Genomic DNA, 72,089 nt, shown 5'->3' on the forward strand with positions numbered 1-72,089 from the left:
ATAAAGTGATATAGATTGATATGATGAGAATAGACCCGGGGGCCATAGGTTTCACTAGTGGCTTCTCTCAAGAGCATAAGTATTCTACGGTGGGTGAACAAATTACTGTTGAGAAATTGACAGAATTAAGCATAGTTATGAGTATATCTAGGCGATGATCATGTATATAGGTATCACGTCCAAAACAAGTAGATCGAAACGATTCTGCATCTACTACTATTACTCCACTCATCGACCGCTATCCAGCATGCATCTAGAGTATTAAGTAAAAACAGAGTAACGTCGTAAGCAAGATGACATGATGTAGAGGGATAAATTCATGCAATATGATAAAAACCCCATCTTGTTATCCTCGATGGCAACAATACAATACGTGCCTTGCAACTCTTTCTGTCACTGAGTAAGGACACCGCAAGATTGAACCCAAAGCTAAGCACTTCTCCCATTGCAAGAACTACCAATCTAGTTGGCCAAACCAAAAAGATAATTCGAAGAGACTTGCAAAGATAACTCAATCATACATAAAAGAATTCAGAGAAGAATCAAATATTTTCCATAGATAATACTGAATCATAAACCCACAATTCATCGATCTCAACAAACACACCGCAAAAAGAAGATTACATCGAATAGATCTCCACGAGAGAGGGGGAGAACATTGTATTGAGATCCAAAAAGAGAGAAGAAGCCATCTAACTACTAGCTATGGACCCGAAGGTTTGAAGTAAACTACTCACACTTCATCGGAGGGGCTATGGTGATGATGTAGAAGCCCTCCATGGTAGATGCCCCCTCCAACGGAGCTCCGGAACAGGCCCCAAGATGGGATCTCGTGGATACAGAAGGTTGCGGCGGTGGAATTAGGTTTTTGGCTCCTGTTCTGATCGTTCGGGGATACGTAGGTATATATAGGAGGAAGAAGTACGTCGGTGGAGCTCCGAGGGGCCCACGAGGTAGGGGGCGCGCCGAGGGGGGCGCCCTCCACCCTTGTGACCTCCTCGGAAACTTCTTGGAGTAGGGTCCAAGTCTCCTAGATCACGTTCGGTTGGAAAATCACGATCCCGAAGGTTTCATTTTGTTTGTACTCCGTTTGATATTCTGTTTCTTCGAAATACTGAAAAAGGCAAAAAACATCAATTCTGGGCTGGGCCTCCAGTTAATAGGTTAGTCCCAAAAGTAATATAAAAGTGGAAAATAAAGCCCAATATAGTCCAAAACAGTAGATAAAGTAGCATGGAGCAATCAAAAATTATAGATACGTTGGAGACGTATCAGGCATCCCCAAGCTTAATTCCTGCTCGTCCTCGAGTAGGTAAATGATAAAAAAAGAATTTTTGCTGCGGAGTGATACTTTGGCATAATTTCAATGTAAATCTTCTTAATTGTGATATGAATATTCAGATCCGAAAGATTCAAGACAAAAGTTCATATTGACACAAAAATAATAATACTTCAAGCATACTAATCAAAGCAATCATGTCTTCTCAAAATAACATGGCAAAAGAAAGTTCATCCCTACAAAATCATATAGTTAGGCTATGCTTCATTTTCATCACACAAAGATGTTCCCAACTTCTATACCCCCGATAACAAGCCAAGCAATTGTTTCATACTTAAATAATCTCAAACTTTTTCAACTTTCACGAAATACATGAGCGTGAGCCATGGATATAGCACTATGGGTGGAATAGAATATGATGATGGGGATTGTGTGGAGAAGACAAAAAAGGGGAAAGTCTCACGCTGACGAGGCTAATCAACTGGCTATGGAGATGCCCATCAATTGATGTCAACATGACGAGTAGGGATTGCCATGCAACGGATGCACTAGAGCTATGAATGCTCAAAAAAAGAAAACTAGTGGGTGTGCGTCCAACTTGCTTACTCACGAAGACCTAGGGCATTTGAGGAAGCCCATCGTAGGAATATACAAGCCAAGTTCTATAATGAAAAATTCCCACTAGTATAAAAAAGGACAACTTATGAGACTCACTACATGAAGAACAAGGTGCTACTTTGAAGCACAATATATGAGACTCACTACATGAACAACAAGGTGCTACTTTGAAGCACAAGTGTGGAAAAAGAGATAGTAGCATTGCCCTTTTTATTTTTTTTATTTTTTTGGGCCTTTCTTTTTTTCTTTTTGGCCTTTCTCTTTTTTTGGGGGTAATGCTCTAATAATGATGATCATCACACTTCTATTGATTACAGCACAAGGATTACAACTTGAAACTTAGAACAAGATATGACTCTATATGAATGCCTCTGGCGGTGTACCGGGATGGTGCAATGAATCAAGAGTGACATGTATGAAAAATAATGCATGGTGGCTTTGCCACAAATACGATGTCAACTACATGATCATGCAATGGCAATATGACAAAAGTAATGTATGTCATGATGATGATGATGGAAGTTGCATGGCAATATATCTCGGAATGGCTATGGAAATGCCATAATAGGTAGGTATGGTGAAGTTTGCGCCAACTCTCAAGGTGAGAAAGGGCAATGCACGGTACCGAAGAGGCTAGCAAAGGTGGAAAGGTAAGAGTGCGTATAATCCATGGACTCAACATTAGTCAAAGGAACTCATATACTTATTGTAAAAATTTAGAAGTCATCAAAAATTCAAGTACAACGCGCATGCTCCTAGGGGGATAGATTGGTAGGAAAAGACCATCGCTCGTCCCCAACCGCCACTCATAAGGAAGCACAAGCCAGGTACACTTCATGTTTTAAATTTGTTACACAACTTTAACCATACGTGCATGCTACGGGACATGCAAACTTCAACACAAGTATTTATCATATTCATAATCACCCAACTAGCGTGACTTTGATATTATCACCTCCATATCTCAAAATAATTATCAAGCATCAAACTTATCTTAGTATTCAATTCACTCAAAAGAAAGTTTCACATATCTTGAACACCAAGTATATTAACATTAAGCAAATTACCATGCTATTAAAGACTCTCAAAATAATCTAAGTGAAGCATGAGAGATCAAATAGTTTCTTTAAAACAAATCCATGACCGTGCTCTAGAAGATCTAAGTGAAGTACTAGAGCAAAAATCATCACGCTCAAAATATATAAGTGAAGCACAATGAGCAAAACTAATAAATTCCAATTCATGTATGGCTCTCTCAAAAGGTGTGTACAGCAAGGATAATTGTGGTAAACTAACAAGCAAAGACACAAATAATACAAGACGCTCCAAGCAAAACACATATCATGTTGGTGAATAAAAATATAGCTCCAAGTAAATTACCGATGGAAGTGGACGAAAGAGGGGATGCCTTCCGGGGCATCCCCAAGCTTTGACTTTTTGGTGTCCTTGGATTATCTTGGGGGTTCCATGGGCATCCCCAAGCTTAGGCTCTTGCCACTCCTTGTTCCATAATCCATCAAAAGAATTCACCCAAAACTTGAAAACTTCACAACACAAAACTCAACAGAAATCTCGTGAGCTCCGTTAGAGAAAGAAAACAAAAGACTACTTCAAGGTACTGTAATGAACTCATTTTTTATTTATATTGGTGTTAAACCTACTGTATTCCAACTTCTCTATGGTTTATAAACTAATTTACTAGCCATAGATTCATCAAAATAAGCAAACAACACACGAAGAACAGAATCTGTCAAAAACAGAACAGTCTGTAGCAATATGTAACTAACGCAAACTTCTGGAACTATAAAAATTCTACCAAAATAGGAAGTCCTGGAAATTTTGTTTATTGATCAAAAGCAAAAAGAATAAACGCAAAAGCAAGTTCCTGTGATTTATCATAACTAAATTCGTGCGTGAAAAGTTTCTGTTTTCAGCAGAATCAAATCAACTATCATCGTAGGTTATCCTATAGGTCTTACTTGGCACAAACACTAATTAAAACATAAAACCACATCCAAACAGAAGGTATATGGATTATTTATTCCTAAACAGAAGCAAAAACAAAAAGCACAAAACAAAATTGGGTTGCCTCCCAACAAGCGCTATCGTTTAACGCCCCTAACTAGGCATAAAAGCAAGGATAGATCTAGGTATTGCCATCTTTGGTAGGCAATCCATAAGTGGCTCTCATGATAGATTCATATGGTAATTTTATTTTCTTTCTAGGGAAGTGTTCCATACCCTTCTTTAAGGGAAATTGGAATCTAATATTCCCTTCCTTCATATCAATAATTGCACCAATCGTTCTAAGGAAAGGTCTACCAAGAATAATAGGACATGAAGGATTGCAATCTATATCAAGAACTATAAAATCTACGAGCACATAATTCCTATTTGCAACAATAAGAACATCATTAATTCTTCCCATAGGCTTTTTAATCGTGGAATCTGCAAGATGCAAGTTTAGGGAGCAATCATCAAAATCACGGAAATCTAGCAAATCACGTAAAGTTTTGGGGATAGTAGAGACACTAGCACCCAAATCACACAAAGCATAAAACTCAAAATCTTTAATTTTAATTTTAATAATAGGTTCCCACTCATCATAGAGTTTTCTAGGGATAGAAACTTTCAACTCAAGTGTTTCTTTATAAGATTGCATCAAATCATCAACAATATGTTCGGTAAAGGGCTTATTTTGACTATAAGCATGAGGAGAATCTAGCACGGATTGCAACAAGGAAATACAACCAATCAAATAGCAATTTTCATAATTAAATTCCTTGAGATCCAAAATAGTGGGTTTAGAAACATCATGGTTTTTATTTATTTCAATCCCACTTTCATCAATTTCATCATCAAGATCTAGAAACTCCGAAATCTTAGAACACCTTCTAGGTAAAGGAATATAATCTTCAGATTCATCAAGATTCATATTGCAAAACAAAGATTTAATGGGGGACACATCAATAACTTTTAGATCTTCATCTTGATTTTCATAGGGATTGGAAGAACACGCTTTAATAAAGGCATCTTTGGAAGCACGCATCCTAGCGGTTCTTTCCTTGCACTCATCAATGGAAATTCTCATGGCTTTGAGAGACTCATTGATATCATGCTTAGGAGGAATAGATCTAAGCTTTATAGAATCAATTTCAAGAGAAATTCTATCAACGTTCCTAGCCAAATCATCAACTTTAAGCAATTTCTCTTCAAGCAAAGCATTAAAATTCTTTTGTGAATTCATAAACTCTTTAACACTACTCTCAAATTCAGAGGGCATCTTAAAATTTCCATAAGAGTAATTGTAGGAATTTCTATATTTATTAGAAGGATTACTAGGATAAGGCCTAGGATTAAAATTCCCTCTATAAGCGTTGTTTCCAAAACTATTCCTACCAACGAAATTCACATCCATAGATTCATTATTATTCTCAAGCAAGGTAGATAAAGGCATATCATTGGGATCAAGAGGAATATTTTTAGGCGCAAACACCTTCATAAGTTCATCCATCTTTTCACTCAAAACATTGATTTCTTCTATAGCATGCACCTTTTACTAGAAGATCTTTTGGTGTGCCATTGAGAATAATTAGCCATAATATTATCAAGCAATTTGGTAGCATCCCCTAACGTAATTCCCATAAAAGTGCCTCCCACGGCCGAATCTAAAAGATTTCTAGAAGCAAAATTCAATCCGGCATAAAAAATTTGTATGATCATCCATAAATTCGAACCATGAGTAGGGCAATTGCGAAGCATTAATTTCATTCTTTCCCAAGATTGGGCAACATCCTCATGATCAAGTTGTTTAAAATTCATGATATGGTTCCTAAGAGTGATAATCTTAGCGGGAGGAAAATACTTAGAGATAAAAGCATCTTTGCACTTGTTCCAAGAATCAATACTATTTTTAGGCAAATATGAAAACCAAACTTTAGCACGATCTCTAAGTGAAAACGGAAATAACTTCAATTTGACAATATTGTTATCTGTATCTTTCTTCTTTTGCATATCACACAAATCAATAAAATTGTTTAAATGAGTAGCGGCATCTTCACTAGGAAGGCCGGCGAATTGATATTTCATAACAAGATTCAACAAAGCGGTATTGATTTCACAAGACTCATCATTATTAAGAGGAGCAATCGGAGTACTAAGGAAATCATTATTATTGGTATTCGAGAAATCACACAATTTGGTATTATCTTGTGCCATGGCAACAAGTAATCCAACACACAAGCAAACAGAAAGGCAATGGAAAAAAGGCAAACGGGAAAGAGAGGAGGAGATTGGGAAAGAGAGGGCAAATAAAACGGCAAGGGTGAAGTGGGGGAGAGGAAAACGAGAGGCAAATGGCAAATAATGTAATGCGAGAGATAGGGATTGCGATGGGTACTTGGTATGGTTGACTTGCTTGCGTGAGCCTCCCCGGCAATGGCGCCAGAAATTCTTCTTGCTACCTCTTGAGCACTGCGTTGGATTTCCCCGAAGAGGAGAGGATGATGTAGTAAAGTAGCGTAAGTATTTCCCTCATTTTTTGAGAACCAAGGTATCAATCCAGTAGGAGACCACGCACAAGTCCCTCGTACCTACACAAAACGATAACAACTCGCAACCAACGCTTAGGGGTTGTCAATCCCTTCACGGTCACTTACGAGAGTGAGATCTGAGAGAGATAATATTTTTGGTATTTTTGATAGATAGATGCAAAGTAAAAAGTAAAAGGCAAAGTAAAACAAAGCAAGTAAATAAAGTGATATAGATTGATATGATGAGAATAGACCCGGGGGGCCATATGTTTCACTAGTGGCTTCTCTCAAGAGCATAAGTATTCTACGGTGGGTGAACAAATTACTGTTGAGCAATTGACAGAATAGAGCATAGTTATGAGTATATCTACGCGATGATCATGTATATAAACATCACGTCCAAAACAAGTAGATCGAAACGATTCTGCATCTACTACTATTACTCCACTCATCGACCGCTATCCAGCATGCATCTAGAGTATTAAGTAAAAATAGAGTAACGCCGTAAGCAAGATGACATGATGTAGAGGGATAAATTCATGCAATATGATAAAAACCCATCTTGTTATCCTCGATGGCAACAATACAATATGTGCCTTGCAACTCTTTCTGTCACTGAGTAAGGACACCGCAAGATTGAACCCAAAGCTAAGCACTTCTCCCATTGCAAGAACTACCAATCTAGTTGGCCAAACCAAAAACATAATTCGAAGAGACTTGCAAAGATAACTCAATCATACATAAAAGAATTCAGAGAAGAATCAGATATTTTCCGTAGATAATACTGGATCATAAACCCACAATTCATCGGTCTCAACAAACACACCGCAAAAAGAAGATTACATCGAATAGATCTCCACGAGAGAGGGGGAGAACATTGTATTGAGATCCAAAAAGGGAGAAGAAGCCATCTAGCTACTAGCTATGGACCCGAAGCTCTGAAGTAAACTACTCACACTTCATCGGAGGGGCTATGGTGATGATGTAGAAGCCCTCCGTGGTGGATGCCCCCTCCGGCGGAGCTCCGGAACAGGCCTCGAGATGGGATCTCGTGGATACAGAAGGTTGCGGTGATGGAATTAGGTTTTTGGCTCCTGTTTTGATCGTTCGGGGATACGTAGGTATATATAGGAGGAAGGAGTACGTCGATGGAGCTCCGAGGGGCCCACGATGTAGGGGGGCACGCCCAGGGGGGGCGTGCCCTCCACCCTCATGACCTCCTCGGAAACTTCTTGGAGTAGGGTCCAAGTCTCCTGGATCACGTTCGGTTGGAAAATCACGATCCCGAAGGTTTCATTCCATTTGGACTCCGTTTGATATTTTGTTTCTTTGAAATACAGAAAAAGGCAAAAAACAACAATTCTGGGGTTGGGCATCCGGTTAATAAGTTAGTCCTAAAAGTAATATAAAAGTGGAAAATAAAGCCCAATATAGTCCAAAACAGTAGATAAAGTAGCATGGAGCAATCAAAAATTATAGATACGTTGGAGACGTATCAGATACCATCCCATCATACCACATCACAATCATTTTAATAGCATGTTGGCACGCAAGGTAAACCATTATAAGCTCCTAGCTAATTTAGCATGGTATAAGCAACTATAATCTCTAAATGTCATTGCAAACATGTTTATTCATAATAAGCTGAATCAGGAACGATGAACTCATCATATTTACAAAAACAAGAGAGTTTGAGTTCATACCAGCTTCTCTCATCAGTCCATCATATATCGTCATTATTGCCTTTCACTTGCACAACCGAACGGTGTGTATAATAATAATGGTGCACATGCATTGGACTAAGCTGGAATCTGCAAGCATTCAATTCAAGAGAGAATACAAAGTAATATGGGCTCTAAATTAAATCAACAATCATGCATATGAGAGCCACTAAGCATTTTCAATATGGTCTTCTACTCTTGACCCCCAAAGGAAGAAAAGAAACTATTTACACGGGAAAGCTCCCAACAAGTAAAAGAAGAACGAGAAATCTTTTTGGGTTTTCATTTTAATTACTACTAGAAGCATGGAAATTAAACTAACTATATATTTTTGGTTTTTCATAAGGTTTATCAAACACACAAGAAGAAAGCTAAAAGGGAATTCAACTAGCATGGATAATACAATGAAAGATTATGAGCACCGACAACTAGAATAGTGTGTGAACATGAATGTAAAGTCGGTGAGAAATACGTACTTCCCCAAGCTTAGGCTTTTGGCCTAAGATGGTCTAATGCCAAGGATAGCCTGGCTGATATCCGAAGTTATAACTGGGGTCGTACTGAGATGCAGCAGCCAATGCCTCATGAGCTGCGACATGTTGGCGAGCTGCCTCCGCTCTACTCTCATGCTCGGCTGCCTCCTCCCTGGTGATAACATATCTTCGTTTACCTGGTAATCAAAAAGGGAAGGAGCAGGGAGAGTAACATGGACAGCGTGACGTCTGTCAAAGATTAGTCGACACTGGAGGAATTGCTCATTCCTCACAAGAAAATGATGCCTGACCATAGAGTCAAAATCTAAATAAGCGGTAGGCAACTCTAAATCACCCTCATGTGGAGGTATACCCAGATAATTAGCAACACGGGTGCATAAATTCCTCCAAATGAATCTCCAGAAATACCATTATTATGCAACCTATGTGCAACTATTGCCCCCCAAGTTGTAATCTTTATTACCTAATACAGCACTCTTGAGGACACAAAGATCCAGGACACACATGTGACATGCTTCATCTTTACCATTAATGCATCTACCAATGAAGAGAGCAAAATAATGCATAGCAGGAAAATGAATGCTCCCTATGCTAGCTTGTGCTATATCTCTAGATTCTCTCACAGTGATACTAGCAAGAAAGTCTTTATATTCAGATTTGCGGGGTTCATTAACATTAACCACTGTGGGAGTTTGCAAGCAGTTGTAAAATCCTCTAAGTCCATGGTATAAGATCGATCATAAATATCAAACAGGACATTCTGAGAATTACGCGAAGATGTATATTTAAACCTTCTTACGAATGAATCAGTCAATTGGTAGTACTGAGGACAGTTATCTTGTATGAAGTCCTCAAGCTCGGCATTACGGAAATATGTATCAAATTCATCCTTAATGCCTGCATTGACCATAAACTCTTCTGACGGCCATTCACAAGACCGCACTTCAACTTCCCTTGGTGGTTCATCATCTTGCTCACGCATAGCATGCCTAGGTCCTTTCTTCGTTGAGGAACCACCTTGGTACATTTTCCTCGACATATTTCTTCCTCTGAAAAATTTCTGAAATTTTTAATAACTTCAAAATAAAAGTAAATCGAACTGAACAAGATTGATAGCAACTACTCCCATAAGTACCTAGAGCCTATATCATGCATTAGAATTACTTGGGACCTACTAAATTTGACATGCAAGCTCAAGGACAGGGTCACCTATGCAGCAAAAATTTGCAATGAATAAATCACTAAAACAAAAACCAATTAGACCAATGGAGGAGTTACATACCAAGCAACAATTTCCCAAAGCAGTTTTGTGAATGGAGCTTTGAGCAAGGAGATCGAAATCGCAGCAAAATGAGCTAGAACTCGTGCTTGAGCTGGATGGGGATTTTTTTGGGATGAAGACGGAGTGTGTGGGTGCAGAAATAAGTGGATGGGGCCACCGTAGGCCCACGAGACAGGGGGGCGCACCGAGGGAGAGGGGCGCGCCCTGGACCCTCGTGGCCAGGTGCTTGCCTCCCCTGTTGTGTTCTTAGTGCCTCCCCTGTTGTGTTCTTAGTGCCTAAAATCTTCAAATTTGCAGGGCATTTGGAGCACTTTTATTTTCGGGATATTTTTATTGCATGGATAATTTAGAAAACAGACAGGTAGTACTTTTTGCTTTATTTATTCTAAATAACAGAAAGTAAAAAAAAGGGTACAAAAAGTTGTGCCTTCTAGTTTCATCCATCTCATGATCATCAAAATGAATCCACTAACAAGCTTGATCAAGTCTTGTTAACAAACTCATTCCGAATAACACGGAACCGGAGAAATTTCGAATAACACTAGGTTACCTCAACGGGGATATGAACATCCCCAACAATAAGAATATCATACTTTTTCTTGACAGTAGGAAGAGGAAATTCAAAACCTCCAATAATAATAGTTGGACTTTTTCCAATGGAATTGATGCAATGAACTTGGGGTTGTTTCCTCGGAAAGTGTACCGTATGCTCATTACCATTAACATGAAAAGTGACATTGCCTTTGTTGCAATCAATAACAGCCCTTGCAGTATTGAGAAAGGGTCTACCAAGGATAATCGACATACTATCGTCCTCGGGAATATCAAGAATAACAAAGTCCATTAAGATAATGACATTTGCAACCACAACAGGCACATCCTAAGAAATACCGACAGGTATAGCAGTCGATTTATCGGCCATTTGCAAAGATATTTCAGTAGGTGTCAACTTATTCAATTCAAGTCTATGATATAAAGAGAGGGGCATAACACTAACACCGGCTCCAAGATCACATAAATCAGTTTTAACATAATTTCTTTTAATGGAGCATGGTATAGTTGGTACTCCTGGATCTCCAAATTTCTTTGGTATTCCACCCTTAAAAGTATAATTAGCAAGCATGGTGGAAATTTTAGCTTCTGGTATTCTCCTTTTATTTGTAATGATATCCTTCATGTATTTAGTATAAGGATTTACATTAAGCATATCAGTTAAGCGCATACGTAAGAAGATAGGTCTAATCATTTCAGCAAAGCGCTCAAAATCCTCATCGTCCTTTGTCTTGGATGGTTTAGGAGGAAAAGGTATGGGTTTCTGTACCCATGGTTCTCTTTCTCTACCGTGCTTCCTAGCGACAAAATTTCTTTTATCATAACATTGATTCTTTGATTGTGGGTTATGAAGATCAACAGCAGGTTCAATCTCTACATCATTATTATTGCTAGGTTGAGCATCAACATGAACATCATTATTAACATTATCACTAGGTTCATGTTCATCACCTGATTGTGTTTCAGCATCAGAAATAGCAATATCATTGGGATTCTCAGGTGTGTCTACAACAGGTTCACTAGAAGCATGCAAAGTCCTAATTTTTCTTTTTCTTCCTTTTAGAAGGACTGGGTGCATCTACATTATTTCTCTAAGAATCTTGCTCAATTCTCTTAGGGTGGCCTTTAGGATACAAAGGTTCCTGAGTCATTTAACCAGTTTTAGTAGCCACTATAACAGCAAAATCATGTTTATTATTTAATTCATCGAGCAAATCACTTTGAGCCTTAAGTACTTGCTCTGCTTGATTGGTAACCATAGAAGCATATTTGCTAATGAGTTCAAGTTCACCTTTAACTCTAGCCATATAATCACTCAAGTGTCCTATCATGTAAGAATTACTCTTTAATTCTCTACCAACATAAGCATTAAAACTTTCTTGTCTAGCCATAAAGTCATCAGATTCATCCAAACATTGGCTATAAAATTTAGTAGATGGGATTTCAACTTTATCATATCTATAGAGAGAATTTACCTTTACTACCTGTGTTGGGTTATCAAGACAATGTGTTTCTTCAACAGGCGGTATATTAAGACCATGTATTTCTTTAATAGGAGGTAAATTCGTAACATCTTCAACTTTAATACCTTTTTCTTTCATTGATTTCTTTGCCTCTTGCATATCTTCAGGACTGAGAAATAGAACACCTCTCTTCTTTGGAGTAGGTTTAGGAATAGGCTTAGGAGTTGTCTCAATTGGCTCAGGAATTGGCTCAGGAAGAGTCCAATTATTTTCATTAGTCAACATATTATTCAATAATAGTTCATCTTGGTCGAATGTTCTTTCCCTAAAACACAACCAGCACAACTATCCAAGTGGTCCCTGGAAGCATCGGTTAGTCCATTATAAAATATATCAAGTATTTCATTTTTCTTAAGAGGATGATCGGGCAAAGCATTAAGTAATCGGAGAAGCCTCCCCCAAGCTTGTGGGAGACTCTCTTCTTCGATTTGCCCAAAATTATATATTTCCTGCAAGGCAGCTTGTTTCTTATGAGCGGGAAAATATTTAGCAGAGAAGTACTAAATCATATCCTGGGGACTATGCACACAACCAGGATCAAGAGAATTAAACCAAGTTTTAGAATCACCCTTTAATGAGAACGGAAATATCTTAAGGATATAATAATAGCGAGACTTCTCATCATTAGTAAACTGGGTAGCTATATCATTCAACTTGGTAAGATGTGCCACAACAGTTTCAGATTCATTGCCATAAAAAGGATTAGATTCAACCAAAGTAATTATCTCAGGATCAACAGAGAATTCATAATCCTTATTAGTAACACGGATAGGTGAAGTAGCAAAAGAGGGGTCATGTTTCATTCTAGCATTAAGGGATTGCTGCTTCCATTTAGCTAATAACTTCTTAAGATCATATCTATCATTGCAAGCAAAAATAGCTCTAGCAGCTTCTTCATCCATAACATAACCCTCAGGAACAACAAGCAATTCATAATTAGGGGGAGAACCTTCATCATCACTATCATCAATAATTTCATTCTCAATAATTTCATTCTCTCTAACCCTAGCAAGTTGTTCATCAAGATATTCACCTAATGGCACAGTAGTATCAAGCATAGAAGTAGTTTCATCATAAGTATCATGCATAGCAGAAGTGGCATCATCAATAACATGCGGCATATCAGAATTCATAGCAGTAGCAGGTTTAGGTGTCGCAAGCTTACTCATAACAGAAGGAGAATCTAGTGCTGAGCTAGATGGCAGTTCCTCACCTCCCCTCGTAGTTGAGGGAAAAATCTTAGTTCTTGTGTCTTTCAAGTTCTTCATAGTGATCAGCAGATATAAATCCCAAGTGACTCAAAGAATAGAGCTATGCTCCCCGGCAATGGTGCCAGAAATTAGTCTTGATAACCCACAAGTATAGGGGATCGCAACAGCTTTCGAGGGTAGAGTATTCAACCCAAATTTATTGATTCGACACAAGGGGAGCCAAAGAATATTCTCAAGTATTAGCAGTTGAGTTGTCAATTCAACCACACCTGGATAACTTAGTATCTGCAGCAAAGTATTTAGTAGAAAAGTAGTATGATAGTAATGGTAACAGTGGCAAAGGTAAAGATAATAGTATTGTAGTGATTGTAACAGTAGCAACAGAAAAGTACATAAGCGAAGCACAATATGTGAAAAGCTCGTAGTGTTGGGGAACGTAGCAGAAATTCAAAATTTTCCTACGTGTCACCAAGATCTATCTATGGAGAGACCAGCAACGAGTAGAAAGAGAGTGCATCTACATACCCTTGTAGATCGCTAAGCGGAAGCGTTCAAGTGAACGGGGTTGATGGAGTCGTACTCGTCGTGATTCAAATCACCGATGATCCTAGTGCCGAACGGACGGCACCTCCGCGTTCAACACACGTACAGCCCGGTGACGTCTCCCACGCCTTGATCCAGCAAGGAGAGAGGGAGAGGTTGAGGAAGACTCCATCCAACAGCAGCACAATGGCGTGGTGGTGGTGGAGGGGCGTGGCAATCCAGCAGGGCTTCGCCAAGCACCATGGGAGAGGAGGAGTAGGGAGAGAGGTAGGGCTGTGCCAGAACTTCGTGTATAGCTCCCATGCGCCTCCCCACTATATATAGGGGTGGAGGGGCTGGTTTCTTGCCCTCCAAGTCCATTGGGGCGTTGGCCAAGGTGGGAGGAAAGAAATCTCATTATTTCCTTCCCCACCGATTGTTATCCCCCCTTTTTAGGGATCTTGATCTTATCCCTTCGGGATATGATCTTATTCCTTCTAAGGGGGGATCTTGGTGCGCCTTGACCAGGGGTGTGGGGCCTTGCCACCACTACCCACGTCCATGTGGGTCCCCCCATGCAGGTGGGCCCCACTCCGGAACCTTCTAGAACCTTCCCGGTACAATACCGAAAAATCCCGAACATTTTCTGGTGGCCAAAATAGGACTTCCCATATATAAATCTTTACCTCCAGACCATTCCGGAACTCCTCGTGACGTCCGGGATCTCATTCGGGACTCCGAACAACATTCGGTAACCACATACAAACTTCCTTTATAACCCTAGCGTCATCGAACCTTAAGTGTGTAGACCCTACGGGTTCGGGAGACATGTAGACATGACCGAGACGTTCTCCGGTCAATAACCAACAGCGGGATCTGGATACCCATGATGGCTCCCACATGTTCCACGATGATCTCATCGGATGAACCACGATGTCAAGGACTTAATCAATCCCGTATTCAATTCCCTTTGTCTATCGGTATGTTACTTGCCCGAGATTCGATCGTCGGTATCCAATACCTTGTTCAATCTCGTTACCGGCAAGTCTCTTTACTCGTTCCGTAACACATCATCCCGTGATCAACTCCTTGGTCACATTGCGCATATGATGATGTCCTACCGAGTGGGCCCAGAGATACCTCTCCGTTTACACGGAGTGACAAATCCCAGTCTCGATCCGCATAAAACAATAGATACTTTCGGAGATACCTGTAGTGCAGCTTTATAGTCACCCAGTTACGTTGTGACGTTTGATACACCCAAAGCACTCCTACGGTATCCAGGAGTTACACGCTCTCATGGTCGAAGGAAGAGATACTTGACATTGGCAAAGCTCTAGCAAATGAACTACACGATCTTTTGTGCTAGTCTTAGGATTGGGTCTTGTCCATCACATCATTCTCCTAATGATTTGATCCCGTTATCAACGACATCCAATGTCCATAGCCAGGAAACCATGACTATCTGTTGATCACAACGAGCTAGTCAACTAGAGGCTCACTAGGGACATATTGTGGTCTATGTATTCACACGTGTATTACGATTTCCGGATAATACAGTTATAGCATGAATAAAAGACAATTATCATGAACAAGGAAATATAATAATAATACTTTTATTATTGCCTCTAGGGCATATTTCCAATAGTCTCCCACTTGCACTAGAGTCAATAATCTAGTTCACATCGCCATGTGATTAACACTCACAGGTCACATCGCCATGTGACTAATACCCAAGAGTTTACTAGAGTCAGTAGTCTAGTTCACATCACTATGTGATTAACACTCAATGAGTTTTATGTTTGATCATGTTGCTTGTGAGAGAGGTTTTAGTCAACGGGTCTGAACCTTTTAGATCCGTGTGTGCTTTACAAATCTCTATGTCATCTCCTAGATGCAGCTACCACGCTCTATTTGGAGCTATTCCAAACAACTGTTCTACTTGGAGCTATTCTAAATTATTGCTCCATTATATGTATCCGGTCTCTCTACTCAGAGCTATCCGGATAGGTGTCAAGCTTGCATCGTCGTAACCTTTACGACAAACTCTTTTACCACCTCCATAATCGAGAAAATTCCTTAGTCCACTAGTTACTAAGGATAACTTTGACCGCTGTCCTGTGAGCCATTCTTGGATCACTCTTGTACCCCTTGACTGACTCATGGCAAGGCACACTTCAGGTGCGGTACACAGCATAGCATACTGAAGAGCCTACGTCTTAAGCATAGGGGACGACCTTCGTCCTTTCTCTCTATTCTGCCGTGGTCGAGCTTTAAGTCTTAACTTCGTACCTTACAACTCAGGCAAGAACTCCTTCTTTGACTGGTCCATCTTGAACACCTTCAAGATCATGTCAAGGTATGTGCTCATTTGAAAGTATTATTAAGCATTTTGATCTATCCTTATAGATCTTGATGCTCAATGTTCAAGTAGCTTAATCCAGGCTTTCCATTGAAAAACACTTTCAAAATAACCCTATATGCTTTCCAGAAATTCTACGTCATTTCTGATCAACAATATGTCAACAACATATACTCATCAGAAATTCTATAGTGCTCCCACTCACTTCTTTGGAAATACAAGTTTCTCATAAACTTTGTACAAACCCAAAATTTTGATCATCATCAAAGCATACATTCCAACTCCAAGATGCTCACTCCAGTCCTTAGAAGGATTCCTGGAGCTTTGCATACTTATTAGCATCTTTTGGGATTGACAAAACCTTCCGGTTGTATCACATACAACCTTTCCTCAAGTATAACGTCGAGGAAACAATGTTTTGACATCCTATCTGCAAGATTTCATCAATCATGCAGTAACTGCTAATCCAATTCCAACAGACTCTTAGCATCGCTACGAGTGAGAAAACCTCACCGTAATCAACTCCTTGAACTTGTCGGAAAATATCTTAACGACAAGTCAAGCTTTCTTAATGGTAATTCTTACCATCATTGTCTGTCTTCCTTTTAAAATCCATCCGTACCCAATGGCCTTACGACCATCAAGTATTTCTTCCAAAGTCATGGATCCGTTCTCGGATTTTATGGCCTCGAGCCATTTATCGGAATCCAGGCCCACCATTGCTTCTCCATAGCTCGTAGGTTCATTGTTGTCCAGCAACATGACTTCCAAGACAGGATTACGTACCACTCTGATGTAGTACGTATCCTTGTCATCCCACGAGGTTTGGTAGTGACTTGATCCGAAGTTTCATGATCAACATCACAAGCTTCCACTTCAATTGGTGTAGGTGCCACAGGAACAACTTCCTGTGCCCTGCCACACACTAGTTGAAGAGACGGTTCAATAACCTCATCAAGTTTCCACCATCCTCCCACTCAATTCTTTCGAGAGAAACTTTTCCTCGAGAAAGGACCCGATTAAAGAAACAATCCATACTGCTTTCGGATCTGAATTAGGAGGTATACCCAACTGTTTTGGGTTTCCTATGAAGATGCATTTTATCCGCTTTGGGTTCGAGCTTATCAACCTGAAACTTTTTCATATAAGCGTCGCAGCCCCAAACTTTTAAAAAAAACGACAACTTAGGTATCTCTAAACCATAATTCATACGGTGTCATCTCAACGGAATTACGTGGTGCCCTATTTAAAGTGAATATGGTTGTCTCTAATGCCTAACCCATGGACAATAGTGGTAATTCGATAAGAGACATCATGGTACGCACCATATCCAATAGGGTGCAACTATGATGTTCGGACACACCATCACACTATGGTGTTCCAGGCGGTATTAATTGCGAAACAATTTCCACAATGTCTTAATTGTGTGCCAAAACTCGTAACTCAGATATTCATCTCTATGATCATATCATAGACATTTTATCCTCTTGTCACAATGATCTTCTGCTTCACTCTGAAATTACTTGAACCATTCAATAATTCAGACTTGTGTTTCATCAAGTAAATATTCTCAACATCTACTCGAATCATCTGTGAAGTAAGATCATAACGATATTCACTGCATACCTCAACAATCATTGGATTGGACACATCAAAATGTGTTACTTCCAACAAGTTGCTATCTTGTTCCATCTTACTGAAACCGAGGCTTTTCAGTCATCTTGCCCATGTGGTATGATTTGCATATCTCAAGTGATTCAAAATCAAGTGAGTTCAAACGGTCCATTTGCATGGAGTTTCTTCATGCATATATACCAATAGACATGGTTCGCATGTCTCAAACTTTTCAAAAATGAGTGAGTCCAAAGATCCATCAACATGGAGCTTCTTCATGCATTTTATACCGATATGACTTACGTGGCAGTGCCACACATAGGTGGTACTATCATTACTATCTTTTGGCATGAACATGTGTATCACTACGATCGAGATTTCAATGAACCATTCATTTTAGGTGCAAGACCATTGAAGGTATTATTCAAATAAATAGAGTAACCATTATTCTCTTTAAATGAATAACCGTATTGCGATAGACATAATCCAATCATGTCTATGCTCAACGCAAACACCAAACTCGGTGGTAGAGGGAGCGTGCGATGCTTGATCATATCAACCTTGGAAACACTTCCAACATATATCGTCAGCTCACCTTTAGCTAGTCTCCGTTTATTCCGTAGCTTTTATTTCGAGTTACTAACACTTAGCAACCGAACCGATATCCAATACCCTGGTGCTACTAGGAGTACTAGTAAAGTACACATTAACATAATGTATATCCAATATACTTCTATCGACCTTGCCAGCCTTCTCATCTACCAAATATCTAGGGTAATGCTGCTCCAGTGGTTGTTCCCCTTATTACAGAAGCACTTAGTCTCGGGTTTGGGTTCAACCTTGGGTTTCTTCACTAGAGCAACATCTGAATTGCCGTTTCATGAAGTATCCCTTTGTTCCCTTGCCCTTCTTGAAACTAGTGGTTTCACCAACCATCAACAATTGATGCTCCTTCTTGATTTCTACTTTCGCGGTGTCAAACATCATGAATATTTCAAGGATCATCATATCTATCCCTAATATGTTATAGTTAATCACGAAGCTCTAGCAGCTTGGTGGCAATGACTTTGGGGAAACATCACTATCTCATCTGGAGGATCAACTCCCACTCGATTCAAGTGATTGTTGTGCTCAGACAATCTGAGCACAAGCTCAATGATTGAGCTTTTCTCCCTTAGTTTGCAGGCTAAGAAAATCGTCGGAGGTCTTATACCTCTTGACGTGGGCACGAGCCTGAAATCCCAATTTCAGCCCTCGAAACATCTCATATGTTCCGTGACGTTTCAAAAACGTCTTTGGTGCCTCTACTTAAACCATTTAATTGAACTATCACGTTGTTATCAAAAATGTGTATGTCTGATGTTCGCAACATCGACAAACGACGTTGGGGTTCAGCACACTGAGCGGTGCATTAAGGAGATAAGCTTTCTACTGATCGCATAATCGCTACTATCAACTTTCAACTATATTTTCTCTAGGAACATATCTAAACAGTGGAACTAAAGCGCGAGCTTACGACATAATTTGCAAAAGGTCTTTTGACTATGTTCAGGATAATTAAGTTCATCTTATGAACTCCCACTTAGATAGACATCCCTCTGGTCATCTAAGTGATCACATGATCCGAGTCAACTAGGCCGTGTCCGATCATCATGTGAGACGGACTAGTCATCATCGGTGAACATCTTCATGTTGATCGTATCTACCATACGACTCATGCTCGACCTTTCGGTCTCCATGTTCCGAGGCCATGTCTGCACATGCTAGGCTCGTCAAGTTAACCCTAAGTGTTTTCGCTGTGTAAAACTGTCTTACACCCGTTGTATGTGAACGTAAGAATCCATCACACCCGATCATCACGTGGTGCTTAGAAGCGACGAACTGTAGCAACGGTGCACAGTTAGGGGAGAACACTTCTTGAAATTTTGTAAGGGGTCATCTTATTTACTACTGTCGTCCTAAGCAAACAAGATGCATAAACATGATAAACATCACATGCAATCAAATAGTGACATGATATGGCCAATATCATTTTTCTCCTTTTGATCTTCATCTTCGGGGCTCCATGATCATCATCGTCACCGGCACGACACCATGATCTCCATCATCATGATCTCCATCATCGTGTCTTTATGAAGTTGTCACGCCAACGACTACTTCTACTTCTATGACTAACGCGTTTAGCAATAAAGTAAAGTAGTTTACATGGCGTTCTTCAATGACACGCAGGTCATACAATAAATAAAGACAACTCCTATGGCTCCTGCCGGTTGTCATACTCATCGACATGCAAGTCGTGAATCCTATTACAAGAACATGATAAATCTCATACATCACATATCATTCATCACATTCTTCTTGGCCATATCACATCACATAGCATACCCTGCAAAAACAAGTTAGACGTCCTCTAATTGTTGTTGCATGTTTTACGTGGCTGCTATGGGTTTCTAGCAAGAACGTTTCTTACCTACACAAGACCACAACGTGATATGCCAATTGCTATTTACCCTTCATAAGGACCCTTTTCATCGAATCCGTTCCGACTAAAGTGGGAGAGACTGGCACCCGCTAGCCACCTTATGCACCAAGTGCATGTCAATAGGTGGAACCTGTCTCACGTAAGAGTACGTGTAAGGTCGGTCCGGGCCGCTTCATCCCACAATACCGTCGAAACAAGATTGGACTAGTAACGGTAAGCATATTGAACAACATCAACGCCCACAACTACTTTGTGTTCTACTCGTGCAAAGAATCTACGCAATAGACCTAGCTCATGATGCCACTGTTGGGGAACGTAGCAGAAATTCAAAATTTTCCTACGTGTCACCAAGATCTATCAATGGAGAGACCAGCAACGAGTAGAAAGAGAGTGCATCTACATACCCTTGTAGATCGCTAAGCGGAAGCGTTCAAGTGAACGGGGTTGATGGAGTCGTACTCGTCGTGATTCGAATCACCGATGATCCTAGTGCCGAACGGACGGCACCTCCGCGTTCAACACACGTACAGCCCGGTGACGTCTCCCACGCCTTGATCCAGCAAGGAGAGAGGGAGAGGTTGAGGAAGACTCCATCCAACAGCAGCACAACGGCGTGGTGGTGGTGGAGGAGCGTGGCAATCTAGCAGGGCTTCGCCAAGCACCATGGGAGAGGAGGAGTAGGGAGAGAGATAGGGTTGTGCCAGAACTTCGTGTATAGCTCCCATGCGCCTCCCCACTATATATAGGGGTGGAGGGGCTGGTTTCTTGCCCTCCAAGTCCATTGGGGCGTTGGCCAAGGTGGGAGGAAAGAAATCTCATTATTTCCTTCCCCACCGATTGTTATCCCCCCTTTTTAGGGATCTTGATCTTATCCCTTCGGGATATGATCTTGTTCCTTCTAAGGGGGGATCTTGGTGCGCCTTGACCAGGGGTGTGGGGCCTTTCCCCCACTACCCACGTCCATGTGGGTCCCCCCATGCAGGTGGGCCCCACTCCGGAACCTTCTAGAACCTTCCCGGTACAATACCGAAAAATCCCGAACATTTTCCGGTGGCCAAAATAGGACTTCCCATATATAAATCTTTACCTCCGGACCATTCCGGAACTCCTCGTGACGTCCGGGATCTCATTCGGGACTCCGAACAACATTCGGTAACCACATACAAACTTCCTTTATAACCCTAGCGTCATCGAACCTTAAGTGTGTAGACCCTACGGGTTCGGGAGACATGTAGACATGACCGAGACGTTCTCCGGTCAATAACCAACAGCGGGATCTGGATACCCATGATGGCTCCCACATGTTCCACGATGATCTCATCGGATGAACCACGATGTCAAGGACTTAATCAATCCCGTATTCAATTCCCTTTGTCTATCGGTATGTTACTTGCCTGAGATTCGATCGTCGGTATCCAATACCTTGTTCAATCTCGTTACCGGCAAGTCTCTTTACTCGTTCCGTAACACATCATCCCGTGATCAACTCCTTGGTCACATTGCGCATATGATGATGTCCTACCGAGTGGGCCCAGAGATACCTCTCCGTTTACACGGAGTGACAAATCCCAGTCTCGATCCGCATAAAACAATAGATACTTTCGGAGATACCTGTAGTGCAGCTTTATAGTCACCCAGTTACGTTGTGACGTTTGATACACCCAAAGCACTCCTACGGTATCCAGGAGTTACACGCTCTCATGGTCGAAGGAAGAGATACTTGACATTGGCAAAGCTCTAGCAAATGAACTACACGATCTTTTGTGCTAGTCTTAGGATTGGGTCTTGTCCATCACATCATTCTCCTAATGATGTGATCCCGTTATCAACGACATCCAATGTCCATAGCCAGGAAACCATGACTATCTGTTGATCACAACGAGCTAGTCAACTAGAGGCTCACTAGGGACATATTGTGGTCTATGTATTCACACGTGTATTATGATTTCCGGATAATACAGTTATAGCATGAATAAAAGACAATTATCATGAACAAGGAAATATAATAATAATAATACTTTTATTATTGCCTCTAGGGCATATTTCCAACACGTAGGCATTGGATCAGTGATGGATAATTATGTCGGATGCAATTCCTCATGTAATAGTTATAACATAGGGTGACACAGAACTAGCTCCAGTTCATCAATGTAATGTAGGCATGTATTTCATATATAGTCATACATGCTTATGGAAAAGAACTTGCATGACATATTTTGTCCTACCCTCCCGTGGCAGCGAGGTCCTGGTGGAAACTAAGGGATATTAAGGCCTCCTTTTAATAGAGTATCGGACAAAAGCATTAACACATAGTGAATACATGAACTCCTCAAACTACGGTCATCACCGAGAAGTATCCCGATTATTGTCACTTCGGGGTTGTCGGATCATAACACATAATAGGTGACTATAGACTAACAAGATAGGATCAAGAACTCACATATATTCATGAAAACATAATAGGTTCAGATCTGAAATCATGGCACTCGCGCCCTAGTGACAAGCATTAAGCATAGCAAAGTCATATCAACATCAATCTCAGAACATAGTGGATACTAGGGATCAAACCCTAACAAAACTAACTTGATTACATGGTAAATCTCATCCAACCCATCACCGTCCAACAGGCCTACGATGGAATTACTCACGCACGGCGGTGAGCATCATGAAATTGGTGATGGAGGATGGTTGATGATGACAACAGCGACGAACCCCCCTCTCCGGAGCCCCGAACGGACTCCAGATCAGCCCTCCCGAGAGAGATTAGAGCTTGGCGGCGGCTCTGTATCGTAAAGCGCAATGAAACATCCTCTCTGATTTTTTTTCTCCGTGAAATGGAATATATGGAGTTGGAGTTGAGGTTGGTGGAGCATCAGGGGGCCCACGAGACAGGGGGCGCGCCCAGGGGGAGGGGGGGCGCCCCCCACCCTCGTGGACAGGGTGTGCGCCCCCTGGCCTTGATTCTTTGCCAGTATTTTTTATATTTTTGAAAAGTTATCTCCGTGGATTTTCAAGCCATTCCGAGAACTTTTGTTTTCTGCACAATAAACAACACCATGGCAGTTCTGCTGAAAACAACGTCAGACCGGGTTAGTTTCATTCAAATCATGCAAGTTAGAGTTCAAAACAAGGGCAAAAGTGTTTGGAAAAGTAGATACGTTGGAGACGTATCACTGCAAGGATCTCATATGGGCCTTTATTAGGCCCGGAACGTGGCAGGCTGTTAATGGATCAGATCAAATATGGGCCAGCATTTAGCCCAAAACATGGCAGCCTGTTAATGGGCCGGCCCACTAGTGTCCTCAAAATCTTGTGGGCCTTTGGCTGGGCTGGCCCATTATGGTCGGCGAAATCTCATGGGCCTTTAGCTGGACCGGCCCATTATGGTCGATGAAATCTCGTGGGCCTTTAGCTGGGCCGGCCCATTATGGTCCACAAAATCTTGTGGGCCTTTAGCTGGGCCTGCCCATTATGGTCCGCAAAATCTTGTGGGCCTTTAGTTGAGCCGGCCCATTTAATCTTTATGGGCCACTTTTGGGCCGGTCCACGTGTCAACATATCATAGGCGCATCTCACCCATTGGATGAGTGACACATGTTGCCCGTGTTGGGTGCAAGTTTGGTTGTGCGCGCATGCAAGCACTGTTGACATTTGTTGGCGTGAGTCTCCTATTGGTTCGTAACTACTTTGCAAGTTACGAACTCCAAGATTCAGTACAATGCTAAAGCAAGTTAACTACTTCGCAAGTCAATAACTACAAGATTCAGTACAATACTAAATTCAGTTAACTACTTTCCAAGTCAGCAACTAAAAGATTCAGTACAATACAAAATTCAGCCAATAGTACAAAGATCAATAAACACTGATATTAAACTAATTCAGTTGCACACCAAAGTCCTTCAACAGGAAGGCAAGGACAAATTACCTACTTACCACATCCATAAAATCTCCTCCCAATGTCTATAACATCAAGTCCAACATATTTTTTGGCTCTAAACGGTGGTGAAGCTTGCATTTTATGGTCGGATCACCCGACGAACCACAGAAGGAAGCATCAATGGTGGTCTTCAGGTTTTCCTACTTTGACAAGAATCATGATTGTAGCTTAAATCATATCTGAAATGGAAAATTACCAGACCCAAACCCAAACTATAACCCTAACATAAACCCAAACAGTTGGGAATCTTACCCACAGATCGATGTCCATGCCGGTGTAGCTCTAGTCCTCTTTGCTGGTCTCCTCCTTGTCTTCGAGGAAGACATTGCGAGCCAGCGGTGAGGTTGACCGGTGCCGACGCAGAGGCGAGAGGGGTGGAGAGGTGCGTGGGCGACTTGGGTGAGAGATAGAGCTAAATTACTTAGCGTTGCCCACTGTTTCCGTGTAGGGAAACGCATCCTGACCACGCCGGTCGAGCTGCTGTTAACGGCCGATAGGCATCACATCGTCCACGCGCGTTCTTTTCCACGTCAAATTCTGTTCAAAAACGGTACAATGTATTTTGCCACAAGCGCGTTTCGACGTGGTGGAAAGTGCAATGTTTTGTAAAGTGATGGTTTTCTACTAATCACATCACTATTGTGGTGATTCTGTGCATTTTACTCTAACGCTCCCTTCTATCTTTCCATGTACCACAATAGTAGGGGACGAAATAAAATCACTTATTGTGTACAAGGGTTAGAAAATCACATCTCATTCACCTCTCATGGAAAACATTTATATACTTTCGTGAAAAAAAACATTTATTTACACTTTACTGCACATGCACACGGCCCCAATATCTATCCCAAGAAGTCACTCTCCATTTTGTTGGCCCACAAATAATTATGCATGCACTCAAGATAAAAAAAGGTCAAAGGAGAAAACGTCTTAATAGTACATCATGTGTGGAATCTCCAACGCGGAGCTTCAAACCACACACAACCGTTCGGATCGTGCGATCTGAAAATGTTTTTGAAGGAAATATGCCCTAGAGGCAATAATAAAGTTGTTATTTATATTTGCTTATATCATTATAAATGTTTATTATTCATGCTAGAATTGTATTAACCGGAAACTTAGTACATGTGTGAATACATAGACAAAATAAAGTGTCCCTAGTATGCCTCTACTTGACTAGCTCCTTAATCAAAGATGGTTATGTTTCCTGACCATAGACATGTGTTGTCATTTCATGAACGGGATCACATCATTAGAGAATCATGTGATGGACAAGACCCATCTGTTAGCTTAGCATAATGATCGATAAGTTTAACTCCTATTGCTTTCTTCATGACTTATACATGTTCCTCTGACTATGAGATTATGCAACTCCTGAATACCGGAGGAACACCTTGTGTGCTACAAAATGTCACAACGTATCTGGGTGATTATAAAGATGCTCTATAGGTGTCTCCGAAGGTGTTTGTTGGGTTGGCATAGATCGAGATTAGATTTGTCACTCAGTGTATCGGAGAGGTATCTCTAGGCCCTCTCGGTAATGCTCATCACTATAAGCCTTGCAAGCAATGTGACTAATGAGTTAGATGCGGTATGAAGCATTACGGAACAAGTAAAGAGACTTGCCGGTAACGAGATTGAACTAGGTATGAAGATACCGACAATCGAATCTCGGGAAAGTAACATACCGATGACAAAGGGAACAACATATGTTGTTGTGCGGTTTGACCGATAAAGATCTTCATGGAATATGTAGGAGCCAATATGAGTATCTAGGTTCTGCTGATGGTTATTGATCGAAGATGTGTCTCCATCATGTCTACATAGTTCTCGAACCCGTAGGGTCCGCACGCTTAACGTTTGATGATGATTTGTATTGTGAGTTATGTGTTTTTGATGACCGAAGTTTGTTTAGAGTCCCGGATGAGATCACGGACATAATGAGGAGTCTCGAAATGGCCGAGAGGTAAAGATTGATATATTGGAAGGTGGTATTCAGACACCGGAAGGGTTCCGGAGTGTATCGGGTACATACCGGAGTACCGGAGGGGTTACCGGAACCCACCGGTGCAAGATATGGGCCATATGGGCCGTGGGCGGGAGGTTAACCAGCCCACAAGGGGCTGTTGCACCCCCCACAAGGGAGGAGGCCGAATTGGACTAGGAAAAGGGGATGCCACCCCCCCTTTTCTTCTCCTACTCCCTCTCCCTTCCCCTTTTCCCCCTCCGGTCGAAGGAAAAAAGAAGGAGGGCCGAATCCTACTAGGTGTGGAGTCCTGGTAGGACTCCCCCCTCCCTTGGCGCACCCCTTGTGGCCGGCCTCTTCCCCTCCTCCTTTATATATGGGGTTGGGGGCCACCCCAAAGGCACAACATTGTCTTAGCCGTGTGCGGTGCCCCCCTCCACCATTTACTCCGCCGATAGTGTCATCATAGTGCTTAGGCGAAGCCCTGCTGAGATCACATTACCAACACCGGCATCACACCGTCGTGCTGACGGAACTCATAGAGTCCATCGACACTCTACTAGATCAAGAGATCGAGGGATGTCATCGAGCTGAATGTGTTCAGAACTCAGAGGTGTTGTACGTTCGGTACCTGGATCAGTTGGATCCTGAAGACGTTTGACTTCATCAACCGCGTTACCATAACGCTTCTGCTTTCGGTCTACAAGGGTATGTGGACACACTCTCCCCCTCTCGTTGCTATGCATCCCTAGATAGATCTTGTGTGAGCATAAGAAATTTTTGAAATAGCATGCTACGTTCCCCAACAATGGTAACAGAGCTAGGTTTATGCGTAGATGATATGCACGAGTAGAACACAAAGAGTTGTGGGCGACCAACGTCTTACTTTAATTCGGCGGTACTGTTGGATGAAGCGGCCCAGATAGACATTAAATGACCGCGTTCATGAGACTGGTTCTACCGATGCGCTTTGCACACAGGTGGCTGGTGGGTGTCTATATCTCCAACTTTAGTTGAATCGAGTTTGAATACGGCCGGTCCTTGTTGAAGGTTAAAACAGCACACTTGACGAAAAATCGTTGTGGTTTTGATGTGTAGGTAAGAACGGTTCTTGCTAGAAGCCCGTAGCAGCCACATAAAACTTGCAAGAACAAAGTAGGGGATGTCTAACTTGTTTTTGCAGGGCTTGTTGTGATGTGATATGGTCAAGACATGATGTGATATATATTGTTGTATGTGATGATCATGTTTTGTAACAAAGTTATCGGGAACTGGCAGGAACCATATGGTTATCGCTTTACTGTATGAAATACAATCGCCGTGTAATTGCTTAACTTTATCACTAAGCGTTAGCGATACCCGTAGAAGCAATAGTTAGCAAGACGAAAATGATGCTATGATGGAGATCAAGGTGTCAAGCCGGTGACAATGGAGATCATACGGTCCTTTGGAGATGGATATCAAAGGTACAAGATGATGATGGCCATATCATGTCACATATTTTGATTGCATGTGATGTTTATCCTCTATGCATCTTTTTTGCTTAGTATGGCGGTAGCATTATAAGATGATCCCTCACTAAATTTCAAGGTATAAGTGTTCTCCCTGAGTATGCACCGCTTGAAAGTGCAATTATCCCTGGGTGGTTTTGGTAATTCCTAACAACATATAGCTCATTGAGCTAATGCTATTTAAAGATAAATATTTCAGGAAAGCTCAATGTTTGGCATGGCATGGATGAGAAATGTGGACCCCTCAAAATGCTAAGGACAAAAGGATTGGCTCAAGATCAAAGCACAAGACTCTACATTTTCCATTTTAGTGATCCAAGATCACATTGAGTCTATAGGAAAGCCAATACTATCAAGAGGGGGTGAGGTGTTGCTTAATGAGTTTCTTGCTTGAAGTGCTTAGTGATATGCTCCAAAAAACCCTCAACTAGATTCTCACATCCAACTATGTCCCAAACCAAAAGTCAAACTCGGCCCCACCGAAACTTTCTATCCGGCGCCACTGAGTTCACTTGACATAGCCACTGCCACAAACCCTAGTCTTTTTTGTCTCACCGATAGGGATCTCGGTCTCACCAAAATGGGATTGTAATCTCTATGTTTCCATTTGTAACATTTCTGTCAAACCGAGATGAGCGATCGGTCCCACCGAGATTGCAATGCAAACTCTCTGTTTCCCTTTCGTAACGTTTCGGTCCAACCGAGATGAGCGAATCGGTCCGACCGAGTTTGCCTGACTAACTCTCTGGTTAGCTTATTACCAAAATCGGTCCCACTGAGTTTACGTTATGCCCTAACCCTAACGATATCGGTCCCACCGAGTTGACATGTCGGTCCCACTGAAATTCCTAACAGTCACATTATGAACGAAATCGGTCTGACCGAGTTTCATGATTCGGTTCCATCGAGTTTGGTAAGTTGTGTGTAACGGTTAGATTTTGTGTGGAGGCTATATATATGTCACGCCCAATATGCGACCCTATCCTAAAGGAACTCGAAGGTCCCACTAAGGATAGAAGAACATATTGGAGATGCTTTTTGCAAGGTGGATATCATTACATCAACATTACATAATAGATGGGGAAACATACAAGAGGCATACAATGCCACATGAATACATCAATACATCATATAAATGATCAACATCCAACTACGGATGAAACACAAATAGAAACTCAACGAAGTCCACCCTGCTAGCCCAGGCTACCAACCTGGAACCTATCCCCTGATCGAAGAAGCAGAAGAAGAACTCCAAAACAAGCAAGCATCAAAACAATAAGCTACAGCACCTCAACATAAGAACAAAAGGCATGGGCATGAAGTACAGGTAAAGCATGACAAAACATGAACACTGAGCTATCTCCGGAAATCACTAGAACATGCTCAAAAGGACATGGCTAGATTGCAAATTATAACAGTTTCAAAGACTTAGCAGAAATCACTGGACATGGCAGAAAGAACATCAGGTTGCAATGTTTAAAGCTATCAAACAACATGCTACAGGAACTTAACATGGCACACAAAGGCATGGCATGCTAATACTAAAGACAAATAACAAAACTCCCTTACTGAACTAATTCCAAAGATCAACAGAAAACATGGTAGCATCCATGCAAACATGGCAAATGATATGAGAGATTCAGACATGGCAGGAACAACAATAAATAGGCATGTTGGTGAGCCTGTACAACTCACCGCAGAGCAATACATGACATGAAAAGGCAACCAAGAGTAAGACGACATAATTATGAAGCTAAGAATGGCAAGAGCAAGTTCATAGAGTGCATGCATCACTAGCAAAACACATGGCAAAACTGAACTTAACCTTAACAGGCTGACCGCAACATTATTTAGCAAGTTTGGAGCATGATAACAATAAGCTACAGCAGGCTATAAATGCAACCAGGGGTATCGATGGATATATCATGACATGTATAACAAAACATCCTTAGTTAATATTTCTAGATTATGCATAGAATGACTTGTAGCAGCAGGTTTATATAGCATCATGATATAGCAGATTCAGCCTAGCAAAACAGTAACAGCAAGTACCCTACTACACAAGCTTGATGCACTGACTACAAGACTCACAAAATTACATGGATTGCACGGCTGTAAAGATGGCATGATGTAGTACAAAACACATGTAGAAATCAAGATCATAGGATGCACACACAAAATGCAACGAAAGAGATAAAACAGCAAGTTCTGTTAACGGACAGCAGTTAACATCATATAGCACTCTTGCAACGATGATTCGGGCATCGAGATGGACTCAAATAAGCATGTCACACTGGAAGGAAATTAAGAGCATCTCATGATGAACATTCTGATATATTATGCACGCAAAACTGAGATATATACAAGAAGTTACAGCAGGTCAAAGATGCACACATATCATTAGTTTTCAGGGACATACGAAATATCACCTCGCGGGAAAAAGTCAACGCGGGATCGGGCGGAGCTGGATGGCGTGGGCGCGTTTGGATGGTGGGATGTGGGCGTCCAGGGTTGGGGCGGCACAGATCTGGTGGCCGGACCTCCGGCGAGCTCGTGATGGCCGGAGTGAGCGGGGGATGGCCGGAGGAGGCCGTGGGTTGCCAGATCCGGTCGGGATCCGGTGGATCCGACCGGCCGGCGTCGGGTCTGGCCAACGGTGGCGGCGGGCGGTCCGAGGAGGCGGGAGCCCTTGGCGGCGGCGGCGAGGTCGCGACCTCTAACGAGGAGGCGCGGCGGTGGGCGAAGGGCGACGCCGACGGGAGGTGGCGTAGGCGCTCGATGTCAGGACCCCGACTCGATGCCACATAGGTCTAGCATGTAACACCTCTTATCACTTTGCGGCCTCACGCACGGTATTCCCACGGGGGTCACCTTACCTTTGCCCGGGACCGTTTGCGTCTTTTGGCACACGTATAGGATAGTGTCGCTAGCACCCATATGATAAGGAGCCCGGGCTGACATGGCTAGTCGTAAACCCAAAGTGGCACAGACTTACAGGGACAGGCATCCATGACCCAGCATCGAACGTGTCGGTCATCAGCAAGTGTGTCCGGGCTGTAGCACTGGGCTAGCAGGACTCCGGTAAACCGGGCTGTAGCGGTCTAACAGGCCTCCGATACTCAATGCGTGACATTTCCCCGAAGGGACAGACACAGGAACGAAGAAGGACACATGCCGGCCAGCCTAAGTGTTTCGGAGCAGTAGCAAGCTACCATGGCTCGGTGGAAACACTAGGAGACATTTCCCCGTAAGAGAGGCTACTAAAGATAAACAACTAGATGGTCAGATCCCACACATACCAAGCATTTCAATAACATACACACAATATGCTCGATATGTGCAAATACAACATGGCATCACAACATGACTCTACGACTCAAGTAATTTATTCAATAGGCTCCGAGGAGCGAGATATTACAAACATGGGTCTCATGACCCAACAATCAGAGCATACAAGTCAAAGCACAAGCGGAAGCTATCATGTCTGGGTACAGACATCTATAACTGAAAAAGGCTGAGAAGCCTGACTATCTACCAGATCCTGCCGAGGCACAAGATCGTAGCTGAGGTAACAAGCTAAACGTCGAAGTCCATGCGGAACTACTAGCGAGACCGAAGTCTCTCTGCAAAAACATAAAATAGGCAAACGTGAGTACAAATGTACCCAGCAAGACTTACATCAGAACTATCTACATATGCATCATTATCAACAAAGGGATGGTGGGGTTTAACTGCAGCAAGCCAGCTTTGACTCAGTGGCTATCCTGAACTACGACTGCAATGTAACTCTTTTGAGGTGGCGCACATGAGTCCACATATTCACCATATCAATACACCACTATGGATCCGCTCCCGTCTCCCTACGAGGACACCATCCATAGCACTCACGCTTATCTTGCATATTTTAGGGTATCCACTTTCACTTGTCTATGAACTGATATAAGCAACCCAGAAGTCCTTTACCGCGGACACGGCTATTCGAATAGATGATGTTAACCCTGCAGGGGTGTACTTCTTCACACACGCTCTCACCACTTACCGCCGTTTACACGACATGTACTCGGCAACCTTCAAGCGGAAGCCCAACGTGGGTGTCGGCCACGGCCTACCTAAACACTCAAGTCTCTAGTCCAGGTTTATCGCCTATTCGGGTTCCATCCATGAGGAGATCCGGCCGGAGTTTCGCTCACAGCCCCAAACGATGTGAACAGGGTTCCCGAGACACCAAACGGGCGCCCGGTACACCGTGCCACGTGCCTACCGCATCACATCCCACCCCTACGGTCAGCGCTGCGCACGGCCTCCAGCATACTACAAACACCAGAAACTACTTGCAACTCCTGGACAGAGGACAAGGGTGATCAAGAAGCCGAGAGGGTCCATTGGTTTCGGGCCCAATGCATGGTAGTAGCTGAATCATGGATCACAAACACAGAACTCAGTTCCTGAGGACGGCTGCAATGAGACAACCCACCATGTACTCCTACATGGCCTCTCACCGCTACCTTTACCAAATCGTGTTCACACATTTAGCTCACACACAGTAGGACATGTTCACACACCTCTGATTCATCCCCGATGAATCAGACCTGACTCAACTCTAAGCAGTAGCAGGCATGAAAAACAAGCATGAATGAGTAGGCACAACAGGTCTCAAACAACTCCTACTCATGCTAGTGGGTTTCATCTATTTACTGTGGCAATGACAGGTCATGCAGAGGATAAAGGGGTTCAGCTACCGCAGCAAGTAACAGATAAATCGGTATTGTCCTAATGCAGTAAAAGAGAGCAGGAGCGAGAGAGTGGGATTTTATCGGAATGAACAAGGGGGTTTTGCTTGCCTGGCACTTCTGAAGATAACATTGAGTCTTCATTAGTGTCAACGATCACATCATCGGTATCGCGTCTATCGAGAGGGGACAAATACCGGCAACACAGAAAGGAACACAATCAATGCAATGCACAATATGATGCATGCTCATGACATGGCAATATGAACGTGTTTTGAGCTAATGCAACTAGCAACAGATTAAATGAAGTTGGTTTGAATATAATATTCAAATTCAAACTCCATATGTGATTAATTAAATGCCCTTTATATGATTTGTGCTAAACAGCAGCTATAAGTTGTTCTAACATGCATGAAAATGGTACAGATGGATTCCTTGAATTTTTCTGATGATTTTTCATATATAAATTATTTAATTTGGAGTTACGGTTAATTTTCTATGATTTATTGAAGTTTTAGCTATTTTCTGGAATTTCCTGATTAATATTAAATCCAGAAATGATTATGGCGTCAGCACCACGTCATAGTGACGTCAGCAGGGTCAACCGGGCGTCCCAGGTCAAACCTGACGTGTGGGGACCACACGTCAGTGACACAGTTAACTAACCTAAGTTTAATTAGAGCCTGGGCCCGCATGTCAGTGTCCTATCTACTTAACTAAGTTAGTTAACACTAACTTAACCTGGTACTAATTAAACAGGGGGGCTGGGCCCACACGTCAGTCCGGCGAGGTCAAAGGGTCAAACCCCCTGGTCGGCGGGGTCAACTCGCCGGCGTTTAGCCGCCGGCGAGGCTAAACGCGGCGTGCAGGTGCGGGTTTCACGTACAGGGCACCGTTCGGGGTGCCGTTGGGCTCTATGGATAGCTGGGAGTGGGCCGCGGCGAGTGGTGCAGGTAGTTGGGTTCGGGGTCGCCGGAAAAGGCGCCGGCGACGTGTTTGGCGGCGGCCGGAGCTCGGGTGTCAACGGAATCGATGACACGGCGCGCGGGAGGACCAGCGGTATGCACCTACATGATCTATGAGAGCTCACGAACCCAACGGAGGCACGCACGTGACCATTTGGTCACCGGAGCCTCGTCGGCGACGACCTCGTGCGGCGGCGGCATACGGGACTCGCGGTCATCGACGTTGCAGCAAGAAATCGACCATGGGGAGAGGGGGAGATGACGGTGGGGCTCACAGGGATTCGAACGGCGCCGTCGTTGAGCTCGGGGAGGGACTGGGCGATGCAGACCGACGGGCGAAGTCCGGCGGCAGATGCGGCGGTGACGAGCTCGGAGGCATCGTCACAAGGTGTCCGGCGGTGCTTGGCTTGGTGGGGAGGTCGAGGATGTCGTGACGGAGCTCCTGGGCTGCTCAAGGGGACGAGGGAGGGGCCATGGCCGCGGTGGTTCTCGTCGGCGGCGGCGGGCGCGTTCGGTGAGGAGAACAGAGGAGGGGGAGAGTGTTCGGGGAAGAGAGAGGGAGCAGCGAGGGAGGAAGAGGAGCGAGGGGACACGAGGCGTCGTCGTGGCGTCGCTAGGGAGACCGGGGGAAGCAGGAGGTGGCTGGGGCATCGCCAGCGCTCGCCACCGAGCAGCTTCGGTGCGAGGGGAGGAAGACGACAGGAGAAGGGTGGGCTGGGCTGCACTGGGCCGGTCCTGTTGGGCCACCAGGTGGGCTTCACAGGTAAGTCCAGGTGGTTCTGCTCCTTTTTTTTAATTCTGTTCTGTTTTTCTTTTATTTAATTCTTTTGCCACTGTTTTGAATTAAAAATAATAATTCAAACAATGCCAAAGCTCCTCTGAATATTTTTATTTTGCTAGATGGACTTTTCCAAAAGCTCATAAAATAATTCAGGGATATTTGAAATTATATTCTAATTATATGAATATAATTCAAATTCAAATAGCTAATGAATTAAATTCAAAGTCCCAAAAATAAACCCTTAAAAATGTTCAATATTTTGGTTGGGACCAGAACCCTTGCCAAAAATTATCAAACATTTAAGAAGAGCATCTTGGAACAATGAATGAGATTTTTTTAGGGTTTCTGCCCTTCTTTTATTTAGGGTTTTGAGGCTTCCAACAATCCTCAATTCATGTTTCAGAAATTTAAATATGATGCCTGGATGAAGATGCAACTATTTACAACAATATTCTAGGGCTGTGACAACTCACCCCCACTAAACAAAAATCTCGTCCCGAGATTCAAGCGTAGGGTAAGGTGAAGGGAAAACGCAACTAGTATAATCTTCACGATCCAGGGTGCACTTCATAGGAGCGTTGATTCGATCACCATCATTGCCTCGAAGTCTTTCTCTAAGAAATCCTGTCAACATGACATGGAGGGAAGAAGGAGACTCTAGAAGGGTCGATCTTCTCGAAGATCGAACAATTCACGGAATGAGACATAGGACCATCTCTCGGGTTGAGACACGAGATACACATCAAGAGGGGTGGAGAGAAACGGATGATGAAGGTTCACTAGGTGGACAACGATTCCACACCTAAGAAGGTGGTGAACGGTTGTCAACGTAGCGAGGAGTTGAGTTGCCATGATACCACAACGAGACACCTTCGGAACCGTGACTCGTAGATATCTCCCCTTTAAGTGGCAAAAAGAATTACCTTTGATATAGATATCATTGAGACTCTCTATATCAGCCTAAGGCAAATCACAGCAATCGATTGGTGGGGGTCGGTAGAATGGCATACTCAGACTTGGATGATGTTGATTACCTTGTTGAAGACAACGTAATGGATGATTTTGCTTATCACCAGAAATGGAAGAGACCCATGGTAGAATGGCACATTGGCGGTGCAAGCTGGGAACAAAATGCAAATGCTGGGAATGATTCTGGTAACTGGGGAAGAACCCAACAATAGAGAGTGAATTCACTGTTTGAAAAGATCATAGCATTGCCGAGGAAACTGAGAGGAATCCCAGTTAGTGCCGATGATAACTCATAGCGCTTGTGCGTGCTCTCAAGAACTTGAGCATTTCCATATTCATCAAGGTTTTACCAACATCCGTGTCAAGGGTCTGGTAACACAACCTACTACCATGATGAATGGTGATGGAGGATGCAGATGCAAAGGAAGATAACACTTCTCAGATTTCATCTTAGCGGGGCCAAGGGAATAAAATCTGGATGATCGACCGAGAGACATTTAGCACTCCGCTTCTAATGTTCTCCTTGATGTGCTAGTATAACCCATTCATAGATATGGTTTGATATCTAAAACATCAAGTAAAAGGTCGGACTTCGGGAACACAAAAATCCATAGGGGCAACTAGGGAGTAAACCCTACGAAATCCCTATGGGGAGGTGGCCAACTTCTCCAATCAAGATACTACAATAATAGGTCTCCTGGCGGGGTGTGTTGGCCACGACATCCACCTTACCGGTTTCCGAGGGACCGATATTATAGTTCTTGGAAATGTTCCAAACCATCATATCTGCCTGAGATTCAGATCTGGTTGGTGTCAGGATATTCCAGACTCATCGAGTCTAGGAAGGAAAACGAAAGTTTGCAACACAAATCGACGAGATGACGTTGCGAGATTCTCGGGAAATGAACTACGATAGTAAGCTCCAAAACATGAGCTGGTTCTGCTACAAACATGTGAACACGTTGTCCCAGACAAGCATGACCACGTGGTAGTCTTATAATAAAACACTACCGTGTTCAGGTGGGGAACCATCAACGAGGATATCAAAATCCTTGCATAAGGTATACTCTTAAGAAGGAACTTCTTCTCCTTGAACAAATCAATCAGTGGCTTGGTGTGCTCGGAACACATATGGAATGAAGGTTGCAAGTCTCCAAACCATAGGATACTTCGCACATATGCATGACTGACTTGGGAAGATTCCAGAGGAAGCAAAACTAGCTTTCTCAAATTCACGGCGGCAACTTTCACCAAATGCACGTGTATAAGAGGAAGTCACTCCTTTCATCAAACAAATACTTCATGCGCTAGCATGAAGAAAATGCTTCAAAAGTTTCCAACACTAGCTTAATGTTCAGCAAAATTATGGAGAAGACAAGGATGTTGTCAATGGGCTCAACAACAATTCATCTAGGTTTCCTTTTAAAAGGAATTCCATAGTTAAGTGAACACGGTGATAGCATTGGTCAGACCAAAGATGTAATGGTGTATGCTCGAGGGATCAACCACGAATAAGACAACATTACGAGCATCGTTGGTACTGATTTGATTTGACGATAGCCCACACTCAAATCAAAGGATTGATAAGACAATAGGTCCAACAACTGATCACAGGGACCAATCGATGAAGATATCATGTTTCTTCAACACACACTACACAAGAATATCCCTTTGGAACGAACTAAGTCAGGCAAGATTTTATCTTCCAACTCTCCAAGTTGTTGTCTAGCTTAACCAACTAGCTCAGGGATATCTAACACCGGTCTTGGAGAGAGGGTGGTTCACAAGAACCCAACTTGATCACAAGCTCAACACAGCGGTCAGGTGACAACCTGGTAATACTTCCGAGAAGATATTCGGAAAATCACGAACCACCGGTATGTTACTAAGCTCGAGAACAATCTTGCTTTTCAGGGCAAGACGATATGATCAGTAGGGCAAGGATTTGAAATAATCCTAACTCATCGATCGAGGAGTGAACCAAGAGAATGGACTAGGTAGCACGATCAATCTTAGAATGATGATTCACTAACCAACATGCTAAGAATGAAACTATTGTCCTTTAACTACCAAGCAACAAGGTTGCTAGGGGTATTGATTTCACACATCACGATTCACTTGTCGACATTCCGGTTATAACCACACGGAACCGAGGAATGAGTAATGATGGCGAGAAGTATCACTGTACCAGTAGTTCATAGGATGGTGTGCAATTCCTATAACAATCCCGATATAAAGATGGTAATACTCCAAGGTAGAACAGAACAAAAGCTGGATTAGTAATTTGATCTGCGGAGCACAACTTCTTCGACCCAATCCTGGATATGGAAGAGGTACTGGAGTTTGTTTCTCCTAGTCATTATGCGATAGAATGGCTTGACGGACCACAAGAGTAATAGGCATCGATAACACGAATGCACACATAATCTTGACTATCAATTGATAAACGAGGGTCAGAAGACAACTAAAGAGGGACAACTCAAAGGAACATACGATTTTCTGAGTTGTGGATGCATGGTTTAGCATGTTGAACGAAGTTCAACATATTTCTTCCGGATAACCCATGCAGAAAGGTAGAACTGGCAGAGCCACAATATATAATGGAGAACTCATCAAGAATAATCCTGTTGTGATATTTCAGTTCAACGAGGAACTTCTGCCATAAGTAGTTCATGGTATTTGGAAGAAGAAGATACCACGGACTTCAAGGACTATCGCAAAGGTTACTAATATCCTAAAGGCACTAGCAATTACTATCAACATGAAGTAGGTAGAGTGAATCTCGGGTTCAAGAACCCAGGAACAGAATACCTATTACTAAGTAGCATCACGGGATTCTTTCAAAAATAATGGCCAGAATCATCACACTGGGGATACAAAAGCATTGCTAAATTACTAGATGATCCCCTAAGACACCTAGGGTCATAATAATATCTCCAACATAATGTCAAGGCAATAGAATACCTCAACTCAACAATTAGTGTGATTGAGCTGGCATAAAGGAACATCGAAAGCAGAGGGAAAGGATTTTGCAAATGCATCAGACTGTTTAGAAACCTGGAATGACTCGGACAGCATAACGGATGTAAATGCTCAGAAAAGATTTGAGACATTCACAAAAATGGTGGCATAACCACTCAGAGGCACAATATCAAGGTCTCGAGATCAACAGTTAACATACAGAAGTACTAGGAACTGAAACGAGGCTTAAGTCCAACAATCTATAAGTCTACGGATTAGTAACACGTGATCCTGATAGAAAGAAGAGATAGCTTAGTTCTTAATCCCCGTAGGAAATATAAGATGACTCAGATCAGAAGGGCATAAAGTATAAGGAGTAAAAAGAGCCTTACGTTCCATCCCACAATCAATTCCCTTATATAACTAAAGAATTTCTAGACTCAACTTCGACCAGTTTGGCTTGGTAATCCTACAGGCAGTCAAGCTCTGATACCAACGCTGTCAGGACCCCGACTCGATGCCACATAGGTCTAGCATGTAACACCTCTTATCACTTTGCGGCCTCACGCACGGTATTCCCACGGGGGTCGCCTTACCTTTGCCCGGGACTGTTTGCGTCTTTTGGCACACGTATAGGATAGTGTCGCTAGCACCCATATGATAAGGAGCCCGGGCTGACATGGCTAGTCGTAAACCCAAAGTGGCACAGACTTACAGGGACAGGCATCCATGACCCAGCATCGAACGTGTCGGTCATCAGCAAGTGGGTCCGGGCTGTAGCACTGGGCTAGCAGGACTCCGGTAAACCGGGCTGTAGCGGGCTAACAGGCCTCCGATACTCAATGTGTGACATTTCCCCGAAGGGACAGACACAGGAACGAAGAAGGACACATGCCGGCCAGCCTAAGTGTTCCGGAGCAGTAGCAAGCTACCATGGCTCGGTGGAAACACTAGGAGACATTTCCCCGTAAGAGAGGCTACTAAAGATAAACAACTAGATGGTCAGATCCCACACATACCAAGCATTTCAATAACATACACACAATATGCTCGATATGTGCAAATACAACATGGCATCACAACATGACTCTACGACTCAAGTAATTTATTCAATAGGCTCCGAGGAGCGAGATATTACAAACATGGGTCTCATGACCCAACAATCAGAGCATACAAGTCAAAGCACAAGCGGAAGCTATCATGTCTGGGTACAGACATCTATAACTGAAAAAGGCAGAGAAGCCTGACTATCTACCAAATCCTGCCGAGGCACAAGATCGTAGCTGAGGTAACAAGCTAAACGTCGAAGTCCATGCGGAACTACTAGCGAGACCGAAGTCTCTCTGCAAAAACATAAAATAGGCAAACGTGAGTACAAATGTACCCAGCAAGACTTACATCAGAACTATCTACATATGCATCATTATCAACAAAGGGATGGTGGGGTTTAACTGCAGCAAGCCAGCTTTGACTCGGTGGCTATCCTGAACTACGACTGCAATGTAACTCTTTTGAGGTGGCGCACATGAGTCCACATATTCACCATATCAATACACCACTATGGATCCGCTCCCGTCTCCCTACGAGGACGCCATCCATAGCACTCACGCTTATCTTGCGTATTTTAGGGTATCCACTTTCACTTGTCTATGAACTGATATAAGCAACCCAGAAGTCCTTTACCGCGGACACGGCTATTCGAATAGATGATGTTAACCCTGCAGGGGTGTACTTCTTCACACACGCTCTCACCACTTACCGCCGTTTACACGACATGTACTCGGCAACCTTCAAGCGGAAGCCCAACGTGGGTGTCGGCCACGGCCTACCTAAACACTCAAGTCTCTAGTCCAGGTTTATCGCCTATTCGGGTTCCATCCATGAGGAGATCCGGCCGGAGTTTCGCTCACAGCCCCAAACGATGTGAACAGGGTTCCCGAGACACCAAACGGGCGCCCGGTACACCGTGCCACGTGCCTACCGCATCACAGCCCACCCCTACGGTCAGCGCTGCGCACGGCCTCCAGCATACTACAAACACCAGAAACTACTTGCAACTCCTGGACAGAGGACAAGGGTGATCAAGAAGCCGAGAGGGTCCATTGGTTTCGGGCCCAATGCGTGGTAGTAGCTGAATCATGGATCACAAACACAGAACTCAGTTCCTGAGGACGGCTGCAATGAGACAACCCACCATGTACTCCTACATGGCCTCTCACCGCTACCTTTACCAAATCGTGTTCACACATTTAGCTCACACACAGTAGGACATGTTCACACACCTCTGATTCATCCCCGATGAATCAGACCTGACTCAACTCTAAGCAGTAGCAGGCATGACAAACAAGCATGAATGAGTAGGCACAACAGGGCTCAAACAACTCCTACTCATGCTAGTGGGTTTCATCTATTTACTGTGGCAATGACAGGTCATGCAGAGGATAAAGGGGTTCAGCTACCCCAGCAAGTAACAGATAAATCGGTATTGTCCTAATGCAGTAAAAGAGAGCAGGAGCGAGAGAGTGGGATTTTATCGGAATGAACAAGGGGGTTTTGCTTGCCTGGCACTTCTGAAGATAACATTGAGTCTTCATCAGTGTCAACGATCACATCATCGGTATCGCGTCTATCGAGAGGGGACAAATACCGGCAACACAGAAAGGAACACAATCAATGCAATGCACAATATGATGCATGCTGATGACATGGCAATATGAATGTGTTTTGAGCTAATGCAACTAGCAACAGATTAAATGAAGTTGGTTTGAATATAATATTCAAATTCAAACTCCATATGTGATTAATTAAATGCCCTTTATATGATTTGTGCTAAACAGCAGCTATAAGTTGTTCTAACATGCATAAAAATGGTACACATGGATTCCTTGAATTTTTCTGATAATTTTTTATATATAAATTATTTAATTTGGAGTGACGGTTAATTTTCTATGATTTATTGAAGTTTTAGCTATTTTCTGGAATTTCCTGATTAATATTAAATCCAGAAATGATTATGGCGTCAGCACCACGTCACAGTGACGTCAGCAGGGTCAACCGGGCGTCCCAGGTCAAACCTGACGTGTGGGGACCACACGTCAGTGACACAGTTAACTAACCTAAGTTTAATTAGAGCCTGGGCCCGCATGTCAGTGTCCTATCTACTTAACTAAGTTAGTTAACACTAACTTAACCTGGTACTAATTAAACAGGGGGGCTGGGCCCACACGTCAGTCCGGCGAGGTCAAAGGGTCAAACCCCCTGGTCGGCGGGGTCAACTCGCCGGCGTTTAGCCGCCGGCGAGGCTAAACGCGGCGGTGCAGGTGTGGGTTTCACGTACAGGGCACCGTTCGGGGCGCCGTTGGGCTCTATGGATAGCTGGGAGTGGGCCGCGGCGAGTGGTGCAGGTAGTTGGGTTCGGGGTCGCCAGAAAAGGCGCCGGCGACGTGTTTGGCGGCGGCCGGAGCTCGGGTGTCGACGGAATCGACGACACGGCGCGCGGGAGGACCAGCGGTATGCACCTACATGATCTACGAGAGCTCACGAACCCAACGGAGGCACGCACGTGACCATTTGGTCACCGGAGCCTCGTCGGCGACGACCTCGTGCGGCGGCGGCATACGGGACTCGCGGTCATCGACGTTGCAGCAAGAAATCGACCATGGGGAGAGGGGGAGATGACGGCGGGGCTCACAGGGATTCGAACGGCGCCGTCGTTGAGCTCGGGGAGGGACTGGGTGATGCAGACCGACGGGCGAAGTCCGGCGGCAGATGCGGCGGTGACGAGCTCGGAGGCATCGTCACAGGGTGTCCGGCGGTGCTTGGCTTGGTGGGGAGGTTGAGGATGTCGTGACGGAGCTCCTGGGCTGCTCAAGGGGACGAGGGAGGGGCCATGGCCGCGGTGGTTCTCGTCGGCGGCGGCGGGCGCGTTCGGTGAGGAGAACAGAGGAGGGGGAGAGTGTTCGGGGAAGAGAGAGGGAGCAGCGAGGGAGGAAGAGGAGCGAGGGGACACGAGGCGTCGTCGTGGCATCGCTAGGGAGACCGGGGGAAGCAGGAGGTGGCCGGGGCATCGCCAGCGCTCGCCACCGAGCAGCTTCGGTGCGAGGGGAGGAAGACGACAGGAGAAGGGTGGGCTGGGCTGCGCTGGGCCGGTCCTATTGGGCCACCAGGTGGGCTTCACAGGTAAGTCCAGGTGGTTCTGCTCCTTTTTTTTTAATTCTGTTCTGTTTTTCTTTTATTTAATTCTTTTGCCACTGTTTTGAATTAAAAATAATAATTCAAACAATGCCAAAGCTCCTCTGAATATTTTTATTTTGCTAGCCAAAAGCTCATAAAATAATTCAGGGATATTTGAAATTATATTCTAATTATATGAATATAATTCAAATTCAAATAGCTAATGAATTAAATTCAAAGTCCCAAAAATAAACCCTTAAAAATGGTCAATATTTTGGTTGGGACCAGAACCCTTGCCAAAAATTATCAAACATTTAAGAAGAGCATCTTGGAACAATGAATGAGATTTTTTTAGGGTTTCTGCCCTTCTTTTATTTAGGGTTTTGAGGCTTCCAACAATCCTCAATTCATGTTTCAGAAATTTAAATATGATGCCTGGATGAAGATGCAACTATTTACAACAATATTCTAGGGCTGTGACACTCGAAGCGGGCGGCGGGGATGCTTGCCGACGGCAGGCACGGGGCGGCGCTCGGGGCGGCGACCGCGGGCGGCGCCGTTGGAGCGCTACGGCGGTGGGCCAGGCGCGGTCAGGGATGGCGGACCGGCGGTGGGGCTGCGGCGCGCGGGGCACGGCTCGGGCCTAGTGCGGGCGCGGGCGGGCTGGCCGTGGGCCTCGTGGGCCGCGGCAGTGGAAAGGAGAGAGAGGAGGCGCATGTGACACGTGGTGGCGATGGATTTGTTCGAGGGCGGCGGCGGACATGTCCGGCGGCGGGGAGGATTTGTCCAGCGTGCGAGGAGGAAGGAGGCTAGGGTTTGGACGCAGATTTCGGAGGGGGAGATGTATTTATAGGTAGAGGGTGCTAGGAGACTCCAAATGGAGTGCGGTTTTCGCCCACACGATCGTGATTGAACGACCGAGAGCATGGAAGGGGTTTGGATGGGCTCATTGGCTGTGGTGAAGTGGGGCTGGGCTGCAAAGAGAGAGGGGTTTCGGGCTACGCGGTTAACAGTTGGGGCGTCAAACAGACTCCAAATGGAACGAAATTTGATGGGCAGTCTACCGGTGATATACCAAGGCCACTCGGCAAATCTTGGTCCATTCCAAGAACGTTTTTCTCCCGCTCATGAAACAAGGTCTGAGAGGTGCGACGGGCGTGTGCGAGTGTGTTTGTGCTCATAACGGACAACGGAGAGAACAGGGGGAACCCGAACGGATGCAAGTTTTGAAAAACATGCAGATGAATTTAGATGATGACATGCCAAAATGCAACATGCAAGAAAATGACATGGCAACAACCGCGAACAACTGGATGACACCTGGCGCATCGAATCCGGGGTGTTACAACTCTCCTCCACTAACAAGAGATCTCGTCCCGAGATCTTAAGGCCGAGACGGAAGGGAAAAAAAGGAAGAGGCGAAGTAAGAATGCAAGAGAGAAGATGAACAAGGTCGAGAGCACTCGGTTAGAAAACATGAACGACGAATATGACGAAAATCAAATGCCCATGGAAACCAGATAGACTCTGAAACCACTCCGGTTAGAACAAGATAGAAAAGGAATGAATCAAAAGAATTTGGGCAGCGCTCCGGCTGAAAATGGAAAGAATAGAACATGAACTTCACAAGATGGGATGGCACTTGACGAGATGAACAATGCAATGCCTCCGGAAGAATTGAAAGAATGGAATGAAAAGAACTTAGAAGGAAGGGTTGAACGGAGTTGCTAGGAAAATCAACAATGAAAGAATAAGCTTATTGTGGACTTATGGAAAATATCTCAAAACTTAAGGTGAAATTATGCCATAACCAAATGTCTAAATAGCTGAGAAGAACGAAGAAATGCAAAACTCCACTTCAGAAGAAAACGGAGAATTATTTGCACTTCGAGACGCGAGAAGAAAAGATACTTGAACTCCACCAACAAAATCTTGATGAACTCTTGGAGAATGAATTAAATCATGAAGAACCACCATGAAGAACTCCGGTGACAAAAGGATGACGAGATAGAATGAAGGATGAAAGAATAAGATTAGAGCCTTGCAGTGATTTAGATGGAGGTTCCGACGAAATGGCCGAGGGAATTTGAACTCTGGAAAAGAAAATATGAAAACACTTGGAACTGCTCAAGAACAAACTCTGAAGGAAGGGATTACTTGACAACGATGAAGTAAGAATAAGAATTACATTATGCTTATCCTCATCCAATTTGATTGATGACAAGAAGATCTGGCATGCAACTTATTCTTCTTGAAAAGGATTAAGGGGGGTATATGGCGCTAAACTTGAGAAAGTCTTCATGAACCACCAGTAGGATTGGAAAAACGAATGAATTAATATGATAATCAAAGAAAAAGAATCTGAAAGAACCACCATTAGAATTCGGAAGTGACTGACGAAAGAGAATGAATCACCGGAAGAATTAGAAGAACCAGTATGCTCGAGGGAAATTTAGATGCAAAAGAACAAAGAGATCATGAGATTATTAAAGAACACTTGAATGAAGCACCGGGATAAATAGAGAACGATAACTGGAATGATGGCCTCCGGTGAAAGAAATGGAAAAAAAACTCCTGACATACTCCAGATGGGTAAGCAAAGGAATATCTGACAAATGGAATAATTCAAGAGGATAACATGAAGCTAGAACCACGAAACTTCAAGAGAACGGACAAGATATAGAGGAAAAACTCTTCTTTGGTCTTCAAATGACAACGAGAAACACCACCAAAATTACTAAGATACTCCAGGAGAATGAAAAGCGAAGAGGTTGAGCCAACAATGAAATGATTAAGAAACGATCTTGGAAAGGCATCTGACTGATGAAATTCATACTTACGTCAAACTTCGAAAAGGATTTGAGGATAACTCTGGAATAATTAGAAGAGTCAGGTAAGATCCTGGGAAAAGACCTGTGGGTTAGAGCCCACTGAAGAGAAAAATACCGTTGAAAAAGGATTGTTGAAGAGATAGATGATACACTAGAACAAATGAAATATTTGAATGAGGTGACACCCTCGAATTAATTGGAACACAAACGAATATCCTGAGATGTCTTCCGAACTCCGGAATGATTGAATGGCGAGAGGTAAACGAGCAAGGAGAACACTTGATCCAAGGAAAAGAATATGATCAACCGAAAACTTGAATTGAGTCCACCAGAAAAGAGATGAAGAATGTCGAACAAAACGAGAATTCATTGGTTGAGACAATTGAGGAAAGACTGAAGAGGCTCCGCACAAATGACATTGATGGTCGAAAGAGACTCAGACTCCGGGAAGAAAAAGGGTGGGAGGGAGGGAAAAACAAAGGCAACTTGGAAGGGAAAAAACCGATGAATAACTTCAAGAGGAAACACCGGTTGAAAGAATGCAAATGCTTCGCACGAGTAGGATGGATACTCGATTACGGACTCCGGCTCCGAGAAGAAAAAGGGAGGGCGGGTGGGAAAAAACTAAGGATTGATCTTGCGAGAACAAGGAGGTCGAATCGACTTGACGAGGAAATGCACCGGATGAAAAGAGCTGAGAACCAACTAACGAAAAACTAACCGCATGAACCTAAGGAAAAATTTGAAGGGGAAGAGAAGAAATTCAAAACACCTATGTCAAGATTCCTGACCAGAGCGACGAAGGGGTTGAGGAGTAAAAAGAATTCCTACTCTCCGATATAACTAGACTCTGAAAACAGTTTTCTTCTAGACTCGACAATGGCCAAGCTACACGATCAATCAAGGGGGCTCCTATGGTCGGTCGAGGCTCTGATACCAACTTATCATACCTAATATGCGACCCTATCCTAAAGGAACTCGAAGGTCCCACTAAGGATAGAACCGCATATTGGAGATGCTTTTTGCAAGGTGGATATCATTACATCAACATTACATAATAGATGGGGAAACATACAAGAGGCATACAATGCCACATGAATACATCAATACATCATACAAATGATCAACATCCAACTACGGATGAAACACAAACAGAAACTCAACGACATCCACCCTGCTAGCCCAGGCTGCCGACCTAGAACCTATCCCCTGATCAAAGAAGCAGAAGAAGAACTCCAAAACAAGCAAGCATGAAAACAATAAGTTACAGCACCTCAACATAAGAACAAAAGGCATGGGCATGAAGTCCAGGTAAAGCATGACAAAACATGAACATTGAGCTATCTCCAGAAGTCACTAGAACATGCTCAAAAGGACATGGCAAGATTGCAAATTATAACAGTTTCATAGACTTGGCAAAAATCACTGGACATGGCAGAAAGAACATCAGGTTACAATGTTTAGAGCTATCAAACAACATGCTACAGGAACTTAACATGGCAAACAAAGGCATGGCATGCTAATATTAAAGACAAAGAACAAAACACCCTTACTGAACTAATTCTAAAGATCAACAGAAAACATGGTATCATCCATGCAAACATGGCAAATGATATGACAGATTCAGACATGGCAGGAACAACAAAAAGTAGGCATGTTGGTGAGCTTGTACAACTCACCACAGAGCAATACATGGCATGAAAAGGCAACCAACGGTAAGATGACATAATATGAAGCTAAGCATGGCAAGAGCAAGTTCATAGAGTGCATGCATCACTAGCAAAACACATGGCAAAACTGAACTTTATGTTAACAGGCTGACAGCAACATTATTTAGCAACTTTGGAGCATGATAACAACAAGCTACAACAGGCTATATATGCAACCAGTGGCACGGATGGATAGAACAGGACATGTATAACAAAAAGTCCTTAGTGAACATCTCCAGATTATGAATAGAATGACTTGTAGCAGCAGGTTTACATAGCATCATGATATAGCAGATTCAGCCTAGCAAAACAGTAACAGCAAGTACCCTACTACACAATCTTGATGCACTCACTACAAGACTCACAAAAATACATGGATTGCACCATTGTAACAATGGCATGATTTAGTACAAAATAATTGTAGACATCAAGCTCATAGGATGCACACACAAAATGCAACGAAAAAGACAAAACAGCAAGTTCTGTTAATGGACAACAGTTAACATCATATAGCACTCTTGAAACGATGATTCGGGCATCGAGATAGAGTCAAACAAACATGACACAATGGAATAAAATGAGGAGCATCTCATGATGAACATTTTGTACATTATGCATGCAAAACGGAGCTATGTACAAGAAGTTACAGTAGGTCAAAGATGCACACATATCATGAGTTTTCAGGGACAGACGAAATATCACCTCGCTGGTAAAAGTTAACGCGGGATCGGGCGGAGCGGGACGGCGTGGGCGCGTTTGGATGGTGGGATGTGGGCGTCCAGGGTCGGGGCGGTGCAGATCTGGTGGCCGAAGCTCCGGCGAGCTCGCGGCGGCCGGAGCGAGCGGGGGATGGCCGGAGGAGGCCGTGGGTCGCCAGATCCGGTCGGGATCTAGTGGATCCGACCGGCCGGTGTTGATTGCGGTCAATGGCGGCAGCGGGCGGTCCGAGGAGGCGGGAGCCCTGGGCGGCGGCGGCGAGGTCGCGACCTCCGTCAAGAAGGTGCGGCGGTGGGCAAAGGGCGACGCCGACGGGAGGCGGCGCGGGCGCTCGAAGTGGGCGACGGGGACGCTTGCCGACGGCGGGCGCGGGGTCGCATCCGCGGAGCGCTGCGGCGGCGGGGCAGACGCGGTCAGGGGCAGCGGCGCGCGGGGCACGGCTCGGGCCGAGCGCGGGCGCGGACGGGCCGACCGTGGGCCTCGCGGGCCGCGGCGGCGGGAAGGAGAGAGAGGAGGCGCGGGAGACACGTGGCAGCGGCGGATTGGTTGGAGGGCAGCGGCGTACATGTCCGGCGGCGGGGAGGATTTGTCCGGCGTGCGAGGAGGAATGAGGCTAGGGTTTGGACGCAGATTTCGGAGGGGGAGATGTATTTATAGGTAGAGGGAGCTAGGAGACTCCAAATGGAGTGCGGTTTTCGCCCACATGATCGTGATCGAATGTCCGAGAGCATGGAGGGGGTTTGGATGGGCTCATGGACTGTGGTGAAGAGGGGCCGGGCTGCAAAAAGAGAGGGGTTTTGGTCTATGCGGTTAACCGTTGGGGCATCAAACAGACTCCAAATGGAACGAAATTTGATGGGCGGTCTACCGGTGATATACCAAGGCCACTCGGCAAATCTCGGTCCATTCCAAGAACGTTTTTCTCCCTCTCATGAAACAAGGTTTGAGAGGTGGCGACGGGCGCGTGCGAGTGTGTCTGTGCTTAGAACGGACAATGGAGAGAAGCTGGGGAACCCGAACGGATGCAAGTTTTGAAAAACATGCAGATGAACTGCAGATGATGACATGGAAAAATGCAACACGCAAGCAAAGGACATGGCAACAACGGCGAACAACTGGATGACACCTGGCGCATCGAATCTGGGGCGTTACAATATACCCCTCCACCCACTCTTCATTTGTAGAGAGAGCCATCAAAACATGCCTACACTTCCAACATACATTTTTTGAGAGAGAACCACCTACACTTGTGTTGAGATCAATATATACCATTCCTACCACATAAATCTTGATCTCTAGCCTTCCCCAAGTTGCTTTCAACTCAAATCTTCTTTCCTCCAAATCCAAATCATGTGAGAGAGAGTTGAGTGTTGGGGAGACTATCATTTGAAGCACAAGAGCAAGGAGTTCATCATCAACACACCATTTGTTACTTCTTGGAGAGTGGTGTCTCCTAGATTGGCTAGGTGTCACTTGGGAGCCTCCGTCAAGATTGTGGAGTTGAACCAAGGACTTTGTAAGGGCAAGGAGATCGCCTACTTCGTGAAGATCTACCCTAGTGAGGCAAGTCCTTCGTGGGCGACGGCCATGGTGGGATAGACAAGGTTGCTTCTTCGTGGACCCTTCATGGATGGAGCCCTCCGTGGACTCGCACAGCCGTTACCCTTTGTGGGTTGAAGTCTCCATCAACGTGGATGTACGATAGCACCACCTATCGAAACCACGACAGAAAAATCCGTGTCTCCTATTGCATTTGCTTTCTCAAAGTCCTCCCCTTTACCTTCATATGCAATTGTTTTACATTCCGCTGCTATACTCCTAGAATTGCATGTGTAGGTTGATTGCTTGACTTGTGCTAAGTTGCTAAAATCTGCCAAGAACTAAAATTGGGAAAAGGTACGAATTTTATTTGGTCAAGTAGTCTAATCACCCCCCCCCCTCTAGACATACTTTCGATCCTACAAGTGGTATCAGAGCTTTGGTCTCCATTTGCTTTGATTTCCATAGCTTTTGGTGGTCATAGCCTTGGTTTCACAACCTAGGAGAGTATGGCGTCTAGTGAGGGAAATTACCACCGTAGAGGTCCTTACTTTGATGGTACTAATTTTGCTAATTGGAAGCATAAGATGAAAATGCATATTCTTGGACATAACCCCGCCGTTTGGGCTATTGTGTGTATTGTCTTGCAAGGTGAATTCTTTCATGGGAGAGAACCGAACCGTGAAGCTATCGTGAAAGAGTTGAAGATGTTGTAATACAACGCTCAAGCTTGTGATATTCTCTTCAATGGATTGTGCCCCGAAGAATTCAACAAAATCAGCCGTCTTGAGAATGCAAAGGAAATTTGGGATACTTTGATTGACATGCACGAAGGTACTGACTCTGTCAAGGAATCCAAATTGGATCTGCTTCAAAGTCAACTTGACAAGTTCAAAATCAAGGATGGTGAAGGCGTCGCTGAAATGTACTCTAGGCTTACTCTCGTCACAAATGAGATTGTCGGCTTAGGAAGTGAAGAGATGACCGACAAATTCATCATCAAGAAGATTCTAAGAGCCTTGGATGGAAAATATGATACCGTGTGCACATTGATCCAAATGATGCCCAATTACAAAGATCTCAAGCCAACGGAAGTCATTGGAAGAATTGTTGCTCATGAGATGTCACTCAAGGATAAGGAAGAGGTCCATAACAAGTCAAGTGGTGCTTACAAAGCCTCATGTGAAGGTCCCACATCATCAAGTGAGAAACAAACCTTCAATGAAGAATTGAGCCTAATGGTGAAGAACTTCAACAAGTTCTATAAGACTAGAAGCAAGGAAAGAAGTTCCAAGTCAAGGTCCTACAATGACAAAAGATCTTCTAGTCGTGAGCGTAATTGCTACAATTATGGAAGACCCGGACACTATTCCAATGAGTGTACGGCTCCCTACAAAAGAAGAGAAGACTCTCCAAAAAGAAGAAGTAGAAGAGAAGACTCACCATCAAGAGAAAGAAGGAGTAGAGATGATCGTTATGAACGAAGAACATCCCGGAGAAGCAAGGATTTGGAAAGGACGGACAAGTCATTAAAGAGCTACACAAAACGAAGACATCAAGCTCATGTTGGTGAATGGGTATCCGGCTCAGACTCCGACAATCACTTCAAGATAAGCTATCACTCTGACTCTGAATATACTCAAGATGAAGGTGTTGCCGGTCTAGCACTTGTGTCAACCAACTCCTATGACATATTTGATTCACCAAATGAAGGAATTGGAAGATGCTTCATGGCTAAAGGCCCAAAGGTATCACACCCCAAGTATGTTGATTTCAATAGTGATGAAGATGACTTGTTAGGTGATGATGATTTACTTGTTGACAACTCTAGTGATGAATACTATGATGGAACGTCAATTAATCATGCTAATCAAGATAAAACGAATGACAATGATAAGGAGAAGATTGAGTGCCTAACTAAAGAACTAAACACTCTTAAGTTAGCTGTGACGCCCGGATAATTAGACTAAAGTAATTCCCTGCTAATGATGCCATGTCACCTCGGATTACTGTTGATAATCTCGCGTTAGTTCAAAATGATTTAAATTCAAATTGAATTAAAGGAAAATAACAAAAGTTTTCAAACAATAAAACTAAAAGTTCGGGTTGTGCCAAATAATGCGTATGTAATTATGGTGAAGAAACCACACTGTTATAGTATATCTAGATGCACCAAAATAATAAAAATAGCAGCAAAACAATTATTTAAATACCTTTTGTAATTAGTAAAATATCAAACTAATTTATTTGGGGACTAGACATTTTCTAACTGTGGACTAAGTTGAGATACCAATTTAGATGCTAGGTGTAAATTTTACTAAAACAAAAATAAAATGTAAAGAAAATAAAGAAAATAAGAAAAAAAAGAGAGAGAAGGTTGCAATGTGCACTGTAGCCCATGGCTATAGTACCCAACCCAGCCCACCTATCCCTCTTCTTCCTACTGCTCACCGGGAGCTCTGTGGCCGCACTCACAGCATCCATGGCGTGGATCCTCCACGCGTTGGCCATCCACCGGTGCCCTGAGGGGATAAGAGCCTCGCCGACCCCTTAGCATACCCTAGTATCCACTCACTCCCTCTCCCTCACTCGCTATCTCCCTCTGTATTCTGCCCGACGCCGCTGTTGCCGTGCGCCGCTCGATCCCGCAGCGACCGCTGTCCCCGCGCCCCGCCAAGGTGTCCAGCAGCTCCGGCGTGGTCCTCTTCATCGTCATCGTCCATGGGTCAAGGCTGAGGAGCCGCCGCAACGTCGCCATCGACCACCTCATCCTCTACCACCGGCCACCGCGACGCCATCGACAGATTCGTCGTCTTCACTGCATCCCACGCCTCCCCGAGCCTCTTCCCGTCAATGATGTGAGCTGGCGCGCCTTTCCCCACTGCCTCCCCCTCGATCTGCATCCTCTAGCCACCGTGCTCGTCGTTGCCATCTCGCGCTAGAAGTCGCCATGGCCGGCGCTCCACTCACATTGCCTCTGCCTTGCTCCCTCACTCACACACCCATCCCAGGTCGCGGCCCGGCCTCCCGCTGCCGCACTTGGCCGCGCCTGTAGCCGCCGCTACCCACACTCCCCTGGCCACGCGCCGTGCTGCCTTGCCCCTGTCCCGCGCGTGGCCCTGCCTCCCCGCTGGCTGCTCCTGTGGTTGGCCATGGCCGGCCATGGCCGAGCAGCCATGCGCACATGTGTGCGTGCATTCTGTGTGTGTGCGTGCGTGTGCATGCAGTGTGTGTGTGTGTGTGTGTGTGTGTGTTGAGTGTGGCCATGCCCACCTCCGGCCGCGTCCGCCTCTGGCCTCGCCCGCCTCAGGCTGCCGCTGCTACGTTGCTCGCTGCCTGCTACTAGTGCAGCACTGCTACAATAACATTCAGTTACTGTAGCAACTGCTAGCTTTTATAAAACAGCATTGGTTAGCCCCCTTAACAACCTCAAAACAACAACAAAACAAGCTTGAACATAGATAAAAATTATATTGGCATGTAGTACACTTGGCAGGGTTCAATTCTTTCCATCGGACCAAATTCAAAAGTCGCCTAGATTAATTTCTATAAAAATGACAAAAGTCTATGTTCTATTAACTGGAAGAACTGAAAAACAGATTCTGGAATTGACATCCAGTAGCACTTTTCGAACGAAGATTTGGACAGGCAAATGGGCACTAATGCAGATGACCTTGAAACTGTCATGTAGATCATGGAAAGATGATAAAAATTGGTAAAGGGCACTAAGCCATAGGATGGAGAGAACTACAGTTATAGCCTTCAGAAAACAGCCAAGTGATGTTTAAAACTAAGGATTTCTCAGACTTAGCCAATTTTCAGGGAATTCCAAATAACTATTTAAATCTTTAAAAATTAATATAAAATAATCCATAACTCGGATGAAAATACTTTGTACATGAAAGTTGCTCAGAACGACGAGACGAATCCGGATACGCAGCCCGTTCGTCCGCCACACATCCCTAGCACAGCAAACACGCAACTTTCCCCCTCCGGTTCATCTGTCCGAAAATGCGAAACTTCGGGAATACTTTCCCGGATGTTTCCCCCCTTCGTTGGTATCACTTACTACCGCGTCAGGGCATACCTAGCACCGCGTATTGCCTCATTATGTTTTGTGATGCTTTGTTTGCTCCGTATTTACTGTTGCTTCCCCCCTCTTCTTCTCCGGTAGACCCTGAGACCAGCGCTGATGCCACCGAGTACGACTACGTCACCGACGACCCTTCTCCCTGTACAACAAAGCTTCCAGGCAAGCCCCCCCCTTGATCACCAGATATCGCCTATTCTTTTCTATACTGCTTGCATTACAGTAGTGTAGCATGTTACTGTTCGGTTACTCCTATTTTGTTGCATAGCCTTTCATTGTTGCTACAGTCATTGATACCTTACCCGCAATCCTAAATGCCTAGTATAGGATGCTAGTTTATCATCATTGGCCCTACGTTCTTGTCAGTCTGCCTTGCTATACTATTGGGTCGTGATCACATGGGAGGTTTTCACGGGTATATACTTTACATATATACATACTATACAGATGGTGACTAAAGTCGGGTCAGCACGTTGAGTACCCGCAAGTGGTTCCGATGTGGGGGCTGGAAGGACAGGTGGCTCCATCCCGATAGAGGTGGGCATGGGTTCCCGACGGCCCCTGACTGTTACTTTGTGGCGGAGCGACAGGGCAGGTTGAGACCACCTAGGAGACAGGTGGGCCTAGCCCTGGTCGGCGTTCGCGGATACTTAACATGCTTAACAAGATCTTGGTATTTGATCTGAGTCTAGCTACTGGCCTATACGCACTAACCAACTACGCGGGAACAGTTGTGGGCACTCGGCGTCGTGGTATCAGCCGAAGCCTTCGTGATGTCAGCAACTGAGCGGCGCGCGCCGGATTGGAACGTAAGCCTTCTCTTGTATTAAGGGGGCTAGTTCTGCTTCCGGCCGCGTACGCAACGTGCAGGTGTGCTAAGGGCGATGGGCCCAGACCCCTGTGCGCTTAGGTTTAGACCGGCGTGCTGACCTCTCTGTTGTGCCTAGGTGGGGCCGCGAAGTGTTGATCTTCCGAGGCCTGGCATGACCCAGGAAAGTGTGTCCGGCCAAATGGGATCGAGTGTGTTGGGTTATGTGGTGCACCCCTGCAGAGAAGTTAATCTATTCTAATAGCTGTGGTCTTCGGTAACAGGACGACTTGGAGTTGTACCTTGACCTCATGACAACTAGAACCGGATACTTAATAAAACACACCCTTCCAAGTGCCAGATACAACCCGGTGATCGCTCTCTAACAGGGCGACAAGGAGGGGATCGCCGGGTAGAATGATGCTACGCGATGCTACTTGGAGGTCTTCAATCTACTCTCTTCTACATGCTGCAAGATGGAGGTGGCCAGAAGCATAGTCTTCGACAGGATTAGCTATGCCCCTCTTATTCTGGCATTCTGCAGTTCAGTCCACCGATATGGCCCTATACACATATACCCATGCATATGTAGTGTAGCTCCTTGCTTGCGAGTACTTTGGATGAGTACTCACGGTTGCTTTTCTCCCTCTTTTCCCCTTTCCCTTCTACCTGGTTGTCACAACCAGATGCTGGAGCCCTGGAGCCAGACGCCACCGTCGACGACGACTACTACACTGGAGGTGCCTAATACTACGTGCAGGCTGCTGACGACGACCATGAGTAGTTTAGGAGGATCCTAGGCAGGAGGCATGTGCCTCTTTCGATCTGTATCCCATTTTGTGCTAGCCTTCTTAAGGCAAACTTGTTTAACTTATGTTTGTACTCAGATATTGTTGCTTCCGCTGACTCGTCTATGATCGAGCACTTGTATTCGAGCCCTCGAGGCCCCTGGCTTGTATTATGATGCTTGTATGACTTATTTTATTTGTAGAGTTGTGTTTTGATATCTTCCTGTGAGTCCCTGATCTTGATCGTACACGTTTGCATGTATGATTAGTGTATGATTGAATCGGGGGCGTCACATTAGCTCATGAAACTATCTGGGAAGATCATCGAGAACTTTTAAAGACTCATGAGAAGTTACGCTTTGAAAAGCTCAACCTTGAGCAAGAGCATGAGTTTTTAAAGGCAATCAATGAAGATCTTCGCAAGAAAAGTTCTTCTTAGATTGCCAAGCATTTACTCTTATCCACTTACATGCCACAAGTCAAGTCTAGTAACAAGAACAAGAAAGATTCTTCCTCTAGTAGTAACAATAATCATTCTAAATCCAATGTTGTTGCTTCTAGTAGTTCTCTTGATTCCACTAATGATTCTCTTAGCCAAGTTACACTTGAGCAATAAAATAGCTTATTGAAGGGAATTGTAGACAAAGGTGTTTACAAGAGCCTTGCCGGAAGTAAGCAATTCAAGGAGATTGTACGCAAGCAAGGAAGGCACCAGAATAATCAAGGTGTTGGTTTTGAACGAAAGTTCAATGCTAATGAAGTTGAGTGGGAAGAAGATCAATACCCCAAGACGAAGTTTGTTCCTCAACAAGAGAAGTACGATCCTACTTCTTTCAAAGGAACAGAATCTCAAGATGATCTTCCACCTCAAGACCACAAGCAAAAAGGCAAGGACAAGCTTCAAGAGGAGATTGATGCATTTGAAGGAGCTCCTAAGGCCTTGGTCAAGTGGGTTCCCAAGACTACATCAAGTTCTACTTCATCGAGTATGTCTACAACTCCAAGGATTCTCATCAAGATGATGTGGATCCCAAAGAACAAGAACTAGAGAGTTCTTGAGGGTGACTCCGCCAACATACTTCACTCATATCATTTTGGCAAGGACAAGTGCAATCAACTTCCACATCTTGCACTAGTTCAAGGAGTCACAAACCCTCTTGTTGGTAAGACAAGGGACAGGGTAACCTAATGCTTTCATGGTCATCATCTTGTGTGTGTGCATCACTCTATGTCTATGGATATCCTTGTTTGTTCCTTGTGGGATTAACCCGTGTAGGTATTGAAAGTGCAACTCACTCCAATGGATTGCTCTGAATGATCTACATCAACATTGAGCATCGACATCTTCAATACCTACATGAAGTCATCATCGACAAACCCAAGGTTAGTTCATCCCTCTTTGGGGGGATCTCACATCTAGGGGGAGCTTTACTCTAAGAATTGAGCTAAAGCAACTCTAATGGTGTGAACACAACAATGCTTTCTGTAAAAGTGGTAACCCACTTGTGCTTAAACGATGATTATGACCTATGATCAAATGTTCTCATTTGACTCCTAAGTCAATATACTCATATACAAATTACCTAGTCATCGCCAATTGCTTGATAGATGATAGAATTGGTTGTGCATGCTTTGCCACATATTTCATTTGTCATTTTATTGTGTGAGCATGTTGGTTTCATATTTTACTCATTCGAGGACATCCACTTGTTGTTTTGATTGTTTGGCTTTTTCTCTTTTGCCAAATGGATGGACAAGAATGCCTAAGAACCTTCTCTAGCTATCTATGCTTTCTCGTCTCAAACTCTATTCATGCCACATCACAAAGTTTGATCATGTCAGATTCGAACCACTTTGTGTGAGGAGCACTCGGAGTCCCCGATTCGTCGTACACTTAAACTTCCAAAACCTCTTTATGCATTTTGGTCTGACCGAGAAATCCATTTTGGTCATACCGAGATCACTAAGTTGATCTAGGTTTCCAATCTCGATGCAACCGATTAGAACCTTTCGGTCACATCGAGTTGCAGTAACTGCTCGCAGTTTTGCATCTCGGTGCCACCGAGTTGTTCCACTCTGTCACACCGACAGGGTCAGGTTATATATACCGACGGGTCAAATTTTGGTCTCGAAACCCTTTTACCCGCGCATAACCTGCTCTGCCTCCTTGGGTCTCCGGATCGTCCTCTCGCCGCCAGCGACCTCCCACCGCTGGTCTCCACTGCCGTCAACGGCAATCTGCCCCGCCGTTACCGTCGTAGCAAGTTCGTTGCCGAACTAGGGTATGAACTCGATCTTCATGCTATTCATTCACTCCGACTCTTAGCACATTGCTTTGCCATGATTCTTGCCTCGTATGAAATCACTCTATCCACTGAAATTGTTCCATAGATTAGATTTGATTTGGAAATTTAGGGTTAGGTCTCCGCCAATCTCATCTCGGACCGACCGAGTTGTAGAAATCGGTCTCACCGATTTGGCTTGGGCCATTGCACTTGCATTTTCGGTATGACCAAAAATTGCAAATCGGTGTGACCGAGTTCGATTCTTTGTGAAACCCTAGCAGTCTCGGTGCCACCGAACTGTGACTCGGTCTGACCGAGTTCACTAGTTTAGGTTCCAAAAGCTGCTTCGGTATCACCGAGTTTACAAATCGATAGCTCCGAAATGCTTTTTGTGGAGCACTAAAACTAAGTTTTTAAGTCATCTGTTTTGCAAAAACTCTACACTTTGTGATGCCCATTGAGGGAGTCCTGGATTAGGGGGTGTCCGGATGGCCGGACTAAGACCTTTGGCCAGACTCCCGGACTATGAAGATACAAGATTAAAGACTCCGTCCCGTGTCCGGATGGGACTTTCCTTGGCGTGGAAGGCAAGCTTGGCGATACGATATGAAGATCTCCTCCCATTGTAACCGTCTCTGTGTAACCCTAGCCCTCTCCGGTGTCTATATAAACCGGAGAGTTTTAGTCCATAGGACGAACAACAATCATACCATAGGCTAGCTTCTAGTGTTTAGCCACTCCAATCTCGTGGTAGATCTACTCTTGTACTACCCATATCATCAATATTAATCAAGCAGGAGTAGGGTTTTACCTCCATCGAGAGGGCCCGAACCTGGGTAAAAACAACGTGTCCCTTGTCTCCTGTTACCATCCACCTAGACGCACAGTTCGGGACCCCCTACCCGAGATCCGCCGGTTTTGACACCGAGACTCATCTACTCTACCTCATCTACATCTGTTCACAGGGTCAGCTGTCAGTTAGTTTGCAGAGATGTCTGATGAAAGTGATAGCTAGAACAGATCTGAGCAGCCAGGACAGGAGGCATCATGATTCTTGCAAGCACAATTATAAAAAGCTTTTTTTATAAAAAATTTGTTTTACAAATAGTATAAGCTATTCGAACTCAACATCCTTCGAGCACTGCGACTCTATTATATGAGCGCCAGGAAGAACTTCCTCAAAATAGTGCTTGGCAGGTACTCGGCTTTCGTCCGAATCCCGGGACGCAACAATACTGGCCTTCATATCTGCCCAGTATGTTTTGACACGGGCAAGAGCCATTTGTGCACCCTCTATGCACGCTGACCTCTTCATTGCATCAGCATGCGGCACCAAACCAAGGAACTGCTGCACCAAGCCAAAATAACTCTTCGGCTCCGGCTTCTCCGGCCACAAACGACTCGCAACATACCTCATGGCGAGTCCGGATAATCTGTTCAGCTCCGCCCAGGCGGCTAAACGGTCGGATACTGACAGTGGGCGTTCTGGATTGTGGTACTGCAACCAAAAAAGCTCTTCCAATTCATGGTCACCTCGGCTGCGGAAGTGTTCGGTCACGTCCGCCGCACTTGCTGCCAATTCCAGATAAGCGTTTTCCGCACTCCACTGCCGGTCTAATGGAGCATACTTGGGGTCTCTGAACTTCATCCGCAGCATATAAGGCTTTCCAGCCGTGATATCTCCGGCCTGACGCAGCTCCTCCTTCATCGCTCTCATTGCAGAGCGAGTATCCTTGGCTTCGGCAGTGATCTTTTCAAGGTCCTTCTGAGTCGCCCTGTCTTCTTGTTCAAGAAATTTACAGCGGTCGGTAGCATCCTTCAATTTTATGGCCATCTCGGCTATTACCTTCTTGCTCTGGCAGTGAGCAGCCTGTTCGGCTTTTAGCTCTTCAGCCGCTTTAACGGCAGCCACATCACTTTTCCTCGCTAGCTCGTTGGCTCGGGCAAGTTCCGCCCGAAGGTTCTCCACGGCAGCAGCACCATCTACATCAAGCACATATATATAAGGCCCGAGCATCAAGCTCCTATTACCGGGTGTCTTTGGAACATACCTTGAGCCTCGTCTAGCCGCTTATTTACAAGCGCGATGTCGGCATCTGCTACGTCAAGTTGCCGCTTTAGTTCGGCAGATTCATCAGTCGGCTAGCCACCGAACGCCTCGCCACCTTCATTGAATAGACGGCATATTATAGCTGGGGTTATGATCCTCTGTGCGCCGTCACTCATGACGACACACAGAGTCTTAGGGGCTACTATTCATATAGGGCACATTTAATATGCGGCTCTACCAAAAGGTACACCTTTTTACGTACCTCAAAGCCTGTTAGTAAACTCCTGGCAGCCTCGTATAATCCGCTTTCCGAGGATGAAATCCTTCCAATCACCATATTCATCAACATAAGGTGTTCTTCTGAGATGGACGCCCTACCAAGCAGATCGTTCAGCCCCTCCGATCGCGCGCCAGAGGGTGCCGGACTAGACTGACGACCTTTTCCAGGGTCCGGACTTGGAAAAACCCTCCGGGATGATACCTCAGGGTCGCTAGCCTCATGAGACGGTGTAACAAGGTGAGGCGTTTCGCTCTCTATCATCTCTGGACGAAGATCCCCTGAAGATGAGCTCTGCTGAGAAGGGTTGAGATCCGAACTGCAAGATAATGTTTTGGTTATTTTCCTCAGGAATAAAACAGGAGTGTGATTCATTATGGAACACCTCCCTTCACTTACGTCTCGGGGGAGAGGGGGTCCCCTTTAGGGGGCGATTCGGCCGGGGCATTCTCCGGTGCCGAACCCTCTCGCAAAGATTTCTTTCCCCGTTTTGAGGTTATCACCTCCGGGTCTTCAGAGGCAGTCCTTTTCTTTCCCTGGTCGGGGGAATTGTCGATTCTTCCCTTCCTAACAGCCTCCTTCATGGAGGTGGTAGCTCCTTGGTTACCCCCTTCGCCTTCCGCCGAAAGCGCGACCTCCAGCATCCTGGTCAGCATGGGATTCGGCACGGTCTCGGGCAGGGGGGCTGGACACCTGATGAGCTTTGCCTTCGCCATCCACTCCTGTTTAAAGGACAACTCTACTAAAGGGTAATTTTGATAAAAATATGGATGGTGTGTCCAAATAAGAGGCTAGTTACTTTAGCATCCGGGCGATTGCAGCTCAGACCTGCGTCCTCGGACAAATCCGGACACCTTGCTTGTGATCCGAAGAACAATTTGTACATCTCCACGGGTGTCATTCCCATGAAATGTTGTAGGACTCGCGGTCCCTCCGGATTAAGCTCCCACAGTCGGAGAGGTCGACATTTGCAGGGCAGTGTGCGGGGAATCACCATGACTTGCGCCACTACGGTCAAATTGATATCTCTTTCTAGAAGATCTCGAATACGGCCTGCAGCAAGGGCACATCTTTGGGTGGCCCCCAGATAAGTCCTTCATTAACCCATGATGCCAGCCGTGGTGGGGGACCCGAGCGAAAAGTAGGTGGTGCCACCCATGTGGTGCCCCTGGGGGCTGTGATCTAAAACCAGTCCTGTTGCCATAAGCCGAGCTCCTCTTGAAAAGAGCCTTCGGGCCATGGAGCGTCATCCATCTTGCTTATTACAGCTCCTCCGCACTCAGCGTGCTGCCCCTCGATTATTTTTGGTTCCACTTTGAAGGTTTTTAGCCACAATCCGAAGTGGGGAGTGATATGGAGGAAGGCCTCGCACACGACAATGAATGATGAGATCTGGAGGATGGACTCCGGAGCTAGGTCATGGAACTCCAGCCCGTAGTAAAACATAAGCCCCCTCACGAAGGGATCGATCAGGAAGCCTAGCCCCCGAAGGAAGTGAGATGCGAACACCACGCTTTCACCGGGTTGGGGAGCGGGAATAGCTTGCCCTTGAGCAGGCAGTCTATGCGAGATTTCGCCGGTTAGATACCTGGCATCTCTCAGCTTTCGCACATCTTCTTCCATAATGGAGGAAGGCATCCACCGGCCTTGAAGGTCGGAACCAGACATTGTCAAAGGTCCGAAGCGCCTAAAACTAGAGCTTTGGGTGTTGGAACTCGAAGCGAGGGGCGGATTTGATTGGTTTGAGTAGAAGGGAGCCGGGCCTTGGTTCCTTTATAAAGGAGGTGAATACCAAGAGCCCTCCCCGTAACCATTTGAGACTCGCTTTCAATTAGGGAGTCATACCTAAGTCACGGTTGGGTTACCCACGCCCGTATTGATGAGAATCCCGGAATAAGGGGACACGATCTCTGCTTTGATAGGACGTGCCAGGGAAACCGCCTCGCTAAACGCGCTGAGGTGGGATAGTAAAACGATTCGAATGGAGGCCTGGTAGTGACGTCAAGCTGTGGAGTACGTCAGCAGATCCGATTGATGCAAATATTATTCTCTCTACGGTGGAATGTGGAACTTATTTTTGCAGAGTCGGACACTATCCTAGTGTTCAACATCTTCTATGGAATATTCGGAGGAGGAACCCGCCTTGCAATCCCGAAGACAACTTGCGCGCCGGACTCGTCGTCATTGAAGCCTGGTTCAGGGGCTACTGAGGGAGTCCTGGATTAGGGGGTGTCCGGATGGCCGGACTCCCGGACTATGAAGATACAAGATTGAAGACTCCGTCCCATGTCCGGATGGGACTTTCCTTGGCGTGGAAGGCAAGCTTGGCGATACGATATGAAGATCTCCTCCCATTGTAACCAACTCTGTGTAACCCTAGCCCTCTCCGGTGTGTATATAAACCGGAGAGTTTTAGTCCATAGGACGAACAACAATCATACCATAGGCTAGCTTCTAGGGTTTAGCCACTCCGATCTCGTGGTAGATCTACTCTTGTACTACCCATATCATCAATATTAATCAAGCAAGAGTAGGGTTTTACCTCCATCGAGAGGGCCCGAACCTGGGTAAAAACATCGTGTCCCTTGTCTCATGTTACCATCCGCCTAGACGCACAGTTCGGGACCCCCTACCCGAGATCCGCCGGTTTTGACACCGAGACTCATCTACTCTACCTCATCTACATCTGTTCACAGGGTCAGCTGTCAGTTAGTTTGCAGAGATGTCTGATGAAAGTGATAGCTAGAACAGATCTGAGCAGCCAGGACAGTTGAGTGAGGGCACTAATCCCTCCAGTACCTTAGATGAGGGCAGCAGGAGCACACCCAGCAACTTGCCAAAGACAGCCACCAGGACAAGGAAGAAGAGAACATCTGAATTAGAGGATGAAGATTATGTGGCTGTTGAGGATGAGGCCACTTCAAAGAAAAAGGTGCTGAAAAAGGAGTATGGCACAACTGCTGCAACAAAGCCTGGAATGAGAACAAAGGCTCCAGCAAGAAGAGTGCCAATGTCAAAAGCCAGAGCCTCAACTGCTAATGCTTCTAAGTCAACAATGGAGTTCACTCTTGAACCCAAGGAAACTGGAGATGGAAAGAAAAGAAAAGAAAGGGTCAAGAAGACCATTGCCAGAGTTATTGGGAATCCATTAATGGTTAGATCAGATGATGAAGAGGAAGAGGATGTTGCACCAGCACCCAAAGCTCAGAAGCTCATGGGAGATGCAATCAAGTCAGGTGCTGCTCCATCTAAGCCCAAAGCTGCTCCCAAAGCTGCTGCTCCAGCTCAAAAGACTGCGCCCAAGAGGAACACCAGAAGTATACCAGATGAGGAGAAGAACAAGGCCCCAGTGCCTAAAGCTAAAGAAGAAGATGATGATTCACTTGTTTTGAGGGAGCTGAAGCCCAAGATCCCTGATCACAATGATGCTCAACCTGTTGCAGAGAACATGAAACTCAGGAAGGATGCAGGACTGAGACACTGGAGACAGTCTGATCCATATGCTGTCAGGAGAAGAACTGTTGTTGACTACAGGTTTGACACTAAGGAACAGCAAGACTTTTATGAAACAATTTTGCTTGACAAGAAGCCTATTATCTGTGACATGAGATGGGCTAACTGGGAGTACATCAAGGAAAATGAAGATCACTATCCAAGAGTATATGACAGCTTCAAAGCATGTGGTGTTGATTCATTCGTTGCTCAGAAGCTTACCAAGTGGAATGATGAGTTGATCATGCAGTTCTATTCAACTGCCCACTTCTACCCAGATGGGAAGATCATTTGGATTTCAGAAGGTACTAGGTACCAATCCTTTGTGGAAGAATGGGCACAATTGATCAATGCTCCAGAAGAGAATGAAGATGACTTGGATGTTTATGCTGAAAAGAAGAAAGACCATAACACTATGGCACACATGTACAAAGAGATCCCAGATGATGCATTGGAAACTCACAAGTTTGGATCTGTCCACTACTTGCTGTCTGGATTGCCTACTATCAACTAGATCCTAAGGCACACACTGCTACCCAAGTCCGGTGATCACAAGATGATCAAAGGACATGCTATCAATTTGCTCCATTTGTTTGATGTGCCTCAAATGTTTAAGGTGATGAGTCTGGTTATGGAAACAATCAAAAGGACTGCAGCTGATTAGAAGAGATCTTGTGGGTATGCCCCACAAATTTAGGAGCTCATTAACTCCAAGATAGGCAAAGGCAAATATCTATTGGATAAGGAGCACCTACCCATCTACCCTCAATTTGAAGACAACACAATTGTTATGAATGAAAATGAACCATCATCAGCACAAGCACATGAGAAGAGAGAGAAGGCAAGGGCAGAGAAAGCTGCAAAGATGACAACTGCTGAAGAGGCATCTCAAGTGTTCCTGGAGAGCAAGCAAGATCAGCTTGGCTATCTGATTGCCTCCACCTTGAGAATTGAGAAGGGCTTGGCCACCCTGACTCAAAACCAGGAGAGCTTGGAGAGAATCATAGAGCAAAAATTCTATGATCTTGATGTCAAGGTCACTGAGATCCAGTCAGTAGTTGAGCAACTTCAGGAGGGAGTGGAGGAGAAGAAGGGCAAGTCTACTACAGAAGCTTTTGCTAGAGTGCCCACAGGACAGAGATCTGTTGTAGTGCTAGTCACAGATACTAGAGCTATAGCATCTGCACCAGCTGCTACAGCCTCAGTGCCACCAGCTCCAGCAGCCACTCCACCAGCTCCAACTACATCAACTGATGCTTTCGTCCTTGGAGTCATCTCTACGCCACCTCATGAAGACCAAGCCTGAGAGTCGTTTAGCACTATGCATTTTTTGAAATTTTTTGTAACTTGTTGCCAAAGGGGGAGAAAATGTATAGATCATAGGCTTTGAGAGAGAGTGTTGCTTTTTATCTCTCTTGTTTTGGTTGAACTTCTTGATTGTGTGCTTGATACCTAATGTCCTTTTGTGAGCTACTTGTTTACTTGGATGATCATGTGTTTGATCATATGCTACTTTAATGTGTGCTTGAATGATATATTGTTCATATCCTTATATGATCATTCACTTTGCTTGGTGATGAGTGCATGTGTTCAATCATTATCATTTTGAGCGCTCCACCAAGATGTATGTGACATGGAAGAGTGACCCCTGATCCTAACACATTGTGCATTTGCAGTCCAAAGCAAATTTTAAATAATGCACAAATTTAGGGGGAGATCTTGCTTATCACATACTTCTCAAAGTGAGGATGTTATTCAATCTTATTATCATTTGTCGGAGCTTTGATCTATATGTTGCCATCAATTACCAAAAAGGGGGGATTGAAAGTGCAACTATCCTTGGGTGGTTTTGGTAATTCCTAACAACATATAACTCATTGAGCTAATGCTATTTCAAGATAAATATTTCAGGAAATCTCAGCGTTTGGCATGGCATGGATGAGAAACATGGACCCCTCCAAATTCTAAGGACAAAAGGATTGGCTCAAGCTCAAAGCACAAGACTCTACATTTTCCATTTTAGTGATCCAAGATTACATTGAGTCTATAGGAAAAGCCAATGCTATCAAGAGGGGGCACTACAAAAACAAATACACTTCCGTGATGATACGTGTTTGTCACAGTAGGTCGCGTTTTTTGTCATGCATGTACATCCATGACAAATTTATGACAGAATCAAGATAGTCATACCTGTGCTGTCGTAGAAGTGTTCCATGACATTACCAAAATTATCATCACGGAAGTGTCCACTTCCATGATGAAAAATCGCGCGTCATAGAAGTGCTTTCGTCAAGGGTGACCGACATGTGGCATCCACCGTAACGGAACGCCGTTAAGCTATCGGCTCGGGTTTTGGATCCGATAACCCGTTAACAGCCCCGACCAATGGGGATTTTCCACGTGTAAAATCATCATTGGCTGGAGGAAACACGTGTCGGCTCACCGTTGGGACAGATGTCATCCGCTCATTGGACCGAAGGCGCCTATGATACGGCGACACGTGGCATGGCCCAACAGAGGCCCATTCCTGTGAAAAGGCCGACCCGTTTGACTTGGTCAAAAGGTGGCGGGCCGGCCCACGGAAAGCCTGTTAACGGCATGTTCGCATATATCCCATTTACAGCCCGCTAACCCAGGGCCCGTTATGCCCTATCCGAATTAGGCCCAGTAGCGTCATCTGGGTCGTCCAATATGATTCAGCTCGTTTTAACTTCTAGACCATGTGTAGCCCATGACTTCTTTCGGCCCATATGAGGACCTTTGTAACTCTTGGCCCATTAACGGCCCGTGGTGAAACTGGCCCGTAATGAACAGTGTATCACTTTATACCCATTAACGGCCCGTTATTCCATTGGGCCGTTTCCAGCCCAAGTTATCTTTCGGCCTTCTCAGGGCCCATTGATTCTTGGGCTCACTTGCAGCATTCGGTTACATACGGCCCGTTACTGTCATTTTCTGCTTGTGGGCCAAATTCAGCCCGTCGTTATAGTCGGCCCGTTTGCGGACCGTTAATATGTTGGGCCGTTTTCATGTCAAAAAACTCATTGGGCTGTTTTCATAGAGTTATCAAATATGGCCTATTAACGGCCCATTATGGTCCACGAATAGTACGGCCCATGATTGGCGAAATGATGATATGCCCCGTAGAAGGCCCATGGATCCTATGGCCCGTATGAGGCCCATGGATAGTACGGCCCGTAGAAGGCCCATGGACCCTGCGGCCCGTAGAAGGCCCATTGATCCCTAAGGCCGGTATAGAAGGCCGATGGATCCTACGGCCCATATAGAAGAGCAATGGTCCTACGGACGAACGAAGGCCCATGGATCATACGGCCTGCAGGAGCCCCATGGTTACTGAAAGTGCTAGCTATCGACTAGAGGGGGGTGAATAAGCGATTTTTATCAAAGTCTTCAAAACGTGGAAGTTTCAAAGACAAACAATAGAAATGACCTAATTGATATGCAGCGGAAGATAAACTACATCAAGCAAGCCATAGTCAAGTATGCAATAGTGTTAACGTACGAAGACTAATAGCGGCTAGGTAGTAGGATCAGGATGGAAGATAGTATGAAGCCAATCAACAATAGTAGTCAAGCAATGAAGTCAATCAGATAAGACAGATAAGCAATGACTTCACGAAGACAAACTCAAATTAAGGGAGGGAAGAGATAGAACCAGTCACTTGTTGAAGACACAGGATTTGTTGGAACAGTTCCAGTTGCTGTGACAACTGTATGTCTGGTTAGGGAGGCTGAGATTCAACTCAGAAGACCATGTCTTCACCTTATTCCCCTTGAGCTAAGGACACCCAGTCCTCGCCCAATCACTCTGGTAAGTCTTCAAGGTAGACTTCCAAACCTTCACAGACTCCGTTCACCCGGCAATCCACAATGACTCTTGGATGCTCAGAACGAGACGCCTAACCGGCTGGAGGATACACAGTCCTCAAGTGTAATAAGTCTTCAGGTCACACAGACAAAAAGACTTCAGTGATGCCTAACACTCTTTGGCTCTGGGTGTTTGGGCTTTGTCCTCGCAAGGATTTATCTCTCAAAGGCTTCAAGGTGGGTTGCTCTCAAAACGACAAAAGCCGTAAACTAACTCTAAGCAGCCACCAATTTATGGTGTAGGGGGTGGGCTATTTATAGCCACAAGGCAACCCGACCTGATTTGTCCAAAATGACCCTGGGTCACTAAGGAACTGACACCTGTTCCAACGGTCAGATTTCAAACACACACAGCAACTTTACTTGGGCTACAAGCAAAGCTGACTCATCCAGCTCTGGATAAGATTTGCTCTCATTGTCTTCGCTCGAAGACATAGGATTTGGGTTGAGCATCACTTCAGTCACTCTGACTTAGATCACTTGGACCCCACTTAAGAGTACGGTGGTTCCTATGACTCAACAAAGAAGAAAAGGAAACAACGAAACCACACAGTCTTCGCGCTCCATAGTCTTCACGCAATGTCTTCTCATGTCATAGTCTTCAATATGAATATCTTCTCACACCACCATTGTCTTCAATGTCTTCATACATTTTTAGGGGTCATCTCCGGTAGGTAAACCGAATCAATGAGGGACACTACCTGCTTTATCCTGCAATTCTCACAAACGCATTAGTCCCTCAACCAACTTTGTCGTCAATACTCCAAAACCAACTAGGGGTGGCACTAGATGCACTTACAATCTCCCCCTTTTTTGTGATTGATGACAAATTGGTTGAAGTTTTCAACGGGGATAAAGTATGTGAAATTGTAAAGGATAGGAAATTGTCTTCATAAGTAGCAAGGGCTCCCCCTGAAGATGTGCATATAAGTGATTTTGCTTTTGGAATGCAAATGCACATTGGCAGGTTGTACTTGTGGAGATCCACTTCAACTTATGAAGATAATTCATCATGCATGAAATGATATAGCAAATAGGATGACATGCATAATGAAAAATGGACGTCTGCAGGATGATCTAAGTGCGGAAGTTACCATCGCACCACAATAAAGCAAATAAGTAGCAGACGACCATCAAGTTTAGGTGTTACAACTCAAAGAACCAAATGTTTTAAAAAGCAAGAGTTGTAAGCACGAGGCAAAATATAATGCAACCGCCAATATGAACCCGCTTGAAGACGATCAACTCATACGCTTCTCCCCCTTTTGTTAGTAATGACCAAAAAGGTTTGAAGACATAGAGCATCTACTCGTTCTCATGAGTAGGTGAAGCAGCAGGGTTATCATCGTTGGTTGGCGGTGCAGACGAACTTGGTGGAGTGTTGATGCGTGCAGTAGTAGGAGGTGGTGAAGTAGCATCATCTTCGTCATCGATCACTCTGGCATTGACAGTTTCCGCGGAGGAAGAATATTCAGAGTCTTCAAGAGATGGAGTTCTTCGTAGGACAGCATTCCGTGGAGGAGTGGAGTCAAACTAGAATCTTTCATTGAACCCATCGTCTAGAAGATCTGCTTTAGCACTAAGCAGGGTCAAGCTCTTCCATGATCGCCGGCAAGTTTCATGAGCAACAAAGGCATTCTTGGTGGCAAGGTTGCGAATGCGATTGACATCCACCAAGAGGCTTTGCATCTGTCTTTTGAGCCAAAAGTGATGTTTATCCTGTTTCTGATGAAGGGCCACAAGAAGTTCTCGGTCATTGAGAACGCGAGAACGCTTCTGAGGCCTTTGGGCAATGGTGCTTTCAGTGGCTTCAGTAGGTGACCGATGAGGCAGACGAGTATTTCCAGCCAATGGATAGATTCGTGTTACTGCTTGAATACCTTCAATGGGTTGAGTGAAGCTTTGGTGCTCGGCATTCTGAAGACAAAGAGGCTTCTTGGCAGGTTCAGGATATATGGCTTCAACTGACATATCAACCTCTGGCAGGAAGATCACATGATTGCGAGCAAATGGTTGATAGTTGCTAGCAGAGTGTCGCTTGATGAGGCGCATGACCCATGGAGCATAGAATTTCAGTCCAAAGAGGTCAGATCCAGATGCAGCTAGTTGCCTGATGAAGAAATCTTGCGCATTGAAGCTGATGCCATTGAGAATGTAGAAGACCAAAGTCTTCATAGCTCCTTCAAGCTTTGCCGCTGATGAATGTCCTTTGATAGGCCATAGAGTTCGCCTGATAATATGATATATCGTGTGTGGCAGATACTCAAGATCTCCAACAAAGAACTCTGTTGGATATTCAGCGTCAGATGGCAAAGGCTTCATCATGCTCAACATCTGGCTCATATTGGGTTCAGGCTTGTGGAAGATGCTCTCCAATGCATTGCGGTGGTTTTGACAACCAGGTTCATAGAGTTCTCCGGGAGTGGATAGGCCTGTAAGCTCAATGATGTCAAGAGCTTTGGCTTCATGATGAACATTTCCTGTCATCCACTCGAGAACCCATGTCTTCGTATCTCGGTTGTAACCGCGAATGTGGAGTGTAGCATAGAATTGAAGCAATAGCTCTTCATTCCAATGTTCCTTATCTGTGACAAAACTCAGCAGACTAGCATCACGAAAGCAATCAAGTGCTTCTTCTAAGCACGGCAGTCCAGTAATGGCTTCAGTGTTGAGGCGCATATGAGGGAAGATGCGCCCTTGATCATACAGAATGCAGGAGTAATAGCTTCTCTGCTGATAGCTCCAGAACCGATATGATGATATCCTTGGCTTTGAGTAAGGGTTCTTGGCGCTGTCAAAGAAGGTATTGTGGCTTTTGAAGCCATTAGCATTGAAAGACCCTGGTGAGTTTGCAGTACCTGGAAACCTTGGCAGTCTTGGCTTGGGCTTCTGGACCTGAGGCCTATGCTCAATATGATAATCAAATTAAGGTCCAGAGGCAGTAGGCGGAGGTACCAGAATGGGCCATCGAACAATGGTTAGCTGACCATGGATGTATGCTTGCTCAACTGTATGGGGCCTTGGTGGCGGAACTGGAGCAGGGGCAATAGCTGAGGCTTCAGGTTGCACAACAGGTGCTTCATTAGCTTCAGGTGCAGTGGCCTCATTAGCTTCAGGCACACTGGTTGGTTCAAGCTCCACATTAGCGTCAGCCATGACAAGGTCATCGGCTTCATTGTCGTTGGTGATGGCAGCTTCAACATTTTCAACCTCCACTTGCTAAGCTGGAGGGTCAGGCACAGACACGTTCACATCGTGAACTTCTTCTTCTGGAATGGGGGGAGTAGGGACACGATCTTCTTGACGTTCTTCATCGGCTGATGCAGCCGGATTGTCTTCAGCAGTTGGGGCTTTAGACGCAGAGACATTCACAGCAGGAGTGGCTTCTGAAAACACTTGACATGCAACAGGTTGATGATGCGCTTCTCCTTCTGGAACACTCGGAAGAGGGACTTGAGGCCTTGGTCCTTTGCGAAGACTTTGTAGTACAGGCGATGCTTTTGGAGATGGAGTGGGCAGGCCCTCATTCTCTTCAATTTGTACGGATGGTGTGGTTTGTTGTTGTTGGGGAGTGCTGGGGGAGTCTTGTTCTTGCGGGCGATCAGCCCATGAAGCATCCTGAGAAATTGGCGTCAGAGGACGACCAATGCTGATGATTTCGCTGTTCGTACGAACAGGCGATGATACCACATTATATTTAATTTGAGGAAGAACTTCATCATCTTCAACATTGTCATGATGACCAATGTCTTCAGCAGCGGTGGGTTCAGCTGCTGGTATATCTTCAGCTTCAGGAGCCTCTGTGGAATCAGGCTCATGAACAGTCATGCAAAGTTCTTTGGTAGTGGATGCAGGACGAACCACTCAGATGGGTTTAGCAACTAAGGGCTCTGTGGGAGCAGCCCTAGTCTTCTTGGTCTTGCGCTTCTTCTTTGAGGGAGCGGCATCAGAGGCTTCAGTATTCTTCCTCTTTCTGGCTTCAGCCTCGGCAGCCCTCGTCTTCTTCTGTTCTGAAGCGGTTGTGGTGACCTTTGGCTTCGAGCCAGTCATGCTGCTTGGGAAGATAATGCGAGGGGCTTCTTGGCTTGAAGGTGCAGGCTGGTCAGCAGGAAGCTTCTTCTTTTTCTTTGCAGCCATCCTGGGGTCAATGCCAGGACGGCCAAGTGACTTGCGCTTCTCAGGCTCATTGTAGGCAAGCACACACTTATCATCCAAACTCTTCATGCGCTCACGAGAGCCTTGAGCTTCTTGGCGCTTCTTCAGAAAAGCTTCTTTAAGCTCATGCAGCATGACCTTGAAGTTTCTGACGTCTTGAACACTGAGCTTCGCCACCTGCTTCTTGAATTGAGCCTTCTCATAATCAATTTTGTTCTTCAGCTCAACGATGCGCTGAGCAAGAGCTAGCTCAGAAGCAATGGCGCCATTGAAAGAGACGCTGAGGCCAATGGGAAGCTGCAATCTTCAAAGCTTAGATTGGGGGTGTCGAACCACTCATCAATGAAGTTATGGATGATTGCCGCGTCAAAGAGAGGAAAATTGTTGAAGATTTCTGCTTCTTCCACCGTGCAGTTCAGCCCACCGTGCCCTAACTTGGCGACGGAGGACACCTACGGCGACGGCGGAGAGGACGATGTCCGCGGCCGGCGTGAGAATGGCGTCGGAGAAGTCGCGGCAGCTAAGCGCTTCGTCGCCGGCGTCGTCGAGAGCTAGTGGTGGCGCTAGGGTTTTGACGAGGTGGAGAGGTGGAAGAAGGATTTCTTGACGGCAGGGGACATGTATTTATAAGTAGGTGTGCGGCACAGCGCAATTACACAGATGCCCCTGTCTGTTCACATCCGTGGGACATGTGGCAAGCATGCAACATACTCAGAGTTGTCCCACGTTCCCACGCCCGTCAAGTTTGTCGGATGGTCGTTCCGGCTTCTTCGGATATCGACAATAAAGATGAATCACTTAAATAGGACTTGATGTTTTGTCTCTGTGTCTTCTGCTGACAAGGATGTAGAGAAGACATTCGACAGTTTCAATAAAATGCATATGATTTGGACAGATAGAGTTTGAGATAGTAAGCATAGAGAGATTAGGGTCCGGTCACATTCACTTAGTTCAAAAAATTCAACAGTGAAGACATAGCTATAAGTGAATGTTGTAGAGGACAACATACTAGTATATATATATATATATATATATATATATGCAATCAAATCATCATAGCGCAGAAAATCATGAAGATAAATTAAAACTGAAGACAAACCAAATGTAAAGTCTTTGCAAAAGTAACGCCATGAGTGAAACACTTCAAACAGAGAAATTTGGTGGTGGCGTTACCCACCGTATAGGAAGTATTAGACCCCGACACGGCGCACAATTATCGTGGCGCTCCGAAGTCAAATTCCATGTTAATGTATTCACACTCAAAGTGTAAGTCTT

The sequence above is a fragment of the Triticum aestivum genome, chromosome 7B (assembly GCF_018294505.1).
Source record: "Triticum aestivum cultivar Chinese Spring chromosome 7B, IWGSC CS RefSeq v2.1, whole genome shotgun sequence".
NCBI classification, from domain to species: domain Eukaryota; kingdom Viridiplantae; phylum Streptophyta; class Magnoliopsida; order Poales; family Poaceae; genus Triticum; species Triticum aestivum.